Genomic DNA, 68235 nt, shown 5'->3' on the forward strand with positions numbered 1-68235 from the left:
TTTGTTTATTTATTTATTTATGGCTGCGTTGGGTCTTTGTTGCTGTGCGCAGGCTTTCTCTAGTTGCGGCGAGCAGGGGCTACTCTTCGTTGTGGTGCGCGGGCTTCTTACTGCGGTGGCTTCTCTTGTTGCGGAGCACGGGCTCTAGGCACGCGGGCTTCAGTAGTTGTGGCTCGAGTGCTCAGTAGCTGTGGCTCGAGGGCTCTAGAGCGCTGGCTCAGTAGTTGTGGCTCACGGGCTTAGTTGCCCCTCGGCAGGTGGGATCTTCCCGGATCAGGGATCAAACCCGTGTCCCCTGCACTGGCAGTCAGATTCCTAACCACTTCGCCACCAGGGAAGTCACACACACACCTTAGAGGCAACCTCTAAGATGGTCCCCAATGAACCCCTCCTCCTGGTGCTCATGCCCTTGTGTCATCTCTTCCCCTTGAGTGTGGCCTGGCTTTACAGAGTCACTTCTAACAAATAGAATAAGGCAGAAATGATGGAACATCATCTCAGGTTAGTTTATAAAAAGACTGCAGCTTCTGTCTTAGGTGCACTCTCTCTCACTTGCTGGTGCTCTCTCTCTCTCTCTTTTTCCCTCCCTCAACTGGAGCCCAGCCAATATATAAAGAGGTCCAAGCTATCCTGTGAAGGCCACATGGAGGAGAGAGGCCCTGGAGGGTCTAGCTGCAAAAGGTACAGCCTAACAAACCAGATACCGTGTGGTCAGATCATAAAGGCAAATCCCCAATCACTGCTGCCATCGATGGGCAATAACTTGGTTACAACAAGCCGAAAACATTTAACACACAGCTTGGCAGGCAGTGTGGCCTGGCCTCGGCTATCTATTTTTCTTTATTTGACCCCTGCAAGGAGCAGGGTGACACGAAGTAAAATTTTCTTCTTCCTGCACTTTTGTTATTGACTGCTGCTGGAATAGCCCTTCTAAAACTCACACTTATCTCTTTGCTCTCCTGCTCAAGAAGCCACAGTGGCTCCCTCCTTCCTGCTATCACATGGATCCCACCGATCATTTCCTCAGCTTCCGTGCCAGCCAGTCATCTGTCCTAATATGCATTGAGGCCACGGCACTCACTGTGTGTCACAATCATCAAAAGCAAGGCCAGAGGTGACCTCTGCTCTGAGGCTGCATCACTGGATGGATTTTAGGGGTCGCTGGGAATGCTGGTTTCCTGCGGGCAGAGGTTTTACCTGTTTTGTTCCCTGTTAAATCCTGGCACTGTGCCTGGCACACTGTAGAGGCGCAGGCAATATATGTCAGAAGAATGAATGAACTGACTCCTCAACTCTCAACTGGGTCTGGATAAAACTGAGGCACAGAGTGGAGTGGTGACTGGCTCAGGACCATAGATTAAAAAACTGGGTCCCCAGTTGCTCACCCAGTGGCCAGACGTTTCTTTCCCAGCCCCTCTCCTCATGTCTCTCCTGGCAGTGGTAGATGCGGATGTGCACCACCCAGACTCACTTTCAAGGAAGCACTGGCTGCAGCTGTCAGCTTGGCAGGGTGGGCCTCCGCTGCTGAGAGCCACCTCCCTGAGGTCAAGCCCTGCCGGGGCCAGCCCACATCTGGTGACCCAGAGAGGCTGAGACGTGAAGCCCAGCATTTCCTCCCAACAGGAGGCGCTCTGACGAGCAGACCACTGCGCCACCAGGGAAGTCCCTGTTTTTTGTTCTTTGTTTTTATAACTTGAGGGTTTCTTGTGGTTCAGTAATAGAGCAGTGCACATCTTTTTTAGTCAGACGAGGCTGTGAGGTAGAATTTGACCATCAGTGACTTCTTTTGAATAAGCACCTGAAAATGGACCTCGTGGGAGGTGGATGCTCATAGATGCAGAGAGCAGATTGGTGGTTGCCAGAGGTATGGTGGGGGGAGTGTAAAATGGGTGAAGGGAGTCAAAAGGTACAAACTTCCAGTTATAAAATAAATAAGTCATGGGGATTTAATGTACAGTGTGGCAACTATAATAATACTGTAATATTATAGTAATACTGTTAATAATTCTGTATTGCATATTTGAAAGTAAATCTTTCTTTAAAAATATTTATTTATTTGGCTGTGCCAGGTCTTAGCTGCAGCATGTGGGATCTAGTTCCCTGACCAGGGATCGAACCCAGGCCCCCTGCATTGGGAGTGCGGAGTCTTAGCTACTGGACCACCAGGGAAGCCCCCTGAAAGTAAATCTTAAAAGTTCTCATCACAAGAAAAAAAACTGTAACTATATATGGTGATGAATGTTAACAAGACCTATTGTGGTGATCATTTCACAATTTATACAAATATCAAATCATTATATTTTATTATATTTACACCTGAAACTAATATTTTATAGTATGTCATGTATACCTCAATTTAAATTAAAAAAAAATTTTTTCGGCTGTGCTGCACGGCATGCGGGTTCTTAGTTCCCTGACCCGGGATGAACCCGTGCCCCCTGTAGTGGAAGCACGGAGTCCTAACCACTGGACCGCCAGGGAATTCCCTAAAAAACAATTTTTAAAAAAAACACGGACCTAGCGTCGTCAAGATCTAATAGGAACGTTAAACATTGTACCTGTGGCCACTCATATTCACTGCAAGAGAGAACACCCAAGGCCATGAGAGTATCCCTCTTTGAGTCCGGGATAGGAAAACAAGTAGACCACTTCCTCTATTTTGCTGCATTTTCCACTAAACGTAATTTATAAGCCTATATCATATTTTTAATGTCTGGTGTGGAGACTGCTCAACTTGATCCAACCATATGGATAAGTTGGCAAGGATTCAATTGGCTGTCTTCTATTTCTTTAGCTAAAGGTCTGGTCTCTGTTATATGGACTATAGAAATTTATGACTGTTATATTTTCAATGTTGGTCATGCCCTGGATCAATAAAAAGGGTCCTTTTTAACTGCTTAATGCTTTTTTCGTTAATTTTATCTTGAATTTATATTGCAACTACTGTTTTCTCTGTCTTTACTTTTCTCACACATTTTTACTCATTGTTTAAAACAATCTTTCTGAATCATTTTGATTTAGACATTATTTGGTTGATTTTTGAATTTTTACTCAATCTGCGTGCCCTTGTCACTTAATGTATGGACTTTAATCCATTAATGTTTATTGTCAGAAAGTGAAATTCTGTGTTGTTTTATGTTTTTGGTATTTTTTATGCCTTCTTGGTATTTCCTTAGTGGTCTACCTTTTGTTATGGAATCATTTCTCATTCTTTTTCAAGTGATTTGAAAGTTCTCTTTCCTGTCTTTACTTCAACTTGTGATTATCGTTAAGTTTTTTTTAAAAAAACTTAGTTGAATCTACATTTATCTAATTATCTGCAGCAGAAATGAAAGAATATCTATTCATTTCTTCTCTCCTTTGTGAATGGAGTGTGAACACTCCTATGGTCATAAGATAGGTGTCTGAACACTTAGGGTAACAGACCGGGATGTGGAGTCCCATGAGTCATGCGCAGAGCACTTTGGAAACAGGTCAAACAGACTGGGTACAGACACTCCTGGTGTAACACAGATTGTGGTATGAACACTTCTGGAGTCATACAGACTAGGGTGTTGACATGCCTCATGTCACAAAGACTAGAATGTGGACACTCTTGGGTACATATGTACTAGGGTAGGGACCTCCTGCAGTCACACAGATTGGGGTGTAGACACTTTGGGGGTCATACAGACTGGACTTTGGACATATGCGGTCATGCAGACTAGGTCGTGGAGACTCCTCGGCTCACACAGAGTCAGGTATGGATCACGGGAGTGTCTGTGTTCCAGTCTGTGACTCCACTAGAATCTACATTTATCACTGTGAACAGTTTGGTCCACATTGCAATCTCCCACCCTATTATATCTGACTGTAGTCTGTATTTCACCAGTAGTGACCACTTTGAAGTCCTTATAAGTTCAGTAGTTTTCATCCCCTATATTTGAATTCAGACAAGAAGGCCATTAATGCCGGAGTATTTTCCATAAGCCCAGGTTTGAAGTCTTAACCAAAGGGGCACAGATGGTGAAAGACTTAACAATGGTCCAGGTTCAAGGTCAGAAGGTAGGGCATGGATAACGGACTAGTTAACATGCTAGGGTCCGTGCTCTAAAAGAGTACTGACCGTGCAATTACTAACCTTGTTTAAGGTCAGGCCAGAGGGGCAATAACAGTGCTAGCCTTATCAGAGGCCCCAGTGGAAGGCAACACTGCCAGAAGGGAACTGACAGTGGAAGAATTAACACAGACTGTGGTTCAAAGTCAGAGAAGAGGAGCATTGATGGTAGAAGAGTTTACACACAGGGTTCAATAACAGACGAGAAAATCACTGATGGTGGAATAAAGAGACCCAGATTTGGGGTTATGTAAGAGAGGCCGGGATTTTTTTAATTAGTTAACAATAGTTCTGTTTGATTATCTAGACAGAGAGATGTTGATGTTAGAATAGTTAGCAAATGATTGAACTCAGACTAGAGGGGCATTAAGAGTTAACAGAGGTCCTGGTTTAGGGTCAGACCAAAGAAACAGAGATGGAGACAATTGAATAAATATCTGGGTTTGAGCTCAGTCAAGAGAGGAACAGATTCTAGAATAGTTAACAGAGTCCGGGGTTTGAGTTCAGATTCCAGGAGCACTGATGTTGGAAGAAATAACTGTACAAGTTCAATGACAGACTCACAGGCTACTGGTAACAGAACAGTTATCAGAGGATCAGGTTTGAGGTCAAATCACGGGGGAGTTAATGGTGCTATATTTAACAGAGGTTTGAGGATAGGCCTGGAGTGGAGGGATTTAAATGGCTGTGTTGGATAATTAGACCAGTAGATCATTGAATTTGGAAGGGTAAACATCAGACAGATGGCAGAGCAAGGATAGTGGAAGAGCTTTGATAAGGAAGCAGGATGACATTGAAGGTGAAATGACAATAAAAGAGACCCTGGTTTGAGAATAGACCAGCAGGACATTGATGTTGCAGCAGTTGACAGTGGACCAGGTCTGAGGTCAGACCAATGGAGCACTGTGGCTTAAGAGTTAAAATGGCCTGGGTTCAAAGTCAGATCAGAAAGGACTGAAGGTTGAATAGTTAAAAAGAAGCCCTGCACATCTGGAACCTGTGCTGTGCAATGGGAGAGGCCATAGCGGTGAGAGGCCCCCGTACCACACACAAAAAAAAATTAAAAAATAGAAGCCTAGGTACAACAGTGTCAGAGTCTTGGATGAAGATAAGAGGTCTGGGTTTGATTTGAGACCAGAGGGGCCTTTCAGTTAGAATATGAAATGAAGGCCTGGGTTCAAGGTCATGCCTAAGGAGCAGTGATGGGAGGATACTTAACAGAGACCTTGTTTTTATGGCAGACCAGAAGGGCACTGATGGTGGAATTATTAATAGAGGGGGTCAAACCAGAGAGGCTGGCATCTTGGAATAGTTCAAAATCAGATCGGAGGCTCCCTGACTTCAGACTATACTACAAAGCTACAGTAATCAAGACACTATGGTACTGGCACAAAAACAGAAATACAGATCAATGGAACAGGATAGAAAGCCCAGAGATAAACCCACATACATATGGTCACCTTATCTTTGATAAAGGAGGCAAGAATATACAATGGAGAAAAGACAGCCTCTTCAATAACTGGTGCTGGGAAAACAGGACAGCTACATGGAAAAGAATGAAATTAGAACACTCCCTAATACCATGCACAAAAATAAACTCAAAATGGATTAAAGACCGAAATGTAAGTCCAGACTCTATAAAACTCTTAGAGGAAAACATAGGCAGAACCCTCTATGACATAAATCACAACAAGATCCTTTTTGATCCACCCCCTAGAGAAATGGAAATAAAAACAAAAATAAACAAATGGGACCTAATTAAACTTAAAAGTTTTTGCACCACAAAGGAAACCATAAACAAGATGAAAAGACAACCCTCAGAATGGGAGAAAATATTTGCAAATGAAGCAACTGACAGAGGATTAATCTCCAAAATTTACAAGCAGCTCATGCAGCTCAATATCAAAAAAACAAACAACCCAATCCAAAAATGGGCAGAAGACCTAAATAGACATTTCTTCAAAGAAGATACACAGATTGCCAACAAACACATGAAAGAATGCTCAACATCATTAATCATTAGAGAAATGCAAATCAAAACTACAATGAGGTATCACCTCACACCAGTCAGAATGGCCAGCATCAAAAAGTCTACAAACAACAAATGCTGGAGAGGGTGTGGAGAAAAGGGAACACTCTTGCACTGTTGGTGGGAGTGTAAATTGATACAGCCACTATGCAGAACAGTATGGAGGTTCCTTAAAAAACTAAAAATAGAACTACCATATGACCCAGCAATCCCACTACTGGGCAAATACCCTGAGAAAACCATAATTCAACAAGAGTCATGTACCACAATGTTCATTGCAGCTCTATTTACAATAGCCAGGACATGGAAGCAACCTAAGTGTCCATCGACAGATGAATGGATAAAGATGTGGCACATATATACACTGGAATATTACTCAGCCATAAAAAGAAACAAAATTGAGTTATTTGCAGTGAGGTGGATGGACTTAGAGTCTGTCATACAGAGTGAAGTAAGTCAGAAAGAGAAAAACAAATACCGTATGCTAACACATATATATGGAATCTAAAAAAAAAAATGGTTCTGAAGAACCTAGGGGCAGGACAGGAATAAAGACGCAGACGTAGAGAATGGACTTGAGGACACGGGGAGGGGGAAGGGTAAGCTGGGACGAAGAGAGAGAGTAGCATTGACATATATATACTACCAAATGTAAAACAGATAGCTAGTGGGAAGCAGCCGCATAGCACAGGGAGATCAGCTTGATGCTTTGTGACCACCTAGAGGTGTGGGATAGGGAGGGTGGGAGGGAGATGCAAGAGGGAGGAGATATGGGGATATATGTATATGTATAGCTGATTCACTTTGTTATAAAGCAGAAACTAACACACCATTGTAAAGCAATTATACTCCAAGAAAGTTGTTTAAAAAAAAATCAGATCAGAGGACCTTGATGTTAGAATAGTTAACAGAAGTCTCCACTCCCAGTCAGACCAGAGGGCTGATGATGGTGGAACAGTTTATAGAGGTCAGGGCAGAAGGGCACCAGCAGTGGAATAACTGAAAAAGCTCTGGGCTTTGGTTGAATGAGAAGCCTATCATGTTGGATTAGTTAAGAGATACCCCCGTGAAACTTCAGAACAAAGCGGGTCTTGAAGGAGTAAAGGCTAACAGAGCCCGAATTTGAGGTCAGACCAGAAATGCCTTGATGATTCTAGAGTTCAAAAAGGCCCAGTTGGGACTTCCCTGGTGGCACAGTGGTTAAGAATCCACCTGCCAATGCAGGGGACATGGGTTCGAGCCCTGGTCTGGGAAGATCCCACATGCCATGGAGCAACTGAGCCCGTGTGCCACAACTACTGAGCCTATGCTCTAGAGCCCACAAGCTACAATTACTGGAGCAGGCGTGCTTAGAGCCCATGCTCTGCAACAAGAGTAGCCCCTGCTCACCGCAACTAGAGAGAGCCCGCATGCAGCAACGAAGACCCAACACAGCCCCAAATGAATAAAATAAAATAAATAAATTTTTTAAAAAGGCCCAGTCAGAGCAGAAAGCCAGTGATAGTGGGATATTAACTAGAGGCCTGCATTCAAGTTTGGACCAAAGAATAGTCAGCAGAATTTCAGTTCCAGATAAGACCAAAGGGGTATTGATGGTGGAGTGGTTAAGAGTTCCAGATCTGAGGGCTTCCCTGGTGGCGCAGTGGTTGAGAGTCCGCCTGCCGACGCGTGTTCGTGCCCCAGTCCGGGAAGATCCCACATGCTGCGGAGCGGCTGGGCCCGTAAGCCATGGCCGCTGAGCCTGTGCGTCCGGAGCCTGTGCTCTGCAGCGGGAGAGGCCACAACATTGAGAGGCCCGTGTACCGCACAAAAAAAAAAAAAAAAAAAGGGTTCCAGATCTGATGTGAAATCAGAGGCACAGTGATGACGGACAAGTTAACAGAGGTCCAAGTCTGACCAGTAAGTTTATTTTTTTATTATTTGCTCTTTATTTATTTCCCCTTAGGTTGTAAGTCAAGAAAATCATGATGAAGAATTTAAAGCAGAAGGTCAACTCTGTTACCTCAAAATTTCGCAAGGAGGAAGTCCCCCAAATCATGTATAACAACATCTGTGATCAGCCATCTTGAATCCAGATGCAATGAAGACATGAAAAATGTGAAGAAAAGAAGAAAGTATTAGAGAAAAATGAGGCTCCCTGAAATGATTTTGTGATCTGCTAACCTTAGTGGAAACCAAGCGTCTTTTTGGTGCTCCATACTGTGCAGAAAAGAGTTAACAGCAGGCCTGAATTGCTGTCTTTGGAAAGGCCTGCTTTAAGGGGGGCCCTTGGCTGGCATCTGGAAATTTAGATTCCAGGAAGATTCCCACCACTCTCTAATTGATAAGAGTGACCCACTGTGCCTGAACTGTTCGTCCAAGCACCGTGGTTTATGCTAAACACCTGCTTTCCTTCAGGGAGTCAGGGAGTTGGGTATGTGCCAGGCAGAGGGTGCTTACATGACCAACCCCTAATAGAAACCATGGGCGGAGTCTCTAACAAGCTTCCGTGGTTCACAGTGTTTAACATGTGTTGTCACAACTGAGGGAATTAAGGGTGTCCTGTGAGGCCACTGGAAGATGACCCTTGGAGGCTTGTGCCTGTTTCCCCTGGACTTCACCCCACGCGCCATTTCCCTTTGCTGACTGTGCTCTGTATCTTTTTGCTGTAAAAATCATAGCCATGTATACAACCATATGAGGAGACTGAGAATCCTCTTAGCAAATCACTGAGTCTGTGAACAGTCCAGTTCTCTGGACTATCACCACATCTCATCACCATTTACCTTAAGGTCTGTCAGATGGAAGTACCAGATAGAAATGCTTCTGGCTACAAGTAACTGCACTGTCCAATAACAGTGGCTTGAATGAACAAGAGGTTATTTTCCTCCCTCAACAAGACTGCTGGTGTTAGTTCAGCAGCTCAACAATGTTGGGCCAGGTCGGGGTCTCTGTGACTCTGTGGACTGACCCTGAGGTCTCAAGATGGTAGCTACACTTCCCATTGATACATCTGGATGTGGCAGCCTATGGAGCTGGAGGGAAGGGAGCAGCTGGAGCAAGAGGCTCTTTGATACCCTGGAACTTTGACATTTCCTGGTGACTCAGGTCATTGACAAGGGATTTGGGTTATCAATCTCCCTGTCTACACCCCAAGCTTTCTGACCTCACTCAGGGCTCCTCTCAAATACTGAACATTACTCTGTGTTCTCTGAGCTGTTCCAGGCCTCGAATTTGAGCCCTGGGTGGGCATGGGAGGGGCTAGGGGTAGTCTGGAGTTTCTCTGGAGTGGAGAGAGATTCCCCATCCCTTTCCTCCCACAACAGGAGCCGCTACCTCAGCCTCAGGGTCCATAGTTGCTCTGCACCACCTTGGCGCTCTCAACACCTCTGCTCCCTGCTTGCGGAAAACAACCAATGCACCGACAGGTGTGGGGCCCAGGATGTGGCTGGCCCAGGGGTGGGGGGAGCCTCCCTGAGGAGCCAGCGGAGTCCTGCAGACTAACAGGATGAAACCCCTGTGGTAGAAGCCAGCATTCCCTACCTCAGCCCCTCTGCTGCCACCACCTTGGTGCAAGTCCCCATCACTGCTCACCTCAACTACTGCAGGGTCTCCTGACTGACCCCCCTGCTCCCGCTCCCCCATTCCAGTCTGTTCTCTTCACAGTGCCCACAAGGATCCTCTTACAACCAAGTGAGATCATGTCCCTACTCTGCCCAAAATGTTCTGGTGACTCACGTCTCACTCAGCAAAAACGCTCAAGTCCTCACTGTGCCCCCAAAGCCCTCCAGGATTGGGCCTGTCCAACCTCATCTCTTAGCAAACCTTAATCTAGCCACACTGGCCTCTACAATGGTCCTCCTGGCACACTCCAGCCTTGGTGCCTCTGAACTGCCTTTTCTCTACCTATGATATTCTTCTTCCTCACACACTATGGCTCTCTCATTTCATTCAGGTCTTTGTTTAAATTTCACACTGTCAGAGGCCCCAAATAGCCAAAGCAATCTTGAGAAAGAAAAACAGAGTTGGAAGAATTAGGCTCCCTGACTTCAGTCTACACTACAAAGCTACAGTAATCAAAACAGTATGGTACTGGCACAAAAACAGAAATACAGATCAATGGAACAAGATAGAAAGCCCAGAAATAAACCCACGCACCTATGATCAATTAATCTACAACAAAGGAGGCAAGAATATACAATGGAGAAAAGAGAGTCTCTTCAATAAGTGGTGCTGGGAAAACTGGACAGCTACCTGTAAAAGAATGAAATTAGAACATTCTTTAACACCATACACAAAAATAAACTCAAAACAGATTAAGGACCTAAATGTGAGACCGGAAACTATAAAACTCTTAGAGGAAAACATATGCAGAACACTCTTTGACATAAATCGCAGCAATATCTTTTTGGTTTCACCTCCTAGAGTAATGAAAATAAAAACAAAAATAAACAAACGGGACCTGATTAAACTTAAAAGCTTTTGCACAGCAAAGGAAACGATAAACAAGACGAAAAGACAACCCTCAGAATGGGAGAAAAGATTTGCAACTGAATCAACAGACAAAGGATTAATCTCCAAAATATATAAACAGCTCATGCAGCTCAATATTAAAAAAACCAAACAACCCAATCAAAAAATGGGCAGAAGACCTAAATAGGCATTTCTCCAAAGAAGACATACAGATGGCCAAGAAGTACATGAAAAGCTGCTCAACATCACTAATTTGGGTTATCTATCTCCCATCTTCTCTATTAGAGAAGTGCAAATCAAACTACAATAAGGTATCACCTCACACCAGTTAGAATGGGTATCATTAGAAAATCTACAAACAACAAATGCTGGAGAGCATGTGGAGAAAAGGGAACCCTCTTGCACTGTTGGTGGGAATGTAAATTGACACAGCCACTATGGAGAACAGTATGGAGGTGCCTTAAAAAAGTAAAAATAGAACTACCAATCTACCCAGCAACCCCACCATTGGGCATATACCCTGAGAAAACCATAATTCAAAAAGAGTCATGTACCACAATGTTCATTGCAGCACTATTTACAATAACCAAGACATGGAAGTAACCTAAGTGTCCATTGACAGATGAATGGATAAAGATGTGGCACATATATACAATGCAATATTATTCAGCCATAAAAAGAAATGAAATTGAATTATCTGTAGTGAGGTGGATGGACCTAGAGTCTGTCATACAGAGCGAAGTCAGTCAGAAAGAGAAAAACAAATACCATATGCTAACACATATATATGGAATCTAAAAAAAAAGTTGTTCTGATGAACCTAGGGGTAGGACAGGAATAAAGACACAGACGTAGAGAATGGACTTGAGGACACGGGGAGGGGGAAACGTAAGCTGGGACGAAGTGAGAGAGTGGCACGGACATATATACACTACCAAATGTAAAATAGATAGCTAGTGGGAAGCAGCCACATAGCGCAGCGAGATCAGCTTGATGCTTTGTGATGACCTAGAGGGGTGGGATAGGGAGGGTGGGAGGGAGACGCAAGAGGGAAGAGATATGGGGATATATGTATATGTATAACTGATTCACTTTGTTATAAATCAGAAACTAACACACCATTGTAAAGCAATTATACTCTGATAAAGATATTAAAAAAAAAAACCCAAACCCAAAAAAAAAAAAAAACCCATATGATCCAGCAATCCCATTCCTGGGCATAGATCCAGAGAAAAAACCATAATTTGAAAAGATACATGCACCCACAATGTTCACTGCAGCACTATTTACAATAGCCAAGACACGGAAGCAACCTAAATGTCCACTGACAGATGAATGGATAAAGAAGATGTGGTACATATATACAATGGAATATTACTCAGCCATAAAAAGGAATGAAATAATGCCATTTGCAGCAACATGGATGGGCCTAGAGATTATCATACTAAGTGAAGTAAGTCAGACAGACAAATATCATATGGTATCACTTATATGAGGAATCTAAAACAATGATACAAATGAACTTATTTACAAAACAGAAACAGACTCACAGACTTAGAAAACAAGCGTATGGTTACCAAAGGGGAAAGGTGGGAGGGGGGGATAAATTAGGAGTTTGGGATTAACGTATACACACTTCTAAACATAAAAAAGATAATCAACTAGGACCTAATGTAATACTCCAATATAAAATAAAAATTAAAGAAAAATAAATTTCACACTGTCAGGAACATCTTCCCTGATCAGGACACCAAAAAGAGCCTAACCCTCCCCTCACTCCTGCACTCTATCCCCTGCCCTTTTTCCTCACAACGCTCAGCTTTAGCTGACCTGTTATATATTTTTGTCTATTATCAACCTGCCTCCGCTAGAACGTAAGCTCCACGAGGGCAGCCACTCCTGCCAGTTTAAGTCACAGCTTGTACCCTCAGTGCCTAGAACAGGTCCCGGCGCACAGAGGTGCTCCACAATGTCTGTCCAAAGCGTGACTGTGTAAAACACTTGAAGTGGTGCCTCTGACATGGCAGACGTTCATAAACGGTTGTTGAATGAATCCATCAATGAATCAATGCATGAAGGCATGAATGAGGAGGTGAACCCCATCCCATCTTGGGTCCTAGAGCTGCCCTCTCCCCCATCCCAACCCCAGAAGACCTGGGAGCCAGTCATCGGCACAACCACAGGAACTTTATTTACAAACACAAGGCTGGGGCCGGAGGCAGGTGGGAAGGTGGACAGTGGCAAGGATGGAAGTCTCCTACTTCTGCTCCCGCCTCCAGACGATGACCATGCCGCTAGCGTCGCTGGAAGCCAGCAGGCTCTCATCGCAGTTGAAGCTGACATCCAGCACGGGCGCGCTGTGGCCCTGCAGCTTGTTGACGGCGGCCTTGGCTGCCCGCTCCACGTCAAAGAAATGCACGCACATGTCCTCGCTGCCCGTCACTGCCCAGATGAGAGACCATCAGGAGGTGTTGCAGGAGGCAGCGGGGTGCCCTGCATGTGAAGTCTCTGAGGTGTTGAGGGATTTATGTCCAAGGTGTAAGGTCCCAGGGCTGGGGGCTCTGGGGTGGACCATCCCCAGATGCAAGGTCACCTAGCTGTTTTGGCTCCGCGTCCGGAGTGTGAGGTCTCTGAGCTCTTTGTTGGTGGCGGGGAGGGGTCTGTGTCTTAGGCTGTGAGGTTTCTGGGCTGTCTGGGGGGTCTGTGTTCAAAGTGTGAGGTTGCTGGGGCGTGAGAGTTCTTGAGGCCCAGGAAGTCAGGGCATTAGGATGTCGTGACAGCTGAGCCAGATCAGCACCAGCCCTGGTCCCTGCCCCTCCCTGGCCACCCAGACACCCCGACCCCATGGGACTCACCCACACAGGCCCCCTGGCGGAAGGACATGAGGGGGCAGAAAATGCTGCGTACGGGGTGCGAGCTCTGCTCAATGGGGAAGCTTCTCTTCAGCTGCAGGGTCCCCTCGTTGTCCACCACCCTGAGAGGAGGAAGAGAGTGGGTTAGGGGGCAGCCTCAGCCCCAGAGGGGGACGAATGGTGGGCCAGTTTGTGTCCCCACCCCTGCACCTGAGGTCTTTTCAAGGTTCATGAAATCCAGTTTTGAGACGACTGCATAAACCTATAAAGCACGGGATGGTGTGTGAGTTAGTGACAGTTTGGAAACTGTATCTGTTGATACAAATGGGGAGCCTCTGCTGTTTAATTTGCTAGTTTCTTTTCCTAAGGGTCCCTAAGAGATCCTGATTTTAGGACAGGCACAAAGAGAGGGAATGACTGACCAAACTACAGCACCCCTGCACCGTGGAATACCACATGGCTATTCAAAGGAATGAACTCGAGCTACTGCAGGGAGCAGCGTGCAGCCCAGGCTGCGAACTGCATTTAGATGACAGACATAAGTGAGTGGGGATAGTAAAACTCCCAGCTTCAAAAAAAAAAATTTTAAAAAAAATGAAGGAAGGGAAAGCAGGCCACTGCTCTAAGGGGACTCTAGTCTATTTTATGGCTCAGTTTGCTCATCTGTAAAATGGACATGATTACAGCACCCACCTCACAGGGTTGCTGTGAGGATTAAATGAGGGGATATGAACAGGGCCTGGCCCAGCAACTGCTACGCACATGATAGCTACTGCTATTACTATTACTGCTCCTATTGATGTCACCATTATCATATTATTACTATTATTAGGAGACCGAACCTCTCCCCTCAATGAAGTTAACCTCCATGGCTTAGTCTGCTGGGGAGACAGGGCTCTTGTCTCAGTCTGACAGAGGCGGCAGGCCCCCCACCTCCAGGTGGCCCAGAGAGGAGACCCACCTGTAGAGCAGCAGCTTGCTGAGGCAAGCATTTATGAGCAGCGAGGGGTCCCGGGCCTCGCGGCTGACCCAGGAGCGGGCGGAGATGCTGGTCACAGGGCTGCCCTCATGCACCACCAGACGCTTGGCTTTGGTCAGCTTCCCTGCGGCAGCAGAAGGAGGGGAGGCAATGGTGAGGGTTGGGACTGTGCACCAGAAGGGTGAGGGTGTGAGCAGCTGGATGCAGGCCTAGGGTCTGCCTACCTGTGGCCATGTCGAAGAGGAAGGAGAAAACACTGCCACGGTCATCACCCGCCCAGAGCAGCCGGCCAGGGGCATCAAAGGACAGAGCGAGGACACGGCCTGTCAGCTTGCTGGATCCACCCTTCACTTTCTTGCCCGTGGAGATGTTCATGACGTGCACGTTGTGCTTGGCATTCCCCACCTGTGTGTGAGACCCGCACACCATCACCCTGCTCCCAGCCACTCCCTCCTTGAGTCTGACCACAGCAGGGCTGCTGTTGATGGGACTGGCTGATCCCTACTGGACTCTCATCACAGTGAGGGTGGGCCGGTAGACTGGAAGGTGACTCAGGCCGGTCATCCTCCCCAGCCAGTCCCTCTTGCAATCTGACCAGAAGAGACAGCTTCTCCCAGAACTCAAGGGGCCTGCCTGGTCCTTCCTGGAGCCTTGACTATACTAGGGCGGCGGCTGCTGCTACAGCTGAAAGGATCCCAGAGCACAGGCTCACTGGGCCAGCTCCCCCTACTCCCCACTCAGGACCAGGCCAGACTTTTCATTTCCTTCCCCTGCCCTCTGACTCTCTATCCGGGTCGGACCACCATGATGCTGCCACTGAGATGAAACAAGGTTTCCAACTAGTAATCCTGCTCCCCAACCAGCAGCCCCTGCAGTTGGAAAACGGTAGGACTACTGCTGATGGGACCATGACCCTACCCCCAGACCGCCCCCCATCCCCGGAGTCTACCACAGTGAGGCCATCCCAGACCAAGAACCACGTCCCCAGTTCTGCCCTGTTTCCCTCTGAGTCTGGCCAGAGGAGGACGGAGGCGATGGACTAGAGGGGACCCCCTTATCCCGACTCCCTGCGACAGCCCTCCTGGCCTGGCATCCCGCCCTCGGCAAGGGGGTGCTCTGGAGCCTGACCACAGTGAGGTTGTTGTTGACTGGCTGGAAGGTGCAGCAGAGCAGTTCGGCGCTGTCTGGGTCAGGGATCTCCCGGATGCAGCGGCCGTCCTCAGAGGCCCAGATGCGCATGGTGGCATCAAGCGAGGTGGACACGAGGATGTCGTTGGAGAGGGACCAGGCGAAGTCAGAGACCCCGCGGGTGTGGCCCCGCAGCACTCGGAGCACGGTGGGCGGGGCGGGCACCAGCTGGCACAGCGAAATGCTGCCATCGAGTGAGCAGCAGGCCAGGCGGTGCCGGTCGTCATTGGCGAAGCGCACCCTGGGGACTGCAAGGCCAAGGAGCCATTTGTGAGAGCTGCCATGCTCACCGGGTGCTTTCATTTACAGAAGGTTCTGACGTGTGAGCCAGGGGCCGGGACCGACTGCACCAGGCACAGTGGCCTCAGCAAAGGGTTTTCCTTGGCTGAGAAAGAGAGTTGGAACGCCAGAAGGCCCTCTACCCAAAGCTCCCTAAATCTTGGCAGGTACTTTATGGATTGCAAATGACTTCTGCAATGCAAAAAGCCTTCTACATCTCAGTAAGCACTTTACAGTTACCAGGGTCTTGGCAGTTTGCAAAACCCACTCTGCCCTTTGCAAGGAGATTTCTCTGCAGCAAAGGTTTTAAGCTCGTTCAAGCGACTCATGACCCCAGAAGCCTTCTGCAAAGTGCTCTTTTAAGCTGCTGAGCCCCTTTATGGTAGACAAAGTAACCAAGACTTTGCAGATCACTTTGCAGAGGGCTTTTAGGTTTTGCGAAAGGTGTGATGAATAGCAATTCCTCCGAGGTGGGCCTGAGACTCTGCATTCCAGAAAAGGATGCACTGGGTGGTTGTCACCCAGTTGTTTGGGCAAATGCGTGGTGACGGGACCCGCCATCCACTGGCTCACCTGCCTCATCCACGTGCTGGTCAAAAACATGGTACATGCCCGCAAAGGCGTAGTTCTCACTCAGCGATGTGTCCCCGGCCATGGCTCGACTTGCTTCTGCCGCTGACGTGGGAACCACGCTGCCGGGGGGCCTATGCCCCAACAGGAGTGAGGGGTGAGAGGAGGGAGGTACTAGCGTTTGGCCTGCCATTGCCCTGTGGCTCCCCTCCTCCTCACAAACCTTCAGCTGCCCCTGGTGCATACCTGTCCTCATAGACGGCACGGTTCATCTGTGCCTGCAGCTGGTAGGAGCCTCGGCTGACAGAGCGGCGGTGCCCACGGGCCCCCAGGGCCCGAGGGTCATCCTCGAAGTCCTGCAAACAGAGGGTCAGGGTAGGTACACCTTGCAAACAGCCCTCAAGAACCTATGAGATCTAGAGTTTTCAAAATATACCCAGAACCATGGGACTTCCCTGGTGGTCCAGTGGTTAAGACTCTGTGCTTCCATTGCAGAGGGTCAAGGTAGGCGCACCTTGCAAACAGCCCTCAAGAACCTATGAGATCTAGAGTCTTCAAAATATACCCAGAACCATGGGACTTCCCTGGTGGTCCAGTGGTTAAGACTCTGCGCTTCCACTGCAGAGGGCGCAGGTTCGATCCCTGGTCAGGCAACTGAGATACCGCATGCTGGAACCAGATCCCTTCTCACCCCTTCCACTGTCACCACCGTCACCTGGACTACTGTGGTGTCCTCTGCACTAGTTCCCCTACTCTCACCCTTGCCCCACTCAGCAAATACTTAACAAATGCTCTTTGAACAAAGAATGAACACTTTTCCCCCAGAAAACCACTCAGCTTTGTCTCTTGCCTCATTCAAGTCTCAGCTCAATTGTCACCTCCTCAGAGACGCCTTCCCTGAGCATCCCCATTAAAAATAGCTTCTCTCTGTTCCCAACACCTGTCCTGTTTCATTCCCCAAGTCAGCCTTATTTTTCCATGTTAGCACTCCTCACTACAAGCCATGGTAGTTATTCACTTGTTTACCTGGTTTGCTACGTTTATTGACCTATTTATCTTGTTTATTGCCTGCTTATCAACCTATTTATCTTATTGTCTGTTGATTTATGACATACATTATCTCTTTTTGCCCTCTGCTCATCCTAAGAGCCAGGAACAGTGCCTGGAACATAGCAGGTGCTCGACAAGTCTGTGGAGTGAATATATATGGAGGCAGGTAGCGTGGGGAGGAGCTCACCTCCATGCGGTCAAGGGTAGTGCGGCTGCTGCGGACGATGCTGTTGCTATAGGCACGAGCACTGCCTGGCTCAGAGAGGGGCCCGTAGCGCTGGCCCAGCAGCTGCCCACGCAGCCTCAGGTACTGCCGACGCAATGCTGGAGGGTGCCCAGCCTTGGCATTCTCCCGCAGTAGCTGGCTGCGCCGTCGGATATATTGTGTCCGAAACTGTGGAAACGTTGGTGTGCGGTACGCATTGTACCTGCGATGGCAGGAGGCAAGGCGGGCAGCAGGCACAGGACAGAGGGAATCAATCAGCTCAGGGGATAGGGAAGGAGAATGAGGTGTGTGGCAGTGATAGGTCAGGATGGCAAGTGATCAGCAGTGGTGATGGGGGTCACTCTGGTGTTGTGATAAGGGTGTGTCCGCAGTAATAATGGGCATGGCAATGAGGGCAGTGTGGGCACAATGGAGGCAGTCTGCAGTTCTGCTGGAATTGGTATGGGGTGACTGAGTCAGTGTAGACAATAGGGGCCAATCTGACATGGTGACGGGGGTTAGCATGGGGCAATGGTGGGGGTCAGTATGGCGATTGGGTCAGACTGGGGAAGTGATGGTAAGAGAAGTCTGGGGGCAAAAGTGGGGAACAGGATGTCACCAGCATGGGCTCTATCACCCCCCCACCCCCGACAAAGGCTCCAATACCACAGACTCTGCGCATGCCCACATGTGACTGCATTATCCTAGCGTGCTGTTTAACAACCCTCGCTTGCCAGTCATTCCCTGCGGGCAAGCCCCACACCCTGCTACTGCGCATGCTCACCTCCAGCAAGCCCACTCAGCCGCTTAAGGCAAGTTCTCCGCCCAGCCTCACTTATCGCCATTGCGCATGCACCACGTAACTTCCGCTCCCGCGAGCTTCGACCCCACGCCTCACCTCGCGTCTACTGCTAAGACCTGCTGCCACACCGCAGCCATTCCCCGGCCTCCTCTTCCGGCGCGTCCGCCCGCGGGAGCCTGCAGGACAAGGGCCTGGAATGTCAGCGTCTCAAGTGAAGAGATCTAGATCCGCCCCTTCCGCCAGGCGATCGTTGCCATAGACACGGAGTCCCTCCAGTCCAGGATGTCACGATATCCCACCCGGCTCTTAGCATGGTCACCACCCCAGTCCTGCCCTTCCCAGGCAGCGCCCAGATGATTCACAGCAGACCTGGCCCCGCCCCTCCCCGGTCACCATAGCAACGCCCCTCCTCCCGCCGCCTAGCAATCCTTGTTGGCATTCTCCACCCATCTTGCCCCCACCGACCCCCGCCTTCCCTTCTCGGGTCCAAGAGCAGGACCCGGGATTAGGGACCACCTCCGGGGCTGCCTCCCGCTCTTGAGGCTCCCGGGGCGGCCCTGAAACCAGTGTCACCCTTCTCTCCTCTCTCAAGCTCCAGCAAGATGGCCGCCTGCTGCCAGGAAGAACTTCCGACCGCAGAACAGATCGATAGGAATCCTCCCCAGGGCGTGGGAGAACCACGCAAGCGCATTAAGGGACGGTAGGTTCTGACACAAGGATGGAGGCTCCGCCCTTTTAAGTTCTATCCAGCCTCAGTCCCTAATGGCATTTTTTTGTGTACACAAGAACAATGTCCAGGGACCACAGGGACAGGGGCTAGTATGCGAATCACTCATTGAAAATCAGAAATATGACTTTCAAAAAAAAAAAACGAAAGGACTTTTTTTGAAAGAGTGGTATAAGCTGCTTTTTAGCAGCACAATCTTGGCCAAGCAAGATTTGAAGTGCAGAATAAAAAATAATCACACAGGCAGAGGCCCCCAGAAAATTCTCCAGTTCCTAGGTGACTGATGGGCCTTCAGGCACGCCCAGAGTAAGAAGAGTCCTTTCTGTGTGTCTGTGTTGGGGTGGGCGGCTTGGATACTCCCAGGGAGCTTGGTCTGGGCGTGAGGCTCTGAAGCCAGAAGATATAAATAGGTACAACAAGCTTTGGGGTTTGGATCCCAGGAGGCTATCTGAAATCATCCTTATTTCAACTCCAACAAGAAGCTGCATCTCTATTCATCTTAAGGTGACCAGGATATACAATGTACGAAGTTGGAACACAATGTTTAGTAGCTTCCTTTCGGATCTTGACTTTGACACAATTCTCATTATTGTTCAGATTATTTTATGTGTTATAAAAATAGTGTTATTTTCACACTATTTTTATTTTTAAAATATATTTATTTTTTGGCTGCGTTGGGTCTTCGTTGCCGTGCGTGGGCTTTTCTCTAGTTGCGGCGAGCGGGGCTACTCTTTGCTGTGGTGTGCGGGCTTCTCATTGCGGTGGCTTCTCTTTGCTGCAGAGCACAGGCTCTAGGCATGTGGGCTGCAGTAGCTGTGGCACGTGGGCTCAGTAGTTGTGGCTCGTGGGCTCTAGAGTGCAGGCTCAGTAGTTGTGGCACACGGGCTTAGTCGCTCCACGGCATGTGGGATCTTCCCGGACCAGGGCTCAAACCCGTGTCCCCTGCATTGGCAGGTGGATTCTTAACCACTGCACCACCAGGGAAGTCCCCACACTATTTTTATAATACAACAATCTGAACAGTGTTTTTTAAAGCAAACTTAAATGAGACACGGCCAAAAACGTATTGCCCTTTGTATTCTAACAAAAATAGACCACACTGTACTGTACTGATGCAGCAACCTCCCTTGTCCATGTAACTAAGCTATGGGTGGTCTTTTCAGGATATTGAACACTCTTTTGTTTCACGATTGCTAAAGAATAAACTTTGCACAAACGTGTAACCACTAACATTTATTGGACAATGTGCTGGATACTGTTTAAGGTGATTTACATGTATTATCCACTTAATCCTAATAACTGAATGTTGTGGGTCCATTACTACCCCCATTTTACAGATAAGGAAACCTGAAGCCCAGGAAGTTCAAGGGTGACATTTTGTTGAACTGGACCCCTATCTGTGACCAGCATTGGGTTTACAGTCGGCCCTTGAACAACACAGGTTTGAACTCCACGGGTCCACTTACACACAGATTTTTTTCAATAAATATTACAGTATTACACCATCTGTGGTTGGTTGAATCCGCATATGCATAACCGCGGATACGGAGGACCAATTATGGGATTTGAGCATCTGTGGATTCTGGTATCCATGGCAGGTCCTAAAACCCATCGGCCACAGACACTGATGAACAACTGTATTTCTTTTCTTTTCTTTTTTTTGCCGTAAAGGATGATACAATCAATGCCTTTCCCATTCACCTTGACCCTCCCAGGACAGAACCCCACCCCTTCACCCCACCATTCAGCTTCCAAAGAAACGTGGTGAGGGGACTTTCCTGGTGGTCCAATGGTTAAGACTCCACGCTCCCAATGCAGAGGGCCCGGGTTCGATCCCTGGTCAGGGAACTAGATCCCGCATGCTGCAACTAAGAGCCCACATGCCACAACTAAAAGATCCCGCGTGCCACAACTAAGACCCGGTGCAGCCAAAAAACAAACAAACAAAACAAAGAAACGTGGTGGGAAGAAATCACAGGAGAGTCAGCAATACCAAGGAGATCTACTGTCTCACTGCCAGAATTGATTTTTTGTTCTTGTTGTTTTTACAATATTCATGTTAAAATTTCAAAAATTATTTTAAAAACCTCATTCCTAGAAGGCTATATATAAGATACTATATATAAGACACTAATGACAGGGTTGTTATAAATATGAATTAGCTATTAATGCAGAGAAAGTGTTCAGAACGACACCTGTTGCGAGAACATTTGCTGTCATTCCAGGAAGTAGTACAGTACTTTTCAGAAGGCAGTATAACCTGGCCACTGCCACAGGCTCTGACAACTATGTGGTCTTGGGCAGGTCACTTAACCCCTTTGTGACTCAGCCTCCTCATCTGAAAAAAAACTGCCTCATAGACTTAGTGTGAGGACTAAATGAGTTAATATTTTTAAAGTTTAGACAAGCATCTGGAACAGAGAAGATATCCACTAAATGCTGACTACTGTTAGTTGTTTTAATAACTTTTCCCGATAACAGATCCATCTGCCAGAGGTAAATCTGGTGCAGAATAATGTGAATGAGAATGACCACTGCCACCTCTTACATTTATGTGCTCTGCATTTTTTCAATTTTTGTTTTTAAACATTTACACACTCTTACTGGATTAAAAATGGGTTTTGAACAACAAGCTGATGACAGAAGGCACTTTGTTTGTTGGGAGCCTGGAGAGAAAGGGGCAGAATTTAGGTACATGAATGGCAGGTCAGTGGGTGGGGAAAGAAGGGTCTCAGGCCTGGGGGTATCAAGTCACCAGAAGCAGCTCCTGGAGGTTGTGAGTGACCTTGGTTACAATCATGATATCTGAAAAAGCTCAAGTCCATGGGGGACTACAAGTCCCACCCACTCTAACAGAGTCTGGGGTTATTTTACTGTCAGAGTGATGGTTGAGGGTCCTAGCTGAATGAACAGACAAAAACACATTTGGACAGAAAAGACAGGTAAGCCAGAGCGGTTTAAAGATAATGCCACATCACAATAGTAACTTTAAGTGACGGCAGAAACAGGCAGGGGCCATGTCTTTTTTGGACTCCTTTCTTCATGTGCCTCCTGCCTATTTGGCCTCCAGAGTTTATAACTGCAAAGGCGAGCATTGGACCCCACTGGCTGTGTCTGCTTTTCATTACTATCACAGGCTGAAATGAAACCTGAAGTTGGGCCTCATCCTCAGGAACTAAAAGAAGCACGATTTGAGGGAAAGCTTAGGTGGCTTGGGGTGACAAGGGTGTGCTAAGAGTCAAGGCCAGAGAGCAAAGTGGGAGGACACACGGAGCTGAGGTGTAACTGGCGTGTAGACCCTGAGTCCTTATTCACTTATCTTATCCCTGAGGTTTCTTCCCAAACTGGAGAAGTGGGGGTTGGGACATAAGATCATAATTTAAATCTGACCATTTCCTGATAGGAAAACGTTTGCCTCTGAAGCCAAAGTTCTCACAATCCCCAAAGTCTTAATGGTGACAACTCTCCATGGTCTGAGTCAGAAACCAGATTCCTACACTTGGGAAAAGCCTCCCAGACCATTTGAGCAGCCTCCAGCAAGCTGCAATAGCAAGCCAGCTTTCCGACAAATATTTAGCAAGCCCCTATTAGGTGCCAGGCACTGGAAAAACAGCAGTAACTCAGACAAAAGGTCCCCACTCTCATGGAACTGCCATTTTAGCTAGAAAGATAATTGATAAATAAGATCACTTTTTAAAATTGGTGCTCACTATCATTAAAATAGTAGTTTGGTTAGCATTGCTGAGCGGTGGGCGAAGGGGGCAGGGACGAGAAATAAATTTAAGCTGGTCACAACACTGTAAATCAACTACACTTCAATAAAATACATTTTTTTTAAATAAAACAATTTAAGCTGGAACCTGAATGAAAAGGAGCCACATACACAAAGCTCTGGACAGTGAATGTGTGGATAAGGCCAGTGAGGCCAGAAAGTGATTGATTCAGAAGAGAAATCACTTCACAGGGCTAGAACTGGAGTCACACTTCTCTTTTCCTTTTTTTTTTAAAAATTTATTTATTTTTGGCTGCATTGGGTCTTCGTTGCTGCGCGGTGCTTTCTCTAGTTGCAGGGAGCAGGGGCTACTTTTCGCTGCGGTGCGTGGACTTCTCATTGCAGTGGCTTCCCTTGTTGCGGAGCACAGGCTCTAGGTGTGCGGGCTTCAGTAGTTGTGGCACACAGGCTCAGCAGTTGTGGCACACGGGCTTAGTTGCTCCGCGGCATGTGGGATCTTCCCAGGCCAGGTCTTGAACCCGTGTCCCCTGCATTGGCAGACGGATTCTTAACCACTGCACCACCAGGGAAGCCCCACTCTACTCTTAAAATCTCAATTGCATTTACCCAGTGAGTGATTCAGGGCCAAACTGAGGGCCTGAGCAAGACTGGACCCTGGGGGCTTCCCTGGTTGACAGTCTGCCTGCTGATGCAGGGGACGCGGGTTTGTGCCCCGGTCTGGGAGGATCCCACATGCCGCGGAGCGGCTGGGCCCGTGAGCCATGGCCGCTGAGCCTGCGAGTCCAGGGCCTGTGCTCCGCAACGGGAGAGGCCACAACAGTGTGAGGCCCGCGTATCGCAAAAAAAAAAAAAAAACAAAAAAAAAAAAACCAAAACTGGACCCTAGGTTTGGTACCTCAGTCTCAGGTGATATAGCTACATGGGCACAGCCCTTGATTCATCTCATTTTTTTCTGTTAATACACTGACCTACATCTGGTTGCTTTTTAAATATTAAGCCATCCTTGCTTTCTTGGGGTACGTTTCACCTGGTTTTGGTGACCGCCTGCATTTACCAAGCTCTTACAATATCCATCTTATAGAACTGTCACAACAGCCCTAATGAGGTAGGTGCAACATTTAGCCCCACTTTGAAGATGAGGAAAGTGAACCCTGGAGGGGTTTACTGTCCATGGCCACAGACATAGAAAATATTAAAACTAGCATTTGGACCCAGGCAGGAAGTAGAACTGGACTGTTTCTTATCCTGGATACCAGAAACCACCACCCCCGGTAACTAGCCAGGAGTGTTGACAACAGTACCCTATCCCTCTCTCACCTCTCTGTATGTCTCCCCACCCACCCCCCATCCCCGCATCAAGTCCCAAATCAATTTCCACTCCTGTCTCTCTTCTGACCTTCTGCGCTGGTAGATCGGCCCTGAAATCTACAACAGCTTCCAGTTGCTGTGAGAAGCCGACCTCTTTAGGCCTCCTCCCCAACTTCATCCCCTGTTGCTCTTACTTTATCTGATTATGTTCCAGTTACACTGGCTTTCTTGCACATCCTTTTCAAACTGCACAAATTGTTCCTGAGATCTGGAACACTCTCTTCTGTGCCTGCAAACAAATACTTCTACTCATCCTACGCTAATATTACTGATAACAAAGCACTTTGTGCCAGACACTGTTCGAAATATTTTACATAGAAAACCTTCTTTAATACTCACAACAACCCTATGAAGTTGCAGGTTACTATTATTATCCCATGTCACAGATCAGGAAATGAAGACAAAAAGATGAAGTAACCTGCCCAAGGCTGCATAGCCAGTAAACAATGGAGTTGGATTTACACCCAGGCCACCTGGTTCCAGAATCCTTGCTCTTAACCACTACACTATTTTACACTAATTCCCAAGTTACTTTGTGTGAGGTTCTCCAGTGTGGATTCATAACAATTTCTCTCTCTCATCCCACCCCCTTTGTTTTTGATCTGTCAGCAAATCCTGTCGGTTCTACCTTCAGAACGTATCCAGAATCCAACCTCTCCTCTCCACATCCACTGCCGCCACCACCACTGCTGGCCTGGACTACTGTGGTGGCCTCCTCACTGCTTCCGCCCTTGCCCCCTCCCCAAGTCTGTCCTCACAGTTGCCAGAGGGTCCTGTTACAACCCAAGTCAGCCCATGGCCCTCCTCTGCTCAGACCCCTGCTCCATCTCTCTCAGAGAAAAAGCCAAAGTCCTCCCCGTGGCCAGAGAGGCCCTACAGAACCAGGCCCCGTCACCTCTCCGACCTCACCTCCTGCCACTAGTCCCCTCACTCACTCTGCTCTGGCTGCACTGACCTTCTTGCTGTTCCTTACACACACCAAGCAAGTTCCCAACTCAGGGCCTTTGCACTTACTTGCTTTTTCTTCTGCCTCTAATTCTCCTCTTCCAGATGTCAAGGAAAGGCAAGGCTGAGATATTTGGCTGGTAAAGAAACATACCCTGGTTCGATTCAGATGTTTGCTACTTACATAGACAGCAGAAACAAGAAGAGCCACAGATGCCAGCTCATGTCCCTCATGCAGGGTAACGCAGAAACAAAAAGGGGCCAGATGACTGCAGCACGGGTGGTGGGATACTGTGTTGCCGAGAAGCTAGTACATGCTAAGCAGTTCTATAACCTTAAATTGGGGGAGAGAAGGAACAGAAAGCCTCATACCTCACCAGAACCTCGGGAGATGAGAAACCGTCTCATGGCAGCCTCCTTGGTAGAGAGGATCTTAATGAGAAATGGCCATGTAGCCTCTCGTGCTCTGTGTTCCGAGGATCACAGGGCGTTCTCCCAATACTTAGATCAGCTTGCCTACGTGGCCTATGAGGAGACATGCTAGGCAGCCAGAGCACCGTGGCAGACCCATTCCCCTACCATTCTCCCTCTAATTTCAAGTCTCTGTTGTAAGGTCACCTCTTCCGAGTCGCCTTCCCTAGACCATCTTGTGTAAGACCCCAACACTCTTCATTCCCTCTGCTTTATTCTCCTTAACGCTTGTCACTTTCTAACATTACATCACATACCAATTTATTACTTTATCATCCGTAGACCCCAATATGTGATTCCTAAGCAAAGGAATCTGTCATTATGTTGCTGTGTTCCTACTATTATTATCTGGCACACATAACAAATGCTTGGTAACATTTATTGACTACACGTAACTACCAGACACTGTTCTAGGTGTTTCCCATGTCTTGACTCATTCAATGGGTATGATCCCCATTTTACTCTTAAGGAGAAAGGTTTCTAAGAGGTCCTGGATTTTGAAGGAAGGCAGGCAGGACCTCTGGTGCTGGGCAAAGAATGGTCCATCTGCCTGGAGAAGCCAGAGGGGTCCTGAGGGCTCTGATTGGGGGGGAGAGGCAGGAAGGGGTTCTAGGACCTGTATCTGGTTTTGTTTTTTTGGCCACGCAGCATGGCATACAGGATCTTAGTTCCCTGACCAGGGATCGAACCCATGACCTCTGAAGTGGAAGTGCAGAGTCCCAACCACTGGACCACCAGGGAATTCCCTAGGACCAGCATCTGGAAAGTATTGTCAGATGTCAAGAAATACAAGCTAGCATTGCAGGGTTTCTTGAGGCCCTTGGAATAGAGATGCCTGTAACAATGGAGAAGGCTTTGGGGAACAGGGGCAAGCCAGCCAAAAATAGCTGACAGCCATCCACTTCCCATGCCAACGCAAACGTCTAACAAACCACACCTCTAACAGTTTTCTTTTGAACTTTTTATTATGGAAAGTCTCAAACTTACAATAGTAGTGATTTAATGTACTTCCATGTACCTATCACCCAGGTTCAACAATTATAAACACACTGCATTTTCTAAGCTGCAGGCTCCATAAGCATTTGAGTGGTTTGGAGCCAACTGTTTTTGTTAACAAAAAGATAACTAGAAAACATCAGGGCATTTTGCACATTTAATTCATTAAACCTTTCTTCCACTTAAATAGACAAATGGGTAGATTGTATCCCAATTTTAAAAAATGTACTTCTTACTAAGGATTGCACTCAAAGTTTAAAATGGAGACCACAAGTACTGTGCTTGAATGACTATTAAGTAGACAGAGTAAAGAAAACTTTCTGAATTTTACTTGAAGGAAGCTTAAAACTGAATTTAGAACAGCATATTAGAAATTTTTATGCAGAACAATGCCACAGATTGTTTTCAACAATTTAGAAGCCTTAGATTTCTTTGTGCCTTCACTGGTTATGTTAGAACCCATGTCCCATAGGCTCCAGGGCAGTTCTCCATAACCTAACACTAATACTTCTGCAATATATTGCATACATATTCACACTAAGTGGGAAAAATAAAGATTATGAAAAGCTTCAGGTCTTGTCACTGAATTTGAAATAAAATAACTTTTAGTTTTGCAGATCTCTGTGCACTTCGAATTATAAGGGATCATGCTAGCCTGGAGAGGGGTGAGAGGTGCAAGAGGAATGCAGCTAGGCAGGAACTGTAGCATGCTTTGTCTCCAAAAGCAGGAGTGGAAGGAACACTGCCCACTGTTATCCGATATGCTTTCCTACATACCTAAGTATTTACAGCAACTTATTTTAAAAAGCTTTTTGAAAGTTTACATCCCCCAAACCAGAATGTAGGGCAAGGTGTGGGGGTAGCATCACAGACCTACCTTGTTCTAAAGGTCACCTCCAGTACCGCTCTGTGAGGTGGCACTATTATTCCCATTTTGCACGTTGAACCTGAGGCAGATAAAAAAACTAAGCTAGGAATCAGGGTCTGTGAGATGTTTGTCCAAGTTTGGTGGGGGGTAGGCAAGGTCCAGGGATTGAAAATACAAATACCTGTAGGCCAGGGGTCTGGTCTTCACAGGCTTTGGGACACAGGTTCTCAAAGCACCTTTGAATGTGCTTGTGGTCTCAGTGGGTTCTTGGGAAACATGCACACTACTGAGATTCTGGTCAAAGTGAAGAGGACTAAGAAGCTTTTAATAAGGGTTTTCAATCTCAAGTCCAGAAATTGTATTGCTGAGTATGTGCCAAAGAAAACTGTGTCTTCTAGGCCCCTTCCTTAGAGCAAGTAAACAAGAGACTGGGCCTCTGAAGGCTGGATTACTAAACAGCACCTTCTGAAAGGACGTTTATGGTTTTTGTTGATGTCACTTGGGGGATCATTTTGTTGCAGGAACTTTGTGATTATGGGATCCTGTCTCAGGCCACATTGTGAGACGGACATTTTACTTCCTGAGGTAGGATGCAGAGGTGCCCCCCGCCCTAGACAGTAACAGTGGTCCTCCTGCCAGATCCCACAGCCTTAACTCCCTGGAGGTCCAGCACAGAATGCCTTAGACTGAGTACTCAACCAGTAAGGAGTAGCCACAATGTCCCTTTACCTGGGCCTGGATCAGCAGTCCAGGCAGGTCTCTGAAGTTCCCAAGTCTCCATCCACCTGGCAAAACAAATTCATGACTGGATGGGAGGAATGGTCCTGGGGCCTGTCTCAACTAGCTGGGAGGCACAGGAAACAGGCCATCAATACTGGAACTCTCACAATACAGGGACCCATGTAACCCGTCAGCTCTGGTTGCCATTTAACAGCACCATACACTGGGTGGTTTATAAACAGAAATTTCCCATACTTCTCGAGGCTGGAGTCCTAGATCAGGGTGCCAGCATGTCCAAGCTCTCCTGGGGGAGAGAGCTTTCTAGATTGCAGACTGCCAACTTCTTGTTGCATCCTCACATGGTGGAGAGCAGGAGATTGAAGCAAGCTTTCTTAGTGACTATTATAAGGGCACTAATCCCATCGTGACAGTGGAGCCTTCATGACCTCATCTAACCCTAATCACCCCCCACAAAGGCCTCATCTCCTAATGCCATCACATTGGGGAGTACACTATCAGTCCATTAACACCTGCCCCATGAATGAGTGAATAAGGCAGTTTAGGATGTCCTGAAACTTACAATCTGGTGGTACTTGGCTCAGTATCTGCCAGTTAGACGCAATGGACATAACTGATCAGAAACTCTAAAGAGGAATAGAGCCCATGGGACTCCAATACAGGCACCAGAACCATGACTAAAGGGAGTTAAAACTGAGGAACTACCACTTTACCACTGAAGACCCTCACACCACCACGGAAGACTGAACGCCTGTGGTTGATGCCTTTGCAAACTGTTAACAGCTATAAACATGCTTATTAAATGCACTTGACCCCCCCAACAGAAAATGTAAATTGTCCATGAGGCTGAGAGACATGTTAAATGACCCACTGAAGGTCAAATAAGTGGACAGCAGCAGAGCCTGGATTTGAATCCTGGAATCAGAACCCAGAGGCTGTGCTCCTAGAACCCTGTTTTCAAACCAGGATTCTCCTGTGTCCCTTCCTGTGTCCCTCACACCAAGGTGAGTTTACTATACCTGCCCCCACCCCCAGTATTTCAGGAGGAGGAGCTGGCACCACTGTTTACAGCAGGATTTAGCCTACATTCTCAGAACAATCTTGTGAGAAGGGCACCTACCTGATGCTCAAAGACAGGGAGATTCAAACCAAAGCAGTCATTCCAAAGGTGACACCGAGATGATCACAACGGGACCAAGACACCATCTCAGGAAACCCAATTCCAGCCATAAGGGGATTTCACCTGGACTCCCCACCCTTCCCACAAGCCTTATGTATACCAAAACCAATCCCAAACTCAACCAAACTTTGAACTCAAGGTCTCTACCCCTTCGGCAGTCCCTGCCCACCCCGTAACTAAATCCTTTTCTCAGTCTCCCTCTTGAACTTCTTCTATTTTTAATTCGTAATAAGCCTCTATACCTTAATTTGAGTAAGGAAAAAGCACTATCAATATCGATTTGTTTTCATCTTTTTAATCAACTCGTTGAAAGACATCCTAAACACTACATGAAACACAACAGAATATTTTTTTCTTCCAGTATTAAAAAAAATGACACAAATATTTTTAAGAAACTTCTATATAATCAAGGCAGAGATCTGGAGTAAAAAACACCTCTAAGTAATCATGTTCTTCATTTCTTATAGTTACAGTCAGAGATTGCTTCCTAATCATAATTAAACATTGTGTTCAAAATGTTCCTAGATGCACATTATTAAAAAAAAAAAAATCAGTCTGGCCAAACATTTTTTGCCAGAACCAACATTCCTGAGCCGGAACTAAAAAACTGGTATAAAAAAAAAAAAGGAAACAATATCCAGACTCCACAAATGTCTCAGAATTTGTCTTTAAATGGGAGAAAAATTTAACAAAAAAACACACGGAACTTTCTGAAAGGTCTTTAACAAGCTACCTTGGGAGCTCTACTCAAAAAAAGAAGTTGACGTAACTAAAACAGATGTTTCAGTGCAGCTCCAAAAATCTTTATAAATACAGCCATTTGGAGGGATGGTCCTGGATCAGAAGAAGTTTTATTCCTTGTGTATCTGAGAACAGTAAGAAGGGGGAGAATTGTGATGTTGGGAATAGGCCAACATGCTCACTTCCCAGGGCTGATGAGGATGCTGAAAGGCTAGACAGCAGGGACACCCCTCCACCTCTTCCATGCTCAATAGGAATAGATGATTATAGACGAGATAGGTTTGACACCCCCACCCCCCCAACCCCCCGCCAAAGCAGACTAGCCTTTAACAGGCACCTGAGAGCAAGGAAGGCCTAGGAATGCTGTCAGGTGGGCTTGTTGAGGTATGCATAGGCAGGAGAAAAGTGAGAGGGGCAGGACTGGTACATAGAAGTCTGCTCGGTGGCAACACAGAAGCCTCACCTACATTAGGTGTGCATGCCTCATCTCAGTTGTCATAATTATCCCTGTAATTTCCTCCTGAGTAGCGGTCATAACCACCCTGGCTTCTGGGAAAAAACATACATAAGTATCACAGGAATATCTTATATACACCTTCTAATAATACTAAAAACTATGTATACTTACAAATCCTGTCACATTTTTATGTACTATAATATGAACTTTAACGTGTAAAATGAGATGTTAAACATGAACACCAAGTAAACATCAAATAATCACATTATGTATAACTTACGTATAGCATTTTAAACCATATTAAACATTAATAGAATACACACAATTAATCAAGACAGTACAATAAACGTGTATGTGTCACTGTCGACTGCACACTGCAATATGACCTAATATCTTACTGTTGTATTTAACCCAAATTATTGTTGCACACTTATTTTGTAGTTTCGTTATAATTTGTAAAAACAAACACTAGTAGCACCACAGTAAGAAATGTATGAATACTCAGGCAGCCGAGCTAAGATCTTGGGGAGAGGGAAGAGCACCACCAGAGTACCCCAACCCCTTGGCTACCCACCTGCCGCCATAGTCTCTGGACCTTCCATATCCATATCCATATCCTCCAGGTCGGCTATCATACCTGCCACTTCCATAGCCCTGGTCCCCACCACCTACAGCAGATAAAAAATATTCAAATGGCAATTGTCCAGACATAGACTAACAGGCAACTCTCTTCCATATCCCATTATCAAACTTACCACTGCACTTACCTCTAGAGTAGCTGCGACCACGCCCATAGGCCCCAAAGGCACCCCCTCTTGTTCCCCGGGCCGACTTGCCCGCGTGGTCTACACGGATCTGACGACCGTCCAGAGACTAGGTGTGGGGAGACACAAGGAGGATGGATGGGTTGGTGGTCAAACAGAGCAGGGATGAGGTAAGAGCGGGCTGGGCAGGTGGGCAAAAGAGCCCAGAAATTCCTGCTGGGCACCAGGTTCTGGGTACCACATTCCAGAACAAGCTCCTTTGACCAGAATGGCTTTATCAGGAGCTACAGAATCCCACAAAATGACCTGAATCCACCGTGTTCCCCCTGCTACTACTTACATCTTGACTGAACTCAGGTTGAGTTCTCCTCCCCACTCCTCTAAGCTGCCCGACTATTAGGGCTAGATAGACACCTCTCTTGGTTTGAGGCTTCAGAGTCCATCCCAGAAGACTCACGAGGTCCTCTCCGGGCCAGGCCCGCAGGTCTGCAGACTCTACTACCTAAGCCCAGAGCAGGTCAACCATCCACAGGTGGCTTCTCGGCCTCATGCAGGACCAGTCGTCGCCTCCCAGGCAGCCCGGCTCTGTCTGCCGCTGCCCTCCACCCCCTAGAACAGAAGGCAGTCACGCTCCTGTGAGTGGGCACTGCGGAGCTTGGTGGCCGCGCTGCCCCTAGCAGACACAGAGGGAAAAACAGAAAGAATGGTCGAAGTGACAGATAGGAGCAGGGCCCCTATGCAGGTAGGCGGCCTCACCTCTCCATTCATGGCTCTCATGGCATCTGAGGCATGCTCTGGATTGGTGAAGGTGATGAAGCCAAAACCCCGGGATCGCTGAGTGTCCCGGTCCTTGACAACAACCACTGGAAAAGGGAGAGGGGAGAGAGATAAGAGGACAAGTGGCAAAGGGTGTTGGACCCTCCTCCCACCAATCCTCAATGGAAAGTTATCGAGTTCTCAGTCTTAGACCTAGGAACAAAAGCAGGAGAGGAGTAATGTAAAGGCCTGGGATTCTGACCCTTTTCTCCTGTTTCCTGAAATGCATGGGCCCCAGACTTCCTTCCACACCCCCCCATCACGTGTCTGGCTCATGTCTCACCCTCAGAAATAGGTCCGAAGCTGCTGAAGTGGTCTTCCAGAGCCTGCTCATCAGTGTTGAAGTTGAGCCCTCCCACGAAGAGCTTCCCTTCTTCAGAGGACATGGCGGTAAATTCAAGTCCTGTGGAGAAAATATGGACAAGAGTAGAAGAAGCAGTGTAGTTGGGAGAAAAAAAAGATTGGAGAAATGAGAAAAGATAAAGAGAAGAGAGAAGAGAACACAGAAGAGACAAAAGGAACAAAATAAGGGGTAACTATGTTGAAACACAGAAAGGCCAAAGCGGCGGGAATCTACGGGGCGAACTCAGCGAGGTAGCCATTTGGGGGCCGCCTTCGCGCATGCCCACAACATCCCCCGCCACCGCGCCCGTCATTTTGTGCGGCTGCGCATGCCCAGAACACCCTTGCGCTCCCTCCGCACCCGCAAAACAAGATGGCGGCGGTAACGTAAGAAAACCCCCCCACCCCCACCCAGGCCTCCGCTGTCGCGCGGTCACTGCCACCAGCCACGCCGCCAGCCCTCCCGGCATTCCTCGCAATTGGATATAGCGCGCCAACCTCGCACCAAACAAAGTGTCACCTCCGAGTACGGGACCCACTCGCCCCGGAGAAGCCCAGGCCTACGTGTCAAAAGCCAGTACTCTCCCCACTCGCGCACCTCGCTCTTGCCCGGCGTGGCACACGTCACTGGGGCGAGAAGCGGTCGCTCCGCAAAACATGCTGCTTACCTGGAAATTAAGTAAAAGGCCGACGAGACAGCTACCGCCAAGAAGCCGAGAGACTGGGAAGGGCGCCGCGCGGGAAGACTCCTGATAAAGCGTACGTAGCGGTACGTCACGGGTCGTCCGTCACGCGTGCCGGCGTGCGCGCTCATTGGCTGACGCCAGTGAGGGGGCGGGGTGGGAGGAAGGGGCGGAGATGCAAAGGGATCGATGCGCTCAGTACGCTTCCGGGAATGGAGGCGAGGCTTGTGTAGTTGGTTCCGCCTGGCATCAGCATCGCTCCACTGGCCCCAGCCGTCTTCATCCCTTACACGCACGAGCCTTTTTCCTGTCACACCCATTTCCGTCCCGGACATCACCCTCACCATCCTTGACGTCGTCTCCCCCATTGGTTTTGACGTCTTCCTCTAGGTCCCTGAGGACATAATTACCGTCCTCTGATAACTTCTTTCACCTTCTAGTCCTCTAACCTCATACCTCTCGAGGCCTCGATGTTTTATCTCCCCACTGTCCCTGACGTCATCGCCCTTCACAGTCCTTAACATCAGACCCTTTGTTTCTTAGTCCCTGACCCTGACCCCTACGTTTCCTTCTCTGTGCCCAACATCTAGCCACTTGTTATGGGACCCTTTTCCCTGGCATCGTTCCTTCTCATTTATAACTTCAGCCCTCATCCTTACCTGACAGCCTCCTGAAGCCAGTTTCTCGAATTCCCTACCATTGGACCACTTGAGGTGCCTTCTACAGAAGAGGATGCTTCAATCTTCAGAAGGAGTAAATCCCAATCCAACAGAACGATTATCTGCTGTCACTCAGAGTTGCTGAACCCTTGATCCACAGAAAGGACTTTCACAAAACATAATGGACTTATCCAAAGCAAAGAGTGTCTGAGCCCACTCCCCACAGTTTGTTCTTGTTCAGTCTTCTGAGTGTCTGAGCTACTTTTACAATGAATGGATTTGACAGACTTTTCGTTTCTGAACTCCCCATCAAGGAAGAATGGGTTAGTTTTCCCTCAGAGACTCTAAATATGTCATCCATAGAATGGACTTGTCCAGCCTGCTAAGGGTGAGCACCCCAAACACAGACTAGATTTAACTTTTGGAGTACGGTATGGTATGCATCCACAAAATGGACTTGTCTGGCTTTTGCCATATCCAGACTTCTATGCCCAGGATGGACGTGAAGAGATTTCACATTGTCCGCACATGTGCTAGTCTTAGCCCTCTGATAATCTGAGCCCCCATGCAAAAATTAGAGGTACTTATTTACCTCTCAAAGTGTCTGAGCTCTGATCATATTTCACAGTTCGTGACACATCGTCATGGTCGTTCTATGCGAAGCCTCTCATTTTATTTATTCTTTTATTCCTGCACCCAACTATCATTCTCTTCCTCCCACCGTTAACTCTTTTATTGGGTTTAATGTTATCTCTTGGTGTGATTTCATATAAAATGTGCATTTTTGTGTATGTTTTTTTAAAAATGTATTTATTTAGGCTGCACTGGGTCTTAGTTGTGGCATACAGGATCTTAGTTGCAGCATGCAGACTTCTTGGTTGGGGCATGCAAACTCTTTAGTTGCAGCATGCATGCAGGATCTAGTTCCCTGACCAGGGATCGAACCCAGGCCCCCTGCATTGGGAGCGCAGAGTCTTACCCATTAGACCACCATGGAAGTCCCTTGGTATGCTTTTAATTTAAATGGTAGTGTCGTTTGTTTTTGGTTTTTTTTACTCTTTTTTTCAACCAGCATTATATTTTTATTCCATCTGTGGAAATTCCCTGGTGGTCCAGTGGTTAATACTCTGTGCTTTCATTCCTGGGACCCAGGTTCGATCCCTGGTCGGGGAACTAAGATCCCACAAGCTGTGCAGTGTGGCCAAAACAAAAAACAAACAAAAGAACAAACAAAAAAAACATTAATGGGAGTTTTGTTGGGATTGCATTGAATTAATAGATTTGGGGCAAAATAATATCTTAATAATATTACCTGTGGAGGTTTTAAAATATGTTCACAAACTCTTTGATAATGCCCCCTTCAAGAGTTGGAGCCTAGTTCCCTTTCCCTTGAGGGTAGGCTGGACTTTTGACTCACTTGTAATGCACAGAATGAGCACATCACTTCCAAAACTAGGTCATAAAAGGCACTTCGGGGCTTCCCTGGTGGCGCAGTGGTTGAGAGTCCGCCTGTCAATGCAGGGGACACAGGTTCATGCCCCAGTCCAGGAGGATCCCACATGCCCGGAGTGGCTGGGCCTGTGAGCCATGGCCGCTGAGCCTGTGCGTCCGGAGCCTGTGCCCCGCAACAGGAGAGGCCGCAATAGTGAGAGGCCTGCGTACCATAAAAAAAAAAAAAAGAAAAGGCACTTCAGTTTCCTGCTTTCACACAGACTGCTTTCTCTGTGGGACGGTACCTGGTACTTCATGCAGCAGCCCTATGGTGGAACTGAAGCCTCCTGCTAACAGCTATGTGAGTGGACATTCTTGGAAGTGGAATCAAGCCTTCAGATGACTGCAGCCCCCTTCTGCATCCTGACTGCAACCTCATGAGAGACTCAGGTTCAGAACCACCCAGCTAAGCCACTCCCAGAATTCTGACCCTCTGAAACTGAGATAATGATTATTATTTTAAGTCTGGGAGTAATTTGTTGCCAATACATAGCTAATACATCACGAAATCTTCCCAGCAAAGAGCATGAGATGTCTCTCCTTTTATTCAGATCACCTACAGTATTTGTTATTAGAGTTAAAAAAAATTTTTAATAGGTTTTATTGATTTATTGATTTATTTTTTGGCTGCGTTGGGTCTTCGTTGCTGCACGCGGGCTTTCTCTAGTTGCGGTGAGTGGGGGCTACTCTTCGTTGCGGTGCGAGGGCTTCTCACAGCGGTGGCTTCTCTCGTTGCGGAGCACAGGCCCTAGGCGCGCAGGCTTCCGTAGTTGTGGCACGCGGGCTTCAGTAGTTGTGGCTCACGGGTTCTAGAGCGCAGGCTCAGTAGTTGTGGTGCACGGGCTTAGTTGCTTCGCGGCCTGTGGGATCTTCCCGGAGCAGGGCTCGAACCTGTGTCCCGTGTTGGCAGGCGGATTCTTAACCACTGCGCCACCAGGGAAGCCCCCAATTTTTTTCTTATAGAAGTCTTTTGTATTGGTTAAATTCTTTCCTAGATACTTTATTTTCTTATTGTAGAGAAATGGTTTTTATAGGTTAATCTGGAAACCTTGCCGAACTGTCTTATTGGTCCTAACAGTTTTTCTGGTCATTGTTAGTTCCTTAAGGTAGTCAGTCATATCATTTACAAATGGGTTTTTATCAATTCCTTCCAAAACTTACATCTCATTTCTTTTTCTTTCCTTACAGCACTGGCCAGCTGTATGTTAAGTAGCAATATTGAGAGGGAACATCCTTGCCTTATTCCTGATCTTAGAGGGAAAATGTGTTTAAATTTTCTCTGTTAGGCATTTTGTTTGTTGTTTTCTTTCTTTTAAAAAAAATTTGTTTTTGTTTTTTACTATTGGGCATTTTTGCTCTTTTTGCCACGTAACCTTTATCAAGTCAAAGATGTTCTCTTCTACTCTTATTTTGTTTGCTCAGTTATTTTTTTAATATCATAAACAAGTGCTGAATTTTATCAAATTTTTTTTCTGCTTTGTGACTATCATATGATTTCTCCTCCTTATTAATGTGGTAGTTCACTCATTAATTTTCTCATTTGGATTATGTTTGAATTCCTGGGATAAGCCCTACTTATGATTTTTTTTAAACTAACACTGTTGAACTCAGGTAGCTAATATTTTATTAGAATTTTTGCAGCTATATTCATAAGTGAAATGGGTCTATAACTTTATTGTCTTGTATGTTCCTTATCTGGTTTTAGAATCAAGACTATACTAGCCTCAAAAAATGAGTTGGGCAGCTTTTGCTTTTTTCCTAGTTTCTGGAACGATTTGTATATTTGGGAATTAACAGTTCCTTGGAAGTTTGATGAACTACATCTGCCAAACCATCTGGGTCTGGGCCTGAGCTTTTTGTTACAATGAGATGGAGTGTCTTTTTTTTTTTTTTAGCGGTACGCGGGCCTCTCACTGTTGTGGCCTCTCCCGTTGCGGAGGCGCAGGCCCAGCGGCCATGGCTCACGGGCCCAGCCGCTTCGCGGCATGTGGGATCTTCCCGGACTGGGGCACGAACCCGTGTCCCCTGCATCGGCAGGCGGACTCTCAACCACTGCGCCACCAGGGAAGCCCGAGATGGAGTGTCTTTAACTATCATTTCAAATTTTCTTAAAACTTGTTATATTTCTCAATTTCTTTTTGCATCAGTCTGAGCACATTTTAATTTTTCCAGAAACTTAAGCCTTTCATCAAGGTTTTCGAATGTATTAGCTTCCAATATTGAGCCTTTTTGTGTCTATAATTTCCCTTTTTCTGTGTTGTATTTTGCATTCTTTTAAAGCAGTCTTGGCAGAGGCCTATCATTAATATTTTAAAAGAACCAGCTTTTCATTTTGCTATTCTTTATCATTACTTTAAAAATTCTCTTTGGCACTTATTTCCTTCCTTAACGATATTTCCTTCATGACTCATGGAGTCATGGGTTTGTTCCTCTGCTGTTTTCCCAACTTCTTGATTTGAATGCTTAGGTCATTTATATTTCAACCTTTCTTCTCTCCTGATAAATGTACTTAAAGCTATGCATTTTCTTTTAATAACTGATTTTTCTGTGTCCCAGAAATTTTGCATGTAGTGTTTTTACTGTTTAGTTCTAAGTATTTCTAAAGTTCCTTTATTTCTTCCTTTACCCAGGGGTTATTTAGTAATGCTAGTTTCCAAAAATGGGGACCTTTTTTTTTTTTTTTTTGGCCGTGCTGTGTGGGATATCAGTTCCCCAACCAAGGATTGATCCCAGACCATGTAGTGAAAGCCCAGAATCCTAACTAGTAGGCCACCAGGGAACTCCTGGGGCCTTTTTTTTCATTGCTTTTCATTATTGCTAATTTTATTGCATTGTGGCCAGAGACCATGGTTGATATTGATACTTTTGAATTCATTGAGGCTTTCTTTGTGCCCTAACAGGGTCTGTTTTTTGTAATTAAGTGTAAGCATAAAAGGAGTCTTCTCCATTTGTTAAGTGGAGGGTTATATAGGAACGTGTGTCATATATATGAAATTATATATCAAGCTTAAAAATGTATTGTTCAGGTCTCCTTAGGAGTATATGTGTTTATGGTAGACATATATTCTTTGTTAATGAGTATATGTCCTTCTTTGTTTTTCGCGATCTGAAATTTCATTTTGTTAGCTATTAGGATGTCTCTCCCAGCTTTCTTTGGGCTTTTATTAGTCTGCTATATATTTTCTTCATCCTTTCATTTTCAACATCCGTGTGTGTGTGTGTGTGTGTGTGTGTGTGTGTGTGTGTGTACAGTTGGACCTTTTTTTAAAAAAACAAAATCCATTGAGGGTGGTGTTCTAAATGTTTTTTGTACTTACTATTATATTAAAACTTGACATCTCATTTCATCTTCTCCATTTACAGTATTTTTGTTTCTTTTTTTTCTACCATCATACTCATACCTTATTTTGTTTTGAGTCCTTTTTCTATTTCTTGTTCCTGTTTTATATTTTCTCTCTTATTGTACTTATTTAAAAGTCTTCATCTGTATGTCCCAGTATTTCTGCTTCAGATACTGTATGTCACCCAGTGTGGTAGCCAGTCTGATATAGCCCCCAATGATCCCTGCCTCCTGATGTTCACATCCTGCATGGTTCCCCTCCATGTTTTACTAGGGCCTAGTAAAACACATAGGCCTATGTGACCAAGAAAATACAACAGAAGTGACGGTATGCCATTTCTGAGGTTAAGTTATAATAGACATTGCAGTTCTGTCTTGGTTATGGTCTCTTGCCTGCCTGCTGGGACCACGTGTTGTTTGGACCCCCATGGAGAGGCTCACGTGGTGAAAAACTGAAGCCTCCTACCAACAGCTCTGTGAGTGGGCCACGTTAGTGTTGGGTCGTTCAGCCAAGTCATGCCTTCAGCTGACTGCAGTCCTGGCTGACAACTTGACTGAAACCTCAGAAGAGACCCTGAGCCAAAACCTCATGGCTAAGCTGCTCCCAGACTCCTGACCCTCAGAAACTGAGAAAATAAGTATTTGTTGTTTTAAGCTAAGTTTGGGGGTGATTTGTTATACAGCAATAGATAACTAATACATCCAGTTTATTTTTCACTGGAGGTCATTATACTGCCCGGGTGTCTTGTTCTTTTGGCAGTGAGCTCATATTCCCCTGATGTGAGCAGCTGTTCTGGCTGGTAACTGTACTGAGGGAAGGCTGAAGGCCAGACTTGACTCTGGTTAATCACCTGGAGTCCAAGGGGTAAAGGGATGTGAGGGGAGATGAGCCAAAGGGTGGAGAGTCCCAGGCACCACACAAGTAGAGCTCTCACTCCCATCTACGATCACACCACCCAACAATTCTGCTGGTAGGTTTCATCCTTAAACCCTAAGAGGGGGGGTCATCTCCCAGGTGTTACCACTAGCCCTGGTGTCTGGAGGGGGCAGTGGGGGAGTAATCACTCCTCTGGCTGCTCATTTCCTCCCCTCAGCAGGGTTCTTGTTACCCTGATACTAGCCCCCGCAACCAGACACCTGTACCAGTGGTTTGGATGATTTCTGCAATGAGGGGGCAGGCAAGGCAACATGGGGGAGAGGCACCAGCCAGAACTTAAATCTCTAACCTGTCGTGTATTTGTTGCCTCCAGCCATCTACCACTCAAAACACAGGTCAGTTAAAGATAACCTTCCATCTCCTCATAGGTCTTCATAGCTGTGCTAGTTTCTGGAACTCATGTTTCCCTCTGTAGTTTCTCCAGAGTAGTTTTTGGGCAAGGGAATCAGTGGCTTGTGCTGTCTGCCATCTTAGCGGGAACCAGAAGTCCCAAGTAACTTCGGAAACTAATAGAGATTTCTGTCCTTCAGGTTATCTGAGCCTCCTGTTCACAGAAAGGACTCCTCTGGCCTTCAGAGGTCCCAAGCTGCCATACACAGAATTGACTTGTCTGACTTCTCAAATATCTAAGCTCATAAATCACAGAATACACCCAGAGGGTGTCAGCTGGTTACTGACAAATGGGACATTTCAGGTCCTCAGAGGGCCAGATTCTCCCATATCTTGGATGGCCCCTGGGGCCAGGGTGCCTGAGCCCCTTATCCGCACTTGTTAGACCCACAGTCTTGGAGACCCTAGGCACAGAATGGTCTTGTCCTGCCTCCGGTGACTGAGCCCTCATCTGAGGAGTGGTCAGCCTCCTGTCCAATAATGGGGGGTGATGGGAGCCTTTTAAGAGTTAACTCCAGCTTTATATGACATTGTTTTGGGAGAGACAGATGAGAGGATAGCTGCCCTCGTGCCCCTCACCTGTCAGTATTGCCTAGAGCAGCAACTTCTGGCCAGAACCTGGCACAGTGAGGCCACGACCCGAAGGACCCCAAGTTACTTCATCCATCATCTGCCATGTCTTCTGTGGAGGGACAACTCGGCCTGTGAGAGAATCTGCCTTCTGAGAAGGTAAGTGGGAAAAATGAACTTCTTTTGGCTCATTATCCTCCACACAGGTAGGTGACTCCTTTTAGGGCCTGAGCTTTATCAGTGCTTGATTTGTTTGTCCACAGTAGTGGGACGGAGAAGGCAAATAAATGGTTTCTATTGTTGAAATGGTTAAGACAGGTATCCATGAGCTGGAAACCCAGTTTAGTGCTGACAGCCTGAGGCATGGCAAGGCCATAGTCCCTTAAGCTGTCCCCAGAGCAAGTGACGAGAATAGGAACCTTAGACCCCTGTCCAGGACCACTAGCATTAGTGCATAAGACTCACAGAGAAGGGGCTGGATCCTAGAAATGGTGACGTGTGGAATGCTAGAGGTAGCTGGCCCAATGTTTCTAAGTAGCCCATACTTCCCAGTCTTTGTAATGAATCTTGCCCTTTCTGAATCAGGATCTCTCTCTCCCATCCCTCATTCAAAGGGCCTGTCCTAAAAACATACATTCACAGACATCATCCAGACCCTTACAGGCAGACAGATGTACGACAAAACAGCCTCAGGCCTCCTCAAGCAGTCCTCGACCTGGGCTCACCTTCTAGAACTGATTTCTCAGCATCCATTCTCCTGCCACTGGGGAAGCAGGAGCCGCCCTTCACCTGAAATGGGAAGTATTTCAGCTCCAGCAGGTAAAGAGGCCCTGGGGACTCCATCTACAACAAAAACCAGGGAGAAGGCAGAGAAATACACAGACCACAGGGACCTTCATGTGTGCAAAGTACAATTGTTAAAAACAAAACAACAAAAACAGAAAAAAGAGGCCGTGGTCGCCATGGGGCAGTACTGAAGCAGAGCCCCATACTCTCAGACCTGGGGAGAGAGGGCACTATGCTCCCACATGTCTAGGGCTGGCAGGCAGGGAGGCGGGGTCTCATGTGTAGGCCCTCTTGGCAAAGAACGGATATCTGGTGGGGCTGATAGTGGGCTGGAGGGAGTCTGATCAAGATGGGGCTGTGGCCTCGGCCCCCTCCTCTGAGTCCCACACCTCTGACTGCAGGTAATCAGCGAAGAGAGCCTTGGCCCGGCGTAGGACGCGCCCCAGGTGGTGTTTTCGCACGAGGCGGTCAAAGTGCATGGCCAGCTCGTTGTAATCCAGCCCGTTGCGCATGATATGGTCGCGGTGCTCCAGCAGGATGGCGAGGCACAGGAAAAGCATGAATGGGTTCCCTCGGCCAAACTCCTGGGGCGGGGGCAGGCCCAGTGGGGGTGGGGGTGGCAGGGACTTCCCAGGGTCTTGTGGGGAGCCCACCTCTGGCATCAAGGGGGATCCTGCAGCCATGTCACCAGTGGGAGAGGCATCCTGGGTGGATGGCGGAGATGAAGACGATGGGGAATCAGGGTGGGAAGAGGAGGAAAGCAGTGGGTCTGAGGAGTTCAGCAAGGGCTCAGAGAGAGACTTGGAGCTGATGAGGGCAGCTGGGTGGGGCAGCTGGACCAGAAGGTCCCTCCTGGGGCCTGTGTTATCCCTGAGTTGCTGGAGGTCATCCAGACTGGCCTGTCTCAGGAGACGCCCTCCACCACCAGGCCCCTGGCTGGTGGTGGCCAAGTGGTCAACAGCATCTTCAAAAGCACCATCTCCTCCACCGGCGGGCCTCAGCATGTGCCTCTGCCGCACGGGCCGTCCCCTGTGGCCCCCAAAGCCAGTGTCTGCCACCAGGCTGGGGGGGCCCACGAGCTCTACCTCATGCTCGGGAGGGTCGGGGGGCAGCGAGCTCCAGGTGACCTCCAGCATGCGGAGAGCGTCATCAAAGGCGAACTCGCGCTTGAGCTCGAGCAGCAGCCAGCGGTAACAGAAGAAGAGGTCGTCAGCACCGGCTTCCTGCAAGTACTGGTAGAAGTCAGGGTCGGCGTGTCTCAGCAGCAGCTTGAGGTGAGCGAACTTGGTGGCCATGGCGCGGCCATCAGGGTGGAAGTTCGCAGCCAGGCGCTTCATGATGCCACAAAAGCAGACAAAGGCATGGCCCTCGTGGTCCATGACGGCAAGGATGGGCGAGGCCAGGTCGCTCATGCCCTGGCAGTAGGACACCTGTGGGTGGGTAACGGCGTAAGTGGTGAGCAGGTCGTGCAGAGCCCGCAGGTGTGGGCCATCCTCGGGCCCTGCGAAGTAGGGGTGGGCCCGGTCGGTACGCAGCACGTCCTTGAGGACCGTGCTGCGGATGAACTCCAGGTCCTCGGGGCTCGCTCGCTGGGCCCACTCGCTCTTGAGCTGCTCATACTCGCGGCTCTTGCGTTTCATGTAGTCCATCCGCTCACGGCCTGTCAGCCCGTCTGGGTACACGTTCAGAAGGTACCTCCACACCACCTGGCCAGGGATGAAAGGGATGAGGCTGAGGGTCTACAGATGAGCTGCCACACCCTCGTGTGGATCCATCACCACCCAGCCACCCTGGGCCTCTGCCCTCCTTTGGAAAAGCCTGCCCCTCCTGAAGGTAAGCCTGCTGTGCTGGAATACTTCCACGCCATCCGCCGAGAGTGTGGCCCACCGCATGTGTCTCTTGAGCTATTCATGACTGCTGTGATGGATCCAATGAGTGACCAAGAGGGCTCACCTTTCGCAGGGAGGGCTCAACACCACCATGGTAGATCCGCAGGCGCAACTCCTCGGGGCGTGAGAGCTGGCCCTCGTGGTTCAGGTATGTGTGAAACTCCGCATCGCTTAGGGGAGGCTTGAAGGGCTTGACGTCTTCCCCATATGACCAGCTCAGCACCTGTTGGACCTTGGACAAGGTGCGGCCCACCTGTGAAGGAAGGAGGGAGGGAGGCCACCACTCAGCTGGGCAGGCCAGGGGCAGGTACCAACCGGCATGCTCGGAATCGGGGGTGCCAGGGATGCCCTGCCCTCCAATCACAGCTGGGCCCCGCGACTCCCTGAAAGCACCTGAGAGAGGATGGACTGTGTGAAGGGCAGGGCAGCTGTCGTCAGCGATGACCGCTTCTCAGCCAGCAGCATGTCGGAGCCAATGACATCCTTGGGGCTGATTATGTCCCAGTCTTCCAGCAGCGGGCCTGGGCACACAGAATGACGCCGTATGAGAATGCGGATGAGAACCCCAGACCTCAGGGCCGGGTTCCTCTCCCTCCAAAGCCAGGCCACCCACAGGGCAATGAGCCACTCCACTCTCCCTTCCCATGTCCTCCCAATCACGTAAAAAATAAAACCATGAATAATCCTCTTGTGGAAACTGTCTCACAGAATGGCTGAGCAGACTCTAATAGTAGTATTTTAATGATATAAGGTAATATTTATCAAGCACTTACTATGTGCCAGGCACTGTGACAGGGCTTAACGTCAATATAAATGATAAGAACAGTAGACAACACTTCCATACGGCTAAGTGCCAGGAAGCGTTCTGAGCCCTTTGCAAATATTAACTCATTTAATATTCACATCCATCCTCTAAGTTAGGCACTATTATTATCGCCACTCTATGTGGAAACATGCATAGTCAGGACTAGAAGTTGCCCAAGGCCCCACAGCAAGTGGGTGAAAGAACCGAAATTTGAAGGCCAGGCCCAAAGCTCAAGAGCCCAAACTCTTTTAATCTTATATTCCTGCTAGTTTTCCTCCCACAATTGGTATAGACTACCATTATCATTCTTATTTTGCAGACCATGACAAACAGCTTGGAACAGTTAGTAAGTGGCCAAGGAAACGGTAGGGCTGGGATGTGAATCTCATTTACCTTACTCCAGGGCCCAGATAAAGTTTAGCAAAAGTATTTGTAGAACAGGTATGCCATGCATGTTAGACAGAAGAAACAATGCTATGCTTGATATTACCCAATTCTGGCCCTTGGAACATCAGCAGAAGTCTGTCCCTTCTCTCTCTTCTTTACTCCCCCTTGCATCCTTTCTGCCCACCTCAAATGTCATGTGGCTGAAGCAGCAGTGGCCACCTGAATAAGTTCGAGAGACTTAAGAGATGTCGGCCCTGGCGCCACAGAGCTGCTAAGCTGACAACAGCAAAGACCAGTAGCTTTCAAACTCTATTATATGAAACAAATCAACTGGGATTTGTTCAAGCCATTGTCATTTGCAGGCAAATGCCGTCACTAAGCAACATTTCCATGAAGTCCACTGTACTTTCTCCCACAGAGCTGAGGGGGAAGCAAACCCTGGGCCACAAGTGGATGTCACTGCCTCTCTTTAGGTGTCCCATGGGGCACTGCAAACCTAAGGGGTCCAAAAGGGGAGCCCAAGATCCACTCTAGACATAACCTCCTCCTCTGCTCCTCATGTGAGTGAACAGTGTCTCTACCTGTTCAGTTGCTTAAGTCCCACACCTCACAGATGTCCTTGCCGCCTCCCACTCTCTCAATTCCCAGGGCCAAACCATCGCCAAGCTCCATAGCTTCTGCATGCAGAACACACTTCAATTCCACCTCTTCTCTCAGCTCACACCACGCCTCTCACCTGAAACTGCCTCCCAACCAGTCCCTGCCTCCCCTTTGCCCCTCTGCACCCTCTCCCAACAGCTGCCAGAGTGGGCTTTCTAAAACATGAAAACACATAAAATAAAGAAGGTTGCAGTACTCAACAGGTAAAATAAAGAAGGTCACACGAATGGTCTGAAATACCAAAGAGAGGGGCCCCTGTCAAGGCACAGAGCTAAAGCTTGATGATTTGAGAGGAAAGCAGAGAGACCTGGAGGACAAGTCCAGGAGACCTGACAATGCAAACCCTAAGAAATGCAGGAGGAGCAAAGGGGTCAGGTGGAGACAGAATTACCCAGATATGAAGGAAACTGTCCCTGAGATGAAGAAGTGGCTCGGCAGGTCTCAGGTAGGATGAATCAACGAACAGCACAGACCACGGGCTCCCCCAACTCTATTCACCTGCTGGCGAAGTGCCCACATTCTAAGAATGAAGACAAACTCTTGCCAGCTTCCAAAGATGAAGAACAGGCTGCTTACAACTGAAAGAAGGTCCGATTGCTGATGGGCTTCTGTTCCACAACTCTGGAAGCAAGACAGTGGCTTGCAGCACCCACGGAGTACTGACAAGAGAGGCCTGAGATCCAAGGGTCCCACATCCAGCCAACCCAGTACGTATCCACCACGACTGAAGTTTCTGATCATTAGCATACATCTAATGCATGCGCCTTACTGGAGGAGAACGAAGAAGTTCTCTAAGAAATGACTACTGAATGACTACAAGGGCTCAAGGTGGGTGGGGGAAGGCAAAAGGGAGGGTAAATGGGGACAGGCCACAAGTTTTTAATATATACAGTTAAACATAAAACGACAAAGAGACTGTGACTGGGAGTTTGTAACATTGTTACGTTAGGATTCCTGAAACATAAGCGAGTGACTCTAAAGAAAAGATAATGATAGCCTGGAATTGAAAAAGAGAAAAAATTACTGTTGGAGCAAAGCCCAGAAGTTAAGGGTTAGGGAGCAGGAGAAGGATGAGAATGAGAAGTGTTCCAAAGCTTCCATTTCACGGGCTACGGAGGGTGGGGGAGACTGGAGGGGAAAAGTGCTCAAAAGATTTCACTGTCAATTGTGTAAAAAAGCATAAATCCAGCTACGGAGATTTTGTGAGAGACATACTAAAACTAGGTGACAAAGAAAGGTTAAAAATTGAAGAAACATGAAGGTATACCTGGCAAACACAAGCAGAAAGCAAGAGCAGCCATGTGAATATCAGAAAAAGCACCGCTCAACATCAAAAACATGGGACTTCCCTGGTGGCGCAGGGGCTAAGACTCGGCGCTCCCAATGCGGGGGGCCTCAGTTTGATCCCTGGTCAGGGAACTAGATCCCACAAGCAGGCCACAACTAAGAGTTCACATGCTGCAACTAAGGAGCCCGTGAGCCGCAACTAAGACCTGGTGCAACCAAATTAAAAAATAAATAAAGTGTATAACTCAGTGAGTTTAAAAAAAAATAAAAGACAAAACACATGACAGGAAAAGAGAGATATTCTATATTGACTTTTAAAAGAAAGAAAGAACCTGTTAATAAAATGGACAAAGGATTTCTACAAGCCCAAACTCATCTAGTGGCAAAACCGGATCTGAACTGACGTGTGACTATATGTAGTCTTTTTTTTTTTTAAATAAATTACTTTATTTATTTATTTTTGGCTGCATTGGGTGTTCGTTGCTGTGCGTGGGCTATCTCTAGCTGTGGTGAGCAAGCACTCTTTGGTGCGGTGCGTGGGCTTCTCACTGCAGTGGCTTCTCTTGTTGCAGAGCACAGGCTCTAGGTGAGTGGGCTTCAGTAGTTGTGGTGCACGGGCTCAGTAGTTGTGGCACGTGGGCTTCAGTAGTTGTGGCTCATGGGCTTTAGGGTGCAGGCTCAGTAGTTGTGGTGCAAGGGCTTAGTTGCTCCGTGGCATGTGGGATCTTCCCAGACCAGGGCTCAAACCCGTGTCCCCTGCATTGGCAGGCAGATTCTTAACCACTGCGGGGAAACCCTATATCTAGTCTTTATGTAACTCACTAAGTGTGAATATGCACACACTTCCCTGAAGAAACATGCACGTTTCATTATGGGGTGCTGCCCCAGGCCCTTCTTGCAGTATTACACAATATGTACTATACATACTGTACCTCCTTACCATAAAATTGTCAAACCTCCCAAATCCTAAATTATATATGTTGTGCAATGCCAATCAGTGACGTAGTGGGTTTTTTCCTGGAACTGGATAAAATTATTTTAAGGTTCATATGAAAGAATTCACATTTAAGAATAGTTAAGAAAAAGGAGAGCCAAAAAAAAAAGAATAGTGGGAGGAAGGCAATGCTTGCCTTATTAAAATGTATCAGAAAACCACTGTGATAAAAATATGGTGTTAGCATAGCATGAGACAAACAGAGCCAACTGGTGGAATTCAATATAGAAAGCCCAGAAATAAATCCAAGGACATATGGGAACTCAGTACATGACAAAAGTGGCATTTCAAATCAGTGTAGAAAAAGTGGTTATTTAATAAATGATGCTGACATACCTATTTGTCTGGAATTTTTTTTTTAAAGCTAGGTCTACTAATCACAATGCTGACAGAGATTTATATGTAGAAAAGAAAATAATAAGCATATTAGAAGAAAATGTAAGAGAATATTTGTATAAGCTTGTGGATGGGGAGGATGTTCCAAAGTAAGGAGAAATTCAGAAATCATAAAGAAAAAGACAGATATATGTATAAGACTGCATACATATTTTAGTTTTTGATAGGATCAGAAAAGCACCATAAACAAAGCCATAAAACAAAAAGATAAGCTTGGAAAAAAATATCTGCAATACATATGACAGAAAGAGGATTCATATCACAAATGCACAGATTGGTTGATGGTCTAGGCTTGGTAATCTTCCAACTGTAGAGGTGACAGAAACTGACTTCTTCCCTGAAAGAGGGACTGGGCCATCTAAGTGGTCACAACATGCCTGTTGCTTTCACAGTCATAAACACGATCCCAAGAATTCCATTAATAATATTTGTAACAGCTCCATTGATTGGACACTTACTTACCTTTTTTTTTTTTTTTTTTTTTTGCGGTACGCGGGCCTCTCACTGTTGTGGCCTCTCCCGTTGCGGAGCACAGGCTCCAGACGCGCAGGCTCAGCGGCCATGGCTCACGGGCCCAGCCGCTCCGTGGCATGTGGGATCTTCCTGGACCGGGGCATGAACCCATGTCCCCTGCATCGGCAGGCGGACTCTCAACCACTGCGCCACCAGGGAAGCCCTTACTTACCTATTAATGTATAGCATGATACCATTAATGTTAAACACATACCGTCTGTGTATATATACAAATATGAATATACTTACGTATCTCTATATGTAGATTAATTTGTCTGTGTGTATGTGTGTGTGAATAAATAAAGGACCTGTAAGGTTATACATCAAACTGATCAAAGTAGCTCCTGCAGGGCAAAAGGGTAGGGGAACAAGATTAGGCACCGTGGGGGCTTCCCTGGTGGTGCAGTGGTTAAGAATCCGCCTTGACAATGCAGGAGACACAGGTTTGAGCCCTGGTCCAGGAAGATCCCACATGCTGCGGAGCAACTAAGCCCATGAACCACAACTACTGAGTCTGCACTCTAGAGCTTGCGAGCCACAACTACTGAGCCCGTGTGCCACAACTACTGAAGCCCGTGAGCCCAGAGCCCGTGCTCCCAACAAGAGAAGCCACCACAATGAGAAGCCCGCGCACTGCAACAAAGAGTAGCCCCTGCTCGCAGCAACCATAGAAAAGCCTGCGTGCAGCAACGAAGACCCGATGCAGCCAAAAATAAAATAAATAAATTGAAAAAAGAGATTAGGCACACTGGTTCCAGGAGACTTCAGCATTATTTATAATAAGGAGAATGTATTTACTGGATAATTAAAGATTAGTTTCATTAGGGAATTCCCTGGCGGTCCGGTGGTTAGGACTCTGTGCTTTCACTGTGGAGGGCCTGGGTTCAGTCCCTGGTCGGGGAACTAAGATACCACAAGCCACGTGGTGCGGCTAAAAAAAAAAAAAAAAATAGTTTCATTAAAAAATGTAAAAAAAAAAAATGCAACTCCATGGAATTCTCTGGCGGTCCACTGGTTAGGACTTGGCACTTTCACTGCCGTGGGCCCAGGTTCACTGGGTTCCATTCCTGGTCAGGGAACTAAGTAAGATCCTGCAAGCTGTGTGGCACAGCCCCCCCAAAAAAAGTAGCTCCAATCAAATTCCCATCAGGATTTTAATGAAATGATAAGCTAATTCTATTAAATGAAAAGAACAGTGGGACTTCCCTGGTGGTGCAGTGGTTAAGAATCCACCTGCCAGTGCAGGGGACACGGGTTCGAGCCCTGGTCTGGGAAGATTCCACATGCCACGGAGCAACTAAGCCTGTGCGCTACAACTACTGAGCCTGCGTGCCACAACTACTGAAGCTCACGCACCCTAGAGCCCATGCTCTGCAACAAGAGAAGCCACCACAATGAGAAGCCCATGCACCACAATGAAGAGTAGCCCCCGCTTGCCGCAACTAGAGAAAGCCCATGCGTAGCAACCAAGACCCAACGCATACAAAAAATAAATAAATAATTTAAAAAAAAAGAACAGTAAGTGCGTGAGAATATTCAAGAAAAAATTTTAAAAGGAGAACATTAAAACATATCATAAAGCTACATGATTAAAACAACATAGAATTGGCTTAGGGTTGAACAAAGAGATCAGTGTAAGGGGATCAGGAATTCAGAAACAAACTCGTGTATTTGCAGGAGTTTGGGAAACAAGACAATGGTAGGAATAGAACTAACTCATCAGTAACTGGAAAGTTGATTCTCTTTAAAAAGATAACTTTTAAATGTCCTTTTGCCAAACTGATGGGTGTGTGTCTCTCTGTAATTTGCATTCCTCTCAGTTCTTGTGCAGTTGGGGTTTTCTTCACATGTTTATTAGTGGGGCAGATTTTATTTCCTTACTGAAATAGTGCTATTGTGTCTATTTTATAGGTGAGGAAATGGAGGCTTGGGGACTTAGCTAAGTGACTGACACACAGTAGCACATAGGGCTGCTCAGTGCAGAGGTTCCTGTGTTTCTGGCTACCTGTCTTTTCCCATTTGTCTCTCTGCCTGTCTCTGTCACTATCTTTCCCTCTGACTCTTGTTTCTCTCTCTCTCTCTCTCTGCCTATCTTTTTCTCTAGTTTCTTTTTCTTAACAAGCCCCACATTTTGTAGAGTTAAATGGTTAAAAGCAAGGACTCTGAAGACAGTTCAGCCACCACCTGGGTTCAAATCCTGCTCCTCCACTTACTGTCTGTGTCACATGGACAAGTCCTGTCCCCTCTATGAGCCTCAGTTTCCCCATTTATAACATGGGGATAACGATTGTCCCTACCCTGTAGAATTGTTTTGACAATCCAATGAATAAACATTATGTGTGCAGAATGGCCCCAAGTGTTTGACACATGTTAGCTATTTATATGTTATTATGACATCAATAAAATGCCTCAGGACTTCCCTGGTGGCTCGGTAGTTAAGACTCTGTGCCCCCAATGCAGGGGACCCGGGTTCAATTCCTGGTCAGGGAACTAGATCCCACATGCATGCCGCAACTAAGGAGCTGGCAAGCCGCAACTAAGGAGCCCGCGAGCCGCAACTAAGACCTGGCACAACCAAATAAATAAATAAATATTAAAAATAAATAAATAAAGTAAAATAAAATGCCTCAGTCACCCCAAATAGGCACTGTGAATTCCCTGAGGCTGGGAACTGTGTCTTCCACTCCACAACTTTTTATTTTAAAAAAATTTCAAATCTATGACAAAGTTAAAAGATGAATACATTGACCATCCATATGTCCTTCATCTAGCTCCCCCAGCTGTTCACATTTTGCCACATTTGCTTCATCTTGCTCTCTCCATATATATATACATTTTTAAAATTTTTTTATTTTTTTAACATCTTTATTGGAGTATAATTGCTTTACAATGGTGTGTTAGTTTCTGCTTTATAACAAAGTGAATCAGTTATACATATACATATGTTCCCATATCTTTCCCCTCTTGCGTCTCCCTCCCTCCCACCCTCCCTATCCCACCCCTCTAGGTGGTCACAAAGCACCGAGCTGATCTCCCTGTGCCACGTGGCTGCTTCCCACTAGCTATCTATTTTACGTTTGGTAGTGTATATATGTCCATGCCACTCTCTCACTTTGTCACAGCTTACCCTTCCCCCTCCCCATATCCTCAAGTCCATGCTCTAGTAGGTCTGTGTCTTTATTCCCGTCTTACCCCTAGGTTCTTCATGACCTTTTTTTTTTCCCTTAGATTCCATATATATGTGTTAGCATACGGTATTTGTTTTTCTCTTTCTGACTTACTTCACTCTGTATGACAGACTCTAGGTCCATCCACCTCACTACAAATAACTCAATTTCGTTTATTTTTATGGCTGAGTAATATTCCATTGTATATTTTTTTGCTGAATTATTTGCAGATATCATGATGCTTTACCCCTTAATACTTAACTGTGTTTTTCCCGAGAACAAGGATATTTTCCTTCTATAACCATGATACCGTTACCATACCCAGGAACTTTAACCCTGACACACTATTATTTTCTAATGTATGCTCAATAATCAAATTTTGGGGACCGTGTCTTAATTTATCTGTGGGCTCTCAGGGACCAGTACAGGTAAGACTAGGGGAGCAAATATGAGAAGACTGGAAGTGGCTGAGAGATAAAAGGAACAAACAAATGAATATGAGTGCAGGGTGAGTCAATGAATAAATACAATTACCATGACTATAATCAGCATTGTTATATTTACAATATTATTATAACTGAAACATATAATACTGTAGCTCTATTATTATATTGCATTATACAGTTATATGTTACTACATTATATGCTATAATAAATGTGATCATTATTGTTATTAGAGCTAATACTTTTTGAGCATTCACTATGCAGCCATGCACCTTTCCAGGTTTTTTACATGAATTTCCCTGTTTAATCATCATGATGGCCCTAAGATACCATTATCTCTACTTTACAGATAAAGAAATTGAGGGCCAGTGGCCAAGCCAGCATTTGGACCCAGGATTCCTTGCTCCCTAGCCCACCGTGAGGGAGTGCATTGTGAGGAGTGGAGTCATCCCACGGGGAAAGGGGGGCATCCCAGAGCAGTGCCCGCAAGGCACCAGGTACTCACTATCCTCAGTGGGCCGAATATCTACACGCAACTGCAGGTAAGGTTTGGAGGCGGTGGCGAAGGCCGTGCTGAGGTCCCAGTCAGACAGGAGTGAGAGATAAGCTTCCTGCCCCAGCCGATCCCGGCCCAGGTAGCTGATACCAAAATTCTTCTTCCTGGACAGAGAAGACATGGCATCTTTCAGTGCCCCAGTGCCCTGGAGGCCTCAGGGACAGTTTCCAAAAGAAGCCGAGGAGGATAGATGGTTTTGAAAACAACTTCCTACTATGTGCTGGGCACTGTGCCAAGGATTTCAGGCAGCCTGAGGTCAGATCGTTTTTTTCTATTTTGTTTCACAAACAGAAGCAGATACACACCTGCTTGTATCTGGAGAGCACACTGGGAACTGGTAACGTGGTCCCCTCTAGGGAGGGTAACAGAGTAGCTGAGGGATAGAAGCGGGAAGAAAGCAGCCTTGTGCATAAAAAAAAAAGCAATCTGTATGTTTGTTATATTTCACAACAAAAAATGTTTATGCACAAAAAGTCAAATAACAACTAAGAATTTGTTCTTCAGATACACCTGTGCAACTATGCAAAGAAGTATGTTGTGTGATAACTATTGTAACCATGGAAACATCCTAAATACCCATCACTTTTGTATTATTTGAGTTTGTTACCATGTGCATTTGTCCAAAATAACAACGACAACAAAATAACCATCACACCTGCCTCCAAGAGACACTACTTTTCATCTATCAGGTTGGCAAATTTTCCAATGTTTTCTAGTAGCCAGTGTTTGTAAGGGTGTGAGGGAAACAGGAATTTTATGGGCTGCTGGTGAGACTGTAAATTGGTAATACCTACCTGGAGAACATTTTGGAAACATCTGTTGAAATTTTAAAAAAGCATACACCGTTTAACTCAGCAATATTACTCCTATGACTAGATTTCCCCAAATATTCCAAGATATGTATGTGGCTGTTTGTTCACTGTGGGATTATTTCAATAATAATAATAATAATAATAATAATAGTAATAATAACAAGAAAACAACCTCCCCCTTTACCAAACAACAACAATAAAAATGCCAAACAACCGCTGTCGAGGTGGGTGGCCCACTGGCTTTCCCCAGGCTCCCGTTACTCACCCGTTCAAGTCAAAGGCTCGGATGAGGATGTGCTGTAACACATCGAGTGAGGTGATCTGGGGGTCCACAGCAAAAGAGCGAAACTCAGGTGGCAAGAAGCTCTCACATTTCTGGGGAGAGAAGACAGGGGTTGGCCATCAGGGGTCACATCACCATGCTGACATGGAGTGAGTAGCAGGGACCAGATCAAGGCGGGAGTTCTGAGCCATGGGGAGAACTGTTGTTTTTGCTCTGAATGGAGGGTGGGGGGGGCTTGGGAGGGTTCTGAGCAGAGGAGGGATGTGGTCTGGCTCAGGATTTAACAGGATCCTTCTGGCTGCTCTATGAACAGTCTGTGGGGGACAAAGGAGAAAGGAGTGTTCCAGTGAGGGGGCTACTGCAATAGTCCAGGCACCCAATCCTTCTTCTACATCCCCTCAATGATGGTTGCCTGGATCACCATGTCCAGTCTGGCCCTCACTAAACCAGTCCTCCGCGCTGCAACCAATCTAGCACATCTATCTACAACACTCCCCTGCTTAAATCTCTTCAAAGGGAACCCCAGGATCCCCAACAGGTGGGCCTATAGGACCCCAGCCAGCCTCCCTCCAGTCAGCTTTTTTGAACTTTACACTCTGGTACTACCAGACTCCTGGAAGTTATACTCTGAATACATTCTGGCTCCAGGCCTTTGCTTATGCAGATCCCCCAGTCTGGTACGTCCTTCCCACTTTCTTCAGCTGGCTCACACACAGCTCAGGCATCTTCTCTTTTCTGAACTCCCAAACCTCTACCTTTGAGCTTCCTCTATTACACTGAAGTGATCTGTTTACTTCTCACCAGAATCTACCCTCTTCTCATCACCACCAGTGCCACCACCCTAGTCTGAGCCACCATCACTGACTGCCTGCTGGAACTACTGCAACAGCTTTCTTACTCAAGAGTACATGCCAAAGGCCCTTCACAATCTGCCCCTCTCTTACCTCTCCGATTCACCTCCTACCACTCTTCCCCTCACTCTCTGGGCTCCAGCAACATGGGAACCTAAGGGAACATGCCAAGCTCATCCCCACCTCCCAGCCTTTGCCCTTGCTGTTCCCTCTGTCTAGAACACTCTTCCCCCCTGATATGCACATGCCTGACTCCTTTTTATTTGTGTCTCTGCTCCTTCAGTACCTCTCTGGGGATTTCCCTGTACGACCTTGGCTAAAGTAACTCCCTAGTTCCGAACCTTTTTCGTTATTTCCCCATGACATCTACCAGTGTCTGAAGCATCTCATTTACTGAGCTGTTTGTCTCCCCGACGAGTATGTCCGCTCATCCAGGGTGGGGACTTGCACAAAAGTGCACTCTCAACACATATGTTGACTGATGTCAGAGGTTCCTTTTCAGACAGCAACAGCCTCCCTCATTTCTCAAGGCCCCACTCAACTATTAAGGCCCCTCCTCCAGCCCTATAGCCCCTCCTCTCTACCCACAATCTCCACCCATCCATTCCAGGGGCCTCTACCTTTCCATTTGCAGTCATCACGCCCCATGCCCTGCCCTCGCATTCCCAGGTCCAGCCTCTCCCCCACCCTCCACTCACGCCACCATCACTCTGCCCTCAAGCCTCGCCCCTCACGTAACACCCCAATTCTCAGGTCCCGCCCTCCAGCCTAGGACAGCCACCGCCTTCCCTTCCCCTGGGAGCTCGGGGCAGGCTAGACGACGGGCCGCCAGCCTCACCTTGACTCGGACCCGCACCACCTCTCGCTCTTCCTCCTCAGCTGCCGCTTGGGCTCCCCCACCAGGCGGGGGCGCTCCGGAGCCGGCCAAGTCCGAGGATCCAGAGGCCGTCGCCATCCCTCCACCACCCGCCTCCGGGTGACAGCTGACCGTTGCCCCCTACCCTTGCGCACACCCCAAAATGCGGGCGCCTGCGGCCCCACCTTGCGCCCGGGCGCAGGCGCAGAGGGCGCCACGGGACCCTACCCCCCCCACCACCTGGCACAGGGTGGAGGTCGCCTCTGCGCACGCGCACAGTGTGCTGTTGCCAGGAGCCCCGCCCCCCAAAGCCGGGCATTTTGCCTCACTTTAGCCAGTGTGCAGGCGCTTATTGAGGGCCCGCCCCGCCCTTGTTCTTGGTTTGGTTGTTTGGGCAGTTTGCTTCCGGGTTCACCTAGGTGCGTGTTAAAGTGACGACCTATTCAGGCGAGAAAAGTGGGCGGGGAAAGGAAGCTGCTGCGCGACGACGTCAAGCCTCCACATCCCGCCCCAAGTCGCCTCGCGTCTCTGCTTAGAGATGATGTCATCTATTTCAAACGCCTGTGATCCTCACTTCAAATGAATCCGCTGAACGGAAGAATAATCCTTTTTCCAGAATCTTTTAAAAAATAGTTTACACGTTGTGAAAATTCATGGAGCTGTACATTTATGATTTTTGCAGTTTCTGCCCGCATGTTACACTTCAATAAGTAATTTACCCAAAAAAGCCATTTGTATGCTCTCTGGAGGTCCTAGCTTTTTAAAGTTTGCCTTTGTTTTTATTGAATCCTTACAACACGTTGAGATCGATCCTGTTATTAAATGGTGTGTCCACCAAATATCAGCTGAATACTGGACATAGCTTAGACTCCTTTGAGAAACTTTATGTACCACAAAATGCAAAAAGGCATTCTCCTCACTTTACTGTATAACATCTATATGGTTTGGACAAAATACAGGCTGCCCTTACAAATGTAATTTCTCACAAAGGAGTCCTGTAAGTTACCTGGACTCCAGCTGTTGCTGCAGTATTGTATGGATGCTACCGTTAACGTTACCTTTTTAGAGAAGTCTGCAATTCTAAAACACTTCTGTGGCACTGCTGGATTTTCTGATGGAAACAGGGAGTTTGAAAGTCTGTTTCTCATTAAAATTACCATAGGGTGGAATGAGCAAAACATTAGCCTAGAGCTTGGAGTTTTATCCTGCAGGCCCTGGAGCACAGGTTTTAGATGGGGGTATGATGTGATCAGATGTCCCTGTCTTGGTTGTGGAGAGAGCCCTGGAAGGAAAGATACTGGAAGCACGGAATTCAAAAAGGAGGTCCTTGCCATAGTGCTGGGGAGAACTTTCTCTTTCATTTGTTCATTGTTCCATTCAACAAAGTGTATGCCAGATAGTCTAAATATATTAATTCCTTTAATCTGCATAAAAACCCTATGAGATAGGTACTATTATTATAAGCATTTTACAGATGAAAGCACTGAATGAAAGGGGAAAACATGCTCTAGACCAAAGCGATAGTAAATGGCACAGAGAGCAGACAGTGCAATGGACGGAAGGTGGGCCTGTGCCTGGTGTGTCTGAGGAAGAACACAGAGGCCAGCATGCCTTAAGTAAACCATGAGGTAAGTGATGGATCTGAGGTGAGAAAGTGAAGCACGGCCTTAACAGTGAGGCATTTGTCAAAAGCTACACTGTAGGCTTGAGCGGAACCAGGATTTAAAATGAAGTCCTGCTCTGCACAGGTTACCTGGAGCCAGTTTCCAGGTATCTGCAGTTTTATTATTCATTCTTTGTCATCTCCTCAAAATTCCTCAAGTACCCATTTGTTTTATGACTGAAGGTCTATGAGGTTAATGACAGAGAGTGCAGGATGAGTGATGGGGGTCTGTAGGGTGAAGAGTATCTGTGGGTACGTGACAGGTGGTCTGTGGGGTTGAGTGATAGGATATGGGGTAAGTGATGGAAGATCTGTGGGGTAATTGGGGATCTATAGGGTGAGTGATGGGGTATGTAAGGTAAGTGATGGATTCTGCAGGGTGAGTTATGGGGAGTTTATAGGGTGGTGATAGGGGATCTGTATGGTGAGTGATGAGGCCTATGGGGTAAATGATAGGGGGTTTGTGGGGAGAGTGAGAGGGTTTGTGTGACACATGATAGGGAGTCTATGAGGTGAGTCTTGGAGTTGTACGTGATGGGAGGTCTGTTGGGGCGAGTGATGGGGTCTGTGGTGTGAGTGACAGAGGTCTGTGAGGTGAATGATGGTCTGTCTCTGGAGCAAATGAAAGGCTGTGGGGAGAGTGATGGGTATCTTAGTTGTTAATGATGGAGTATGTGGTGTGAGTGATGGGAGGGTGGTGGAGTGAGTTTTGTGGGGTCTCTGGTGTGAGTGATGGGAAGGTTAGGGTAGTGATGGGGGTCTTTGGAGTAATGAGGGGCCTGTGGAGTTAGTGATGGGATAGTTGTGGGGTACCTGATCAGGAGACAAGAGGTTGAGTAAACTGAAGAACTTGGATTTGGAAAATTCTCAGCCTATCCATATTGTAAAAAGAGAGGTGTGTTCTGGAGAGAACGCCAAGGGCGTGGGTGGATGATCACGCCTTAAAAGAGCTGACAGGTGTGATTCATGGATCTAATCAGCCATCAGAGGAATCTGTGGGGTCAGTGATGGGGATTTGTGAGGTCATAGATTCGAGGTCTACATGATGATGATGGCAGTCTATGGCTGAGAGAATGATGGTCTGTGGAATGAGTGCTGGAGGGGTCTATGGGGTCAGTCATGGGGCATCTCTGGGGTTAGTCATTAAAGATCTCTCAGCATAGGGTCAAGATCTTTATTTCCTGATTTAAAAAAATTGTCCCATCACAGACTTCCAAGGTTCTCTTGTACCTTTGTCCCAACAGCTCCTGACAGTAGCTCCACACAGCTCCTTTCTTCCCCCTGTTCACCCATCAGCCTGAGTTTGACAGATCAATTTGATTTGTCCTTCCAACCTGTGAGAGCAAGGATTGGAATCTCCTGGCAGGTGGAGAGTTCCTCAATAGCCAGTGTTCAAGCCCAGTTCATCACTCATTAGTTCTGCTTGCTCTTGGCTTTTGTGGCTTTGGTGTCCAGCATGCTCTGGGCACGAGCAAGTTGCTTTATAGAATCAAGCACGAGGATTCCGGGCAGCACCAGCCACAGGGCGTTCAAGAAGACAAAGTAAAACCAGAAGTAGAGAGGGTGGCCCAGCTCCCCATGCTGGAATCCCTCACGGTGCTCTGTCAGGAAATACAGCACATCCCCGTATATCTGACCTGTGGGAGATAGAAGGGGAAGAAGGAAAGCCTGTAAGGAGGGGGAACAATTCCAAGCCATTTTCCAAGTCATCAGAGCTCAGGATTCCCAAATTCAGAGACCTAAGTGTTCTGCAATCATATGGCTGAGGATTTCAGAAAACAGAAGTGAGATTTCCAGAAATCAGAAGCTGAGACTTTCTGAACTCAGGAGAGTTCGTATCTCTAGAGTTTAAGGAAGCTCAAAATCCTTTCATTCAAGACATCTCAGGATTCCAGGACTAGAGAGAACTCACATTTCCAGAAAGTTAACAAAGTAAGAACGTAAGAGGACTGAATCTCAGATGAAGGAAACTCAGAATCTTGCTCCTGGAGGATCCGGGGGCCTCCCACCATCATGGGTCACCTCATGTAACCGTAACCTTCATGGGAGACTTTGTGATGGAGTGGGAGGAGAAATGAACCCTCCTCGCTTGAGAATGCAGGCCAAGAGGGGCACGGCTGTTCCAGAACCTCAGGGAGTTTGTCATTCAGTCTGACTCAGCCCTGGATGGGCACATTGAGAGGTCCCACCTGCAGGGATGCCCCCACGTCTGTGGATCCCCCATCAAGCCCTCAAGCACCCAGTGTGGGCCCTCTCCTCACCCACAGAGACCACAAGCTGTAGGACAAAGCGGAGGGGCTGCTGGCGGAGAAAGGCGATCACCACCCATAGGCTGAGTGGTCCCCACAAGCAAGCTGTGATGGTCTCCATGCATATCATGAAGCTATCATTCCTGCAAGAGAAAGGATTGGGGGGCACTGGCATCACTGTGCTCTCCCCACAAGGCACCCCATTAGTGGTCCCTGACTCACCACCCCTCCAAAACACAGGTCTCCCTTGACAGAGGCAAACACTTACAGGATGTATCGGCTGTCTCCCTTGGCATACTCTTTCCCTGAAGAAGACGAGAGACATACATGAAGAATATCATCAGGAAAAGGAACTCAGACTAACTTCCCCATGCCTCAGTTTCCTCATCTGTGAAATGGGGTAGTTGTTTGGACTCTAGGGTTAATATATGTATACAAGATAATGTGTGCAAACCTGGCACAGAACAATAAGTGTTGCTGTGATTGTCTGGTATTCAATAAATGTTTGTGGAGTAAAATGAGGCAGGTGTAAATGATGGAGTGAGGGACGTAGCCAATGAGTGAGTGACAGCGAGAGAGAGAGAGAGAGAGAGAGAGAGAGAGAGAGAGAGAGAGAGAGAAGGTGAACAGATGAGTAAATGAAAGAGTGAGAAGAGAATCAAGAAAAAGACAGATCACCCAATGTAAAAATAGGAGACTGGAATAGGCTTTTCACAAAAGAGGATTTCCAAATGGTCAGTAAACACATGAAAGCTACTCAAACTTTTGTTAGTCATTAAGGGAAAGCCAATTAAAACCATAATGAGATATCACTCACATCCACTGGAAGGACTAAAATTTAAGAAACACCTGACCATACCAAGTGTCAGTGAGGATGTGGGAAACTAGAACTCTCATATACTGCCGGTGGGAATATAAAATGGCGCAGCCATTTTTAAAATTTTTTTGGTGCAGCCATTCTTGAAAAGTTTGGCAGTTTTTCATAAAGGTAAACACACATCTACCATGTGACCCAGCCATTCCACTCCTCCATATTTACCCTAGAGAAATGAAAGCAGATCTCCACACGGAGACTTGCAGAAGAATGTTCTACCAGATTTATTCTTGAGGCCAAAAAGGAGTATTGTTTGTAACAGCAAAATATTGGTGGAAAATGCTATCAGTACTGGAAAAGTCAAATAGTTCTGTAAGTGTCCTCATTTAAAAAAAGCAAAGTTCAGAAGTGTATATAGCATGTTACCATTTACACAAAAGAAAAAATAAAAATGATGATGATGATGATAATAAGTAATATGGCATCTACTATCTGCCAAACACTGTTCTAAGTGTCTTACATATATTTGGATATGACTTATTATCCCTCTTTTATAATTGAGCAAACTGAGGCTTATGTGTGTTAATTTATGTGTAAAACCCTGAAAAGAAACATATGCAATTATTTGGGGAAACTTGGTGGATAGAACGCAGATTTTCACCGCATACCTCTTTAAATTGTTTAGTTTTGGATCCATGTGAATATATATGCAACAAAAAGTTAAATAAATTTAAAAATTTTATTTAAAATGAATGGAAAAGAGTTGGTGGGTGGGTAAACATCTAAGCCAATCCCTGCCCAGGAAATTCCCTTCCACAGCACACTGAAGAACTCAGGACTCACAGAGTTGAGACAAGATGGCTTGGTCTCCGAGAAGGTCCTCGTGGTAGAGGCTGAACCAGCCCTCAATCACCAAGTGAATGAACCCACACACTGCAAACCAGCACAGGGACAGTCTCCGCCAAGTCCCCAGTGGGATGACCGCAGCATGACCTGACAACAGCCATGTGGTCACAACTAAGACCCCAGAGATGGAGAAGAGGCCAGCCAGGAGATGCCAGGTGGGGCAGTCATTAGGCACAAAGTTGTCCAGCCTCAGGTGCCGAGGCCAGTATGGGTGCACGGGGCTGGCATTGGTGGTCATGTCTTTGTAGGCTGATGGAGGTGTGTGGATATGTAGAAAGGAGAATAAAAGGAAAGGAAAAACCTGAACAAATAGAGAGCACAGAATGAGATCATAAAATCAAATCCAAATAGTTTATTATGACAAGAAATGTAAATGGACTCAATTAACCAATTAATACAGACATGATTAAAATAATCTAATTATTTACTGTTTTAAAAAACATGACTATAAGGCCACAGAAAGACTGAAAGCTTGTTCCAGCCCTCCGGGAGCCATAGGATGCGGTAGATACAGGAACTAGAACAGGTCCCAGCCCTCATTGGTCAGTTTGCTGGGGAAGATAGGAACCAGGCCCAGTCTCTGACCTCATTGGTCACAGTCTGGTGGGCAGACACAAGAATCATACTAGGTCCCAGCCCTCATTGGTCACGCTTTGGTGGGGGAGCCACCTGATCCCCGCCCTCAGGGGTCACAGTCGGCTGGGGGAGACACAACGACCAGGTAAGGTCCCATTTGCAGGGGTCACTGTCTTGCATCATGCAACGGAAAGCTATTACCCTCCCCGTAGTCCTGGAAACTGCAGGACAGAAGAGAGAAGACTAATCAGAACGACGACCCTCAGGTTCAGTGTGTGGGATCGCCCGACTCCTCCCGAAATTGCGCAGCCTGCGGCTAACCTGCAACAAAGAGGAGCCTTGCGCGGGGCGCTAAAGAGAAAAAGGAGGGTCAAATACAGAGACCACCAATCAGAACTAGAACCCGCTAGTTCAGCTGCCCAATGAGAAGGCGGATCTTCTGTCGTCCGGACGACCGCGCGGTAGCCGGGGGTCCTGCGCAGGCGCGTGGGGGTGGCGGGGGGGGGGGGTGGGACGGCGCGGGATGGGGGGGGGGAAAGGGTAGGGTCTTGCGCAGGCGCGCCGAGGGCTGGCCGTTTTGCAATTGAGAACTAAGGGATGGAGTGGCAGGCCAGGCGGAGGGAACTCACCCAGCAGCGCGGCTGCAGCGGCCTCTCCCACCGGCTCCGGGGTCTCTCTAGGATCGCTCGCTGGCTCCGAAATATCCCTAGCTCAAACCCAACCCCTCACAGGTTCCGCCTTACGGAACTGGCCAATGGAGGGGCTGGGAAGGAGGCCACCGCCGCTCCCAACCAATAGTAATTCTCTGTGCCGCCGACCCCGCCCTCACGCGTTGGTACCATTTTCGCTGTTGGTTGAGACCCAGTCAGGCGTGGAAGAGGCTGGGAGGGCCAAGGTTGGTGGGCGTTTTCGGCGGAAGCCAACCTGCAGCGAGTCGCGGCTTCAGTTTCCTATCCCCTTATAAATCACATCGGAAATCGGGTGTTTCTGTGCTGTTGCATCAGCATTGCGTTGTGTCCTCTCACCTTTGCCCTCATTTTCAAAGGCAGAGCAACGAAATCTTTTCCTAGACCAACCTTCAGTCCTAATCCCCGAATGGGCAAGGAAACTGTTAATACAACAGGCAGATCAATACTACACGCTGCCTCTGCCTCTCCCTCAGGCCATCTTCACCTCTCCTGACTTCAAGTCAGAAGAACCAATCAAAACCCAGGCCCTTCAGCCTTGTTGGCCAATTGGCATGGAGACCCTCAATCTCCCCCTGCCAACTCTAAAGAACCAATCAGGACTCCATAACTCTAACCCAGTGGGCGCCCAGACTAAGTCAGTATCCAGATCCAACCCAGGCCTCCTATCCAATTAGAACCCACAGCCCTCAGTCCTAAGGACCAATAAGCATCAACTCTTCATCAGTCTTTCCCTCCTCTGTCCCAGTCAGGGCAACCAAACCGAATGGGGATCCCTCAGTTTTTCTAGCCAATTAGTATCAGGCCTCCCCTACATCCAAGTATCCAATCTGTCCTGGCCCCACTCAAATCAAGCAGTGCTATCCTCAGGCTCATCATCCAATCATGAATGATAATAAACCATGAACCAATCACAACCTCCCTCTTCACGGTTTCTAGCTTCCAAACCTTTATCCATGCTGTGCCCCCTTCCTCACTCACTTCTATTCCCCACTGAGCAGTGAAGAGCGAGCCTTTTGTATACTTCCTACTTTTATTTGATAATAACAAACTGTATATAAAAAGGGTCAAGGAAGGCGGGGAGGCCCTGGATCTCCCCCTCTCTGCTTCCCCAAGCATCCCCCGCCCCTAGGCCCCAGCAGGGACCACTCCCTTCCCGCCTTGTGGTGGGGTGGGGATTGACAGGCATGGAAATGGTTGTGTGTGTGTGTGTGTGTGTGTGTGTGTGTGTGTGTGTGTGTGTGTATGGGTGTTGGGGGGTCAAGGATGGAGAGAGGGTCAAGAATTAGAGAGAGGGCCTTCCCTCATCCCCCATCAGAGCTGGCACCCTGAGGAGGGGTCTTGAGAGAGTTGTGAGGGTCCACAGATGTGCCTCAGCCTATGAGACGGTAGAAGATCCAGCATCCAAAAGTGACCCAGTGACTGGCCCAGCTGAGCTCTGACCATTTGTGGACAGTGTATGCCATGCCGTAGCCCTGTGGGAGAGAAAGCGGTGATGGTCGGTCCCACTCAGCAAGAACAAAGAAGGTCTCAGGAAAACCTACCCTTTGCTCAAGGACGTTTCTGTGACTCCACTGCAGCCCTGAGTGAGGCCCCAGAGAAGAGATTGGGTACATATGAAAGGTAGGCATATTTAGTTTTTTTCTTTTGTATTTTCTTCTCTTTCAAAAATTTAAAAAACAAGACAAGGCAATCCCACTCTCTGACCTGTACTCTCCCGTATATATAAAGAGCTCCTAGAAATTCACTTTTTAAAAAGACAAAAATTAGCAAAGGAGGTGAGTAGGCCATTTTCAGTAAAGGAAAAAAAAACCCAAATGGCTCTTAAATATACGAAAAAATACTCAGCCTCACTCATCATCTTCCTCCACTCAAACTGGCAAACATATCCATGAGGTCTGAGAGGCACTCTGTTGTCGGGGTGTCAAGCACGATCACATACTGCTGGTGGGAGGGCAAAAAGGTAACTTCTCCATTGCTGTCAAGACTAGATCCTACAGCTCTGTCTGCACCTATGTGAATCCACATGGATGTGAGGGTATTACTTGCTGCAGCACCACTTACCATAGGAAAAGAGTGGGAATCACCTGGGTGTCCACCAATAAGGGACAAACTACATTGTGTCACAATGGAAAAAATGAACGAGGACACTCTATGTCTTCATGTGGAAGGTTTTCAGGAATTATGTGAAAAAAGCAACATGCAGCACAGTGTCATTCATGTGTTACCTTTAGGGTAAAAAGCAGGGGGGAGGGAATTAAAATATATTTTTATATCTGCTTATTATGCTTCAATTTTAGAAGGATAGTTTAATAAAATGAATAAAAGTGGTTACCTGTAAGAGGGTGGGGGTAAGACGGCAGGAATAAGACTCTCCCCTGAATATCTTGAATACTGTTTGGTTTTTCAACCACGTGATATGCATTAACTTTTTTTTTTTTTTTTTTTTTTTTTGGTCATGCCTCGTGGCTTGAGGGATCTTAGTTCCCCGACTAGGGATTGAACCCTGGCCCCCGCAGTGAAAGCGCCGAGTCCTAACCACTGGACAGCCAGGGAATTTCCTTAAATTTTTAATTGAAAATAAAACTTTATATTATTTTATATTTTGTCATTAAAAACAATTTTTAATTTTTTATTCAGGTTGAATGTGCAAAATCTGGGTTTTGCTTCTTTTTAAATAAAATTTTTGTTTTATTTTTATTAAAACTTTAAAAATAGTTAATGCAGGGTATTCCCTGGCCGTCCAGTGGTTAGGACTCGGTGCTTTCACTGCGGGGGCCAGGGTTCAATCCCTGGTCGGGGAACTAAGATCCCGAAAGCCGCCTGGAATGGCCAAAAAAAAAAAAAAAAAAGAAAAAAAATGAGCTGAAAGAGAAGCTAAACCGGGATCCTGCTAGTGCCATATGAATAAACATTATTTTGAAATTGTTTTTCATTTAAAAAGGAGTAAAACCTGGAACGTGCACACTCCACCTGCATAAAACTAGTATATACATTTTAATATACACTATTTTTTTTTTTTTTTTTTTTTGCGGTACGCGGGCCTCTCACTGTTGTGGCCTCTCCTGTTGCGGAGCACAGGCTCCGGACGCGCAGGCTCAGCAGCCATGGCTCATGGGCCCAGCCGCTCCACGGCATGTGGGATCTTCCCGGACCGGGGCACAAACCCGTGTCCCCTGCATCGGCAGGTGGACTCTCAATCACTGCACCACCAGGGAATCCCAACATACACTTTTTAAGTAGAATCCAGGATTTGCACAATCAATGTAAGTAAAACTATTTTTTTTAACAAATTAAATAAAGAAATCTTGTGAATTCTACCTAAATAAAAATATGATGAAATAATTAACTTTTAAAAAAGTAAAACCTGGATTTTGCACTCCATCTCTAGAAAATAAATTTTATAAGTAAAATAAATGTATTTTGCACACTTCACCCAAGTAAAAGACCCAACAGTATGAATCAACCAGAGGGACAAGGGGACAGAAGGACGGTAGAGCAGTGGCTACACAAGCTGGAGACAGATGACACAAGGTTCCCATGCCTTGGCCTCCCCACCTTTGTCCTCATGGTTCCCATGAATAGGTAGCATATCCCTGGGTAACCCTGAGCCCAGGGCCCCACCTCACCTGCTCCTCTGTGGTGTCGTCCACATCAACATCGAACAGGGAGCCCAGGTAGGCCAGGTGGAAGATGGCCAGGGCCCCAAAGAGCAGGTTTAAGGCTCGCACCCCCAGGCCCTGTGGGGGACAGATGGATATGCTTGGCAGCTGGACCTAATCACCATCCCCCAGCCCCACTTGGGCAGGGGCACACAGGGAAATGCACAAGGCACAGGAATGAGGATGTCCAGGGCACCCACCCCCAGGGTAGGAAAGAGATGGTTCTGATCCTCCTATGGGAGCTCAAGGGGTATCCAAGGATGAGGGTACTGTTAGCATGAGAGCGTCCAGGTTGGGGGAGATGTGAGTATTCAGGCAGAGGAGGAAAAATGGTGGGTAGGGCTTTGAGTTGGGGGTTTATGGTGATAAACATTGGTTGTCGGGTGGGAGGAAAATCTGAAATTCTCCATACTTCTTGTTGCAAAAAGAATGAGAAAAAAAAAGACTCAAACGAAAGCAAATCCCCACTGTGACCTACAGGACCCACCTCTCCCTGTCTCACTCACTCTGCTCAAGCCATACCGGCCTCCTCGCTGTTCCTCAAATATTCCAGGCCCTCTCCCATCTCAGGGCCTTTACACTGTTGTTGACTTTGCCTGGAATGCTTCCCTCCCTCACCTCCTTCAGTTAAAGAACTCAAAAGTCACCTCCCCGTTTAACCTTGAAACCACTCAGCCCCTGATACTTCCCTTTCTCTTTCTCTTATGTATTTTCTCCTTGGCACTAATCACAGTCTAACAAACTATTATACTTTACTTATTTTTTATTTACTGTCTTCCCTGTTAAAATGTTTGTCCCAGAGGGCTGGGACTTTGGTCTGTTTTGTTCACCACTGTGTCTCCAGCACCTTGAACAATGCCTGATACCAGCAGGTGCTCAACAGATGTTCACTGGGGAAAATAAACGCTAGGTGGGTATATAGCAGTTGCTTGATAATGTTCGTTAGATAAATGGATGCCAGTGAATAGAGATGAGGTTATGGGGGTGGATCGGGCACTGGAAGAGGAAGCTGGGCACCCTGAGACAGATATAAGATGGAGACAGAAGTAATTTTTGAGGGGGAGAGTTGGACAAAAGGCTGCCTAGGCTGAACCCTCACCAAGCGATGCTGGTGTGAACAGTCTGCTGGGCACCGTTTCGACAAGATGCAGGCACTGAGGATCCGAGCCAGGCGCTTTCGGAGGACTAGGGCAGATGCGGGGTGGGGGTGGGGGCAGAGGTAAGGGCGTCAGGTTAGCCTCAGGGGACAGTGGTTCCAGCCCGCCACCAACCTTCCATCCCATCTACTGGGCTGGGTTCCGCCCTCACCGTGCTCCACATAAGTGATAAACGCCAGGGACAGCAGCACCGCAGCCAGGTGGAAGCTGAAGCCCTGGGGTGGGGGTGGGGGGCAATGAGGTGAGTGAGGAGGAGGCCCTACCACCCCCATCCAGCTACCACCCTGGTCCCGCTCCGCCCTGCTCACGTGCAGGAGGGCACTGGCTGCATAGGTGACCAGCACAGCTGAGAAGGTCCCCAGGCGGAGAGCATTCTTGAAAACATCTGCAGGGGGGAGATGTGGGGCAAGTGTCTCCTGAGATTCCCCCCTGCCCTTCCTGGAGGGCCATAGGGCAGGGTGAGGATACCCACAACCTCTTGGGGCCCCCAGGATGAAGTCTCTTTATAATGGCCTCCAACTTCACATTGTCTAAAAGTTAGCTCCTGATCTTCCCTCCCAACCTGCTCCTCCTATAGTCTTTCCCAAGTGCAGCCAGTGTCAACTACACCCTTCCAGTTCCTCAGGACAAAAGCCTCACTATCACCCTTGATCTGCCCCCCACCCCCAACGCCCATAACCAAACTCAGCAAATCCTGTCAGTTCTATCTTCAGAGTTTATCCAGAATCTGACCTCTCCTCCCCATTTCCACTCTGCCCTCCCCGACTCCCTGTCTGTCCTCACAGTAGCCAGAGGGTCCTGGTACAACCTAAGTCAGCCCATGGCCCTCCTCTGCTCAGAACCCTGCTCTGAGATCTCTCTCAGAGAAAAAGCCAAAGTCCTCCCCGTGGCCAGAGAGGCCCTACAGAACCAGGCCCTGTCACCTCTCCGAACTCACCTCCTGCCACTGGTCCCCTCGCTCACTCTGATCCCACCACACTGGTCTCCTCACTGTTTTTCAAATGTGCCAGGTATGCTCCTGCCTCAGGGCCTTTGCACTTGCTGTTCCTTCCATGTGTTAAATTCCTCCCCTACATGTTTGCATTGATTGCTCTCTCACCTCCTTCAGGTCTTTGCTC

At 47.2% G+C, this 68235-nt stretch overlaps 5 protein-coding genes and 1 long non-coding RNA gene across 23 annotated transcripts in view; 1 reads left to right on the forward strand and 5 right to left on the reverse strand.

Annotated features, from left to right (window-relative positions):
* Positions 1-12745: 12745 nt before the first annotated feature.
* On the reverse strand, positions 12746-29665 carry WDR13 (WD repeat domain 13). 5 transcript variants are annotated; one of them, XM_033850054.2, is made up of 11 exons: positions 28340-29665; positions 27620-27689; positions 18599-18678; positions 17683-17923; positions 16692-16801; positions 16449-16579; positions 15537-15844; positions 14633-14813; positions 14391-14532; positions 13433-13551; positions 12746-13019 (listed from the first exon to the last, which is right to left on the reverse strand). In XM_033850054.2, the coding sequence occupies exons 3-11, from the start codon at positions 18637-18639 to the stop codon at positions 12835-12837; spliced, it is 1458 nt and encodes a 485-aa protein (XP_033705945.1). In that variant the 5' UTR covers positions 18640-18678; positions 27620-27689; positions 28340-29665; the 3' UTR covers positions 12746-12834. The 5 variants fall into 5 exon arrangements, with proteins under 5 accessions (XP_033705945.1, XP_033705942.1, XP_033705941.1 ...); XM_033850051.1 differs by lacking the exons at positions 27620-27689; positions 28340-29665 and adding an exon at positions 19076-19208 and having other exon boundaries at positions 17683-17889; XM_033850050.1 differs by lacking the exons at positions 27620-27689; positions 28340-29665 and adding an exon at positions 19019-19208 and having other exon boundaries at positions 17683-17889.
* A 138-nt stretch (positions 29666-29803) lies between these two features.
* On the reverse strand, positions 29804-33467 carry RBM3 (RNA binding motif protein 3). Of its 2 annotated transcripts, XM_033850057.2 has the most exons (7): positions 33317-33467; positions 32590-32709; positions 32247-32353; positions 31494-31599; positions 31301-31394; positions 30733-30818; positions 29804-30394 (listed from the first exon to the last, which is right to left on the reverse strand). In XM_033850057.2, exons 2-6 carry the CDS (start codon positions 32690-32692, stop codon positions 30758-30760), a joined length of 471 nt encoding a protein of 156 aa, XP_033705948.1. In that variant the 5' UTR covers positions 32693-32709; positions 33317-33467; the 3' UTR covers positions 29804-30394; positions 30733-30757. The 2 variants fall into 2 exon arrangements, with proteins under 2 accessions (XP_033705948.1, XP_033705947.1); XM_033850056.1 differs by lacking the exon at positions 33317-33467 and having other exon boundaries at positions 30733-30815.
* On the forward strand, positions 33278-38833 carry LOC141277547 (uncharacterized). The gene is made up of 2 exons (XR_012329118.1): positions 33278-33417; positions 33998-38833. It is a non-coding gene; the product is annotated as an uncharacterized lncRNA (long non-coding RNA).
* A 2779-nt stretch (positions 38834-41612) lies between these two features.
* Positions 41613-55647, reverse strand: TBC1D25 (TBC1 domain family member 25). 3 transcript variants are annotated; one of them, XM_019943616.3, is made up of 6 exons: positions 55387-55647; positions 53680-53789; positions 52552-52706; positions 43787-43914; positions 43458-43646; positions 41613-43210 (listed from the first exon to the last, which is right to left on the reverse strand). In XM_019943616.3, the coding sequence occupies exons 1-6, from the start codon at positions 55501-55503 to the stop codon at positions 41849-41851; spliced, it is 2061 nt and encodes a 686-aa protein (XP_019799175.1). In that variant the 5' UTR covers positions 55504-55647; the 3' UTR covers positions 41613-41848. The 3 variants fall into 3 exon arrangements, with proteins under 3 accessions (XP_019799175.1, XP_019799176.1, XP_073654911.1); XM_019943617.3 differs by lacking the exon at positions 55387-55647 and adding an exon at positions 54919-55006; XM_073798810.1 differs by lacking the exons at positions 52552-52706; positions 53680-53789; positions 55387-55647 and adding an exon at positions 44689-50964.
* Positions 55648-58227: 2580 nt separating this feature from the next.
* On the reverse strand, positions 58228-62418 carry EBP (EBP cholestenol delta-isomerase). 2 transcript variants are annotated; one of them, XM_033850155.2, is made up of 5 exons: positions 62242-62418; positions 60974-61337; positions 59585-59621; positions 59329-59459; positions 58228-58704 (listed from the first exon to the last, which is right to left on the reverse strand). In XM_033850155.2, exons 2-5 carry the CDS (start codon positions 61272-61274, stop codon positions 58481-58483), a joined length of 693 nt encoding a protein of 230 aa, XP_033706046.1. In that variant the 5' UTR covers positions 61275-61337; positions 62242-62418; the 3' UTR covers positions 58228-58480. The 2 variants fall into 2 exon arrangements, with proteins under 2 accessions (XP_033706046.1, XP_019799177.1); XM_019943618.3 differs by lacking the exon at positions 62242-62418 and adding an exon at positions 61814-62210.
* Positions 62419-62542: 124 nt separating this feature from the next.
* Positions 62543-68235, reverse strand: part of PORCN (porcupine O-acyltransferase) — a 19851-nt gene continuing 14158 nt past the window's right edge. For 5 of the 10 annotated variants that reach the window (XM_033850154.2, XM_033850149.2, XM_033850148.2 and 2 more), the window contains 5 exons: positions 67426-67502; positions 67269-67332; positions 67060-67145; positions 65928-66038; positions 63313-63773 (listed from right to left, as the gene is read on the reverse strand). In XM_033850154.2, the coding sequence (XP_033706045.1) occupies positions 63672-63773; positions 65928-66038; positions 67060-67145; positions 67269-67332; positions 67426-67502 (440 nt within the window). In that variant the 3' untranslated portion in view covers positions 63313-63671. Of the gene's footprint in view, positions 62697-63312; positions 63774-64362; positions 64527-64633; positions 64860-64954; positions 65122-65927; positions 66039-67059; positions 67146-67268; positions 67333-67425; positions 67503-68235 lie in introns of those variants that run through there. The other 5 variants (XR_012329115.1, XR_004524595.2, XR_012329116.1 and 2 more) reach the window with 5 other exon arrangements.

The sequence above is a fragment of the Tursiops truncatus genome, chromosome X (assembly GCF_011762595.2).
Source record: "Tursiops truncatus isolate mTurTru1 chromosome X, mTurTru1.mat.Y, whole genome shotgun sequence".
NCBI classification, from domain to species: domain Eukaryota; kingdom Metazoa; phylum Chordata; class Mammalia; order Artiodactyla; family Delphinidae; genus Tursiops; species Tursiops truncatus.

What these genes read in the sequence shown, in the direction of transcription:
- RBM3 (XM_033850057.2), bottom strand. Translation starts at nt 32,692, where the DNA reads ATGTCCTCTGAAGAAGGGAAGCTCTTCGTGGGAGGGCTCAACTTCAAC. An exon ending in CTTCGGACCTATTTCTGAGG is followed by an intron (nt 32,354 to 32,589) that starts GTGAGACATGAG and finishes TCCCTTTTCCAG; the next exon opens with TGGTTGTTGTCAAGGACCGG. An exon ending in TCCAGAGACTATGGCGGCAG is followed by an intron (nt 30,819 to 31,300) that starts GTGGGTAGCCAA and finishes GTTTTTTCCCAG; the next exon opens with AAGCCAGGGTGGTTATGACC.
- WDR13 (XM_033850050.1), bottom strand. Translation starts at nt 19,193, where the DNA reads ATGCGCTTGCGTGGTTCTCCCACGCCCTGGGGAGGATTCCTATCGATC. An exon ending in AGCGGGAGGCAGCCCCGGAG is followed by an intron (nt 18,679 to 19,018) that starts GTGGTCCCTAAT and finishes CTTGTCCTGCAG; the next exon opens with GCTCCCGCGGGCGGACGCGC. An exon ending in CCGCCAGGGGGCCTGTGTGG is followed by an intron (nt 13,020 to 13,432) that starts GTGAGTCCCATG and finishes TCATCTGGGCAG; the next exon opens with TGACGGGCAGCGAGGACATG.
- EBP (XM_033850155.2), bottom strand. Translation starts at nt 61,274, where the DNA reads ATGACCACCAATGCCAGCCCCGTGCACCCATACTGGCCTCGGCACCTG. An exon ending in AGCCATCTTGTCTCAACTCT is followed by an intron (nt 59,622 to 60,973) that starts GTGAGTCCTGAG and finishes CGTCTTCTTCAG; the next exon opens with GGAAAGAGTATGCCAAGGGA. An exon ending in GGAGACAGCCGATACATCCT is followed by an intron (nt 59,460 to 59,584) that starts GTAAGTGTTTGC and finishes TTTCTCTTGCAG; the next exon opens with GAATGATAGCTTCATGATAT.
- TBC1D25 (XM_019943616.3), bottom strand. Translation starts at nt 55,503, where the DNA reads ATGGCGACGGCCTCTGGATCCTCGGACTTGGCCGGCTCCGGAGCGCCC. An exon ending in CGAGCCTTTGACTTGAACGG is followed by an intron (nt 52,707 to 53,679) that starts GTGAGTAACGGG and finishes TTCTCTGTCCAG; the next exon opens with GAAGAAGAATTTTGGTATCA. An exon ending in CACAGTCCATCCTCTCTCAG is followed by an intron (nt 43,647 to 43,786) that starts GTGCTTTCAGGG and finishes CTTCCTTCACAG; the next exon opens with GTGGGCCGCACCTTGTCCAA.